The sequence below is a fragment of the Gastrolobium bilobum genome, unplaced genomic scaffold (genome assembly GCF_033153095.1).
Source record: "Gastrolobium bilobum isolate Gb01-03AN ecotype WA unplaced genomic scaffold, APGP_CSIRO_Gbil_v1 utg11474, whole genome shotgun sequence".
Lineage (NCBI taxonomy): Eukaryota > Viridiplantae > Streptophyta > Magnoliopsida > Fabales > Fabaceae > Gastrolobium > Gastrolobium bilobum.
This window is the reverse complement of record NW_026899418.1, coordinates 18,815-90,903: the sequence shown is the minus strand read 5'-3', so window position 1 is coordinate 90,903 and position 72,089 is coordinate 18,815. Positions and strand designations below refer to the sequence as shown.

At 37.7% G+C, this 72,089-nt stretch overlaps 1 protein-coding gene and 2 long non-coding RNA genes across 5 annotated transcripts; 2 read left to right on the top strand and 1 right to left on the bottom strand.

The window, feature by feature from the left end:
- The first annotated feature begins 16,544 nt into the window (after positions 1-16,544).
- LOC133290386 (uncharacterized) lies at positions 16,545-22,703 on the top strand. Of its 3 annotated transcripts, none has more exons than XR_009748658.1 (6): positions 16,545-16,879; positions 16,966-17,076; positions 18,612-18,684; positions 18,903-18,999; positions 19,936-20,004; positions 20,665-22,703. It is a non-coding gene; the product is annotated as an uncharacterized LOC133290386 (long non-coding RNA). The 3 variants fall into 3 exon arrangements; XR_009748657.1 differs by having other exon boundaries at positions 22,254-22,698; XR_009748659.1 differs by lacking the exon at positions 20,665-22,703 and adding an exon at positions 20,367-20,658.
- A 530-nt stretch (positions 22,704-23,233) lies between these two features.
- On the bottom strand, positions 23,234-27,171 carry LOC133290387 (uncharacterized). Its single transcript, XR_009748660.1, has 4 exons — positions 26,674-27,171; positions 26,452-26,584; positions 24,986-25,056; positions 23,234-24,295 (listed from the first exon to the last, which is right to left on the bottom strand). It is a non-coding gene; the product is annotated as an uncharacterized LOC133290387 (long non-coding RNA).
- Positions 27,172-29,265: 2,094 nt separating this feature from the next.
- On the top strand, positions 29,266-63,544 carry LOC133290388 (nuclear pore complex protein NUP1). The gene is made up of 8 exons (XM_061488456.1): positions 29,266-29,617; positions 40,506-40,564; positions 46,142-46,305; positions 53,406-53,619; positions 54,600-54,887; positions 54,976-55,053; positions 55,885-56,556; positions 62,926-63,544. The coding sequence occupies exons 1-8, from the start codon at positions 29,338-29,340 to the stop codon at positions 63,367-63,369; spliced, it is 2,199 nt and encodes a 732-aa protein (XP_061344440.1). The 5' UTR covers positions 29,266-29,337; the 3' UTR covers positions 63,370-63,544.
- Positions 63,545-72,089: the final 8,545 nt, after the last annotated feature.

Genomic DNA, 72,089 nt, shown 5'->3' with positions numbered 1-72,089 from the left:
AGCCCCCAAAGCGGGGTGAGATATACGGATATATCTCAGTAACCCAGATGTGCTGGAGAATACTCCGCTCAATGGCTCACTTCGATGCATATCAATAATATAATACAACATTTAAAACGGGATAAAGCAAGGGATTTAGTGAAGCAGGGAAGCATAGGGAAACAAAATATGACGAAGCTGGAATGGTCAATGCCAAAGCCACGCAACGTCCGGCCTATTGGCCTTAGCACATAGCCTACGGGTTTCAAACTAAGGAGTGTTCCCATAACATACCCCAAGGCACCCTCCATCCATATCCACCCGAGACTTCCTAGTGTACTCCTCTACGGATCACACAACACGACCCCAGGTCAACTGGAACTCCCTCATGGAGACCTATCCAGTGGAAGTCTGTAACGCCCGAAGGCAACTGTCTACTGGCCAGAGACTCGGTACATCCTATGTACCACTAAACATACAATAATGCATGAACATGTTATACTACATTATTCACATACACCTCCAACCAATACCCTCAATGGGCATGGTAGGGCACACGCGGGGGTCAAACCCCAGTACCAAGGAATTACCTGAATAATCTCCTTCTTACAGCTCTAATTCAATAGGATATTCCCCAATTCACTTTCCATTCACCAATGCATATACATGATTATAAAGAAATTCAGGCATAGGTTCAAGGCCACTCACCAAAACCCCTTTGGTCCGAGACCAAAGGCAACCACCAAGCTCACGGTTCTGAGTTCAATTCTGCGGGAGGCAACCTTCAATGATCATACATACAAGTAGGGATGTGCATGGGTCAGGTCGGGTCAGGTTTTTGTGCCGACTCGACCCATCTTGGTTTTATAGGTCAGGTATTTTGACCCGACCCGCTTTATTTTATCTAAGTCAGATCTGACTTGGTTTGAATTTTTTTGAACTAGTTCAGAACCAGTTCGGATTTGACTTGACTTTGTTTCTGAAGTGAGTCTGATTTGTTTTCTGAAGTGGGTCAAATTCGACCTGACCCGTATTTGACTTGGTTTCAAAACATGTTTTTAATTTGATTTTTTTTATAGTTATTGATTTATTTTTTAAACTCATTAAATTTCTACGTTGCAAACGATGAAAATTTCGTCACAAAAAATTATTTTTTTGTCGGAATACTTTTTGTCGAAAAGCGACGGAATTTTTTCTTAAATGAAAATTTTTACAAAAAAAATTTTGTATCGAAATTTTTGACGAAATTTAGTTTTCGTCAAAAGTTTTGACGAAAATGATTTCCTCCATCAAATGTTTTAAACGGAAAAAAATTCCGTCAAAATTTTTACGGAATATTTTTCGTTCAAAATTTCGATGGGAATGTATTCTGACGAAAATTTCGACGAAAATTGTTTTGAGTGAAATGCTTCATTCGAAACTTTTGACGAAATTTAGATTCTCTAAAGAATTTTGACAGAATATTTTTTCTGTCAAAATTTTTTATTGAAATACTTTTTGTCAAAAAAATTTGACAGAAATGTGTTCCTTTGAAAATTTTGCTGGAAATATTTTTTATCAAAAAACATGACGAAAATATTTAGTCGAAAACTTTTTTTGGAAATGTGTTTCGTTAAAAAATTTGACGAAATTTTTTTTTTGTCAAAAGATTTAAGGAAAATGTTTCCGTCGAAAACTTTCACCGAAATTTGAATTCTGTAAGGATTTTAGATAAAAAAAATTTCCGTCAAAAAATTTCGATGAAAATGTGTTTTGTCGAAATTTTTAGTGAATATGTTGTTTTGTGAAACATTGTGACGAAATTTAGCTTCCGAAAAAAAATTTGACAAAAATATTTTTCCGCAAAGTTTTTTATAGAAATGGTTTTAGTCACAAATTTTGATTAAAATATTTTTCGTCAAAAAAATTTGCAGAAAGTTTTTATGGAAATATTTTCCATAAAAAATTTTGACGTAGTTGTTTTACATTAAAACTTTTCTTTTAATGTGATTGTAATATTCTTTTTCTTTTTTTTTCACATAATGGTTCTGGGTCAAGTTTTGGGTCAATGAGTTATTATTAAAACAAGTCAAGTCAAAACTGACCCAAATAAAAGTGGGTCAGTATTTAAACCCAGATAAAAAAAAGGTATTTATGGGTCAGGTCAACGTCAGATCAAGGGCAGGACAAGTGAACTAGTTTTTTTGCACACCCCTACATACAAGGATCATCAATACAGGATGAAATCCACCAAGATCACAAAACATCAAAAATCCTCCCCTACACATGGTTGGTTCGGCCAACATAGGCTTAAATCCCAAAATATTTTCTTAAATTTTCATTTTATTTTTCTTTAGCATCCTAAGGCTACCACAACACCATTTTAGGTCGCACTTTCCATCCTACACCATCACAACATCATTTTTCCCAATTATTCCACTTTAGGTCCAAATTCACATCACACACAATCTAATTATTTCTCCATTGATTTTCAATGCATACACTCATCACACGACACCTCTAAACACCATATAACAACACAACACATCAATTAAATAATTTTTGCATCATCACACCCTACAAGCCTTCCAATGGCCGAAATGTACATGGCCGCCCATCAAAGGGTATTCAATCCAATTCAACAATTCAATACATCATACAATCCTACTATTAACACATATAAACACTCAACAACTCAATTACACAATCCTAAAATACATCAATTTTGACACAAGGTATTTGACATCTCAAGCTTTAAAATGGCGTATGGCACGTCCCTATTAGAGATTTGTGGAGGGAGATATGGTCTCCCGAATTACCCAAATTCTGCCAATTTCAAGAAATTCCGCCAGAGTTTCCTTTGTTTTTCCAATAAATCCCACCTTTGAAGGTGTGTTACCTAACCTCAATTTTGTACCTAATAATCATGGGTGGCACACAAGGACCAGAAATGCCTTGGTGCTCTTACAACCCTTCACCATTTATATCAAATTTCATCCATAATCATAATCCATGCTCACTTTCTCCAAGTTAAACTAATTTCAATCACCATATTCAATTGTATGCATCTTGAACATAAAACATAAATCAATCCTAGAATATGCCTATTGCCCTTTCATCATATACATATACTTCCAAGCTACATCACATCAAGTCTCAATTGGACATATTACAAGTTACAACTTTAATTACAAATATTACAACATAAATCCTCCAAAATAAAACGCGGTAAACATAAGCTAAACTTAGACAAAACATGGCATGAACTTCAATGATACAATACATAACTCTAACTCAATACGATGTTCATGTCCTAAGTCTAGCCTAGGCCTAATGGCCCCAAAATGCAAAATCCAACAAAAACCCACGAGCTCATCCTACGGGCCTCTTGCCCGCCGCTCTGACACCACTGGCACTACCTGAAATAAAGTCCCCAAAGCAGGGTGAGATATACGGATATATCCCAGTAACCTAGAGGTTCTGGAGAAAACTCTGCCCAATGGCTTACTTCGATGCATATCAATAATACAATACAACATTTAAAACGGGATAAAGCAAGAGATTTAGTGAAGTAGGGAAGCATAAGGAAACAAAATACGACGAAGCATGAATGGTCAATGCCAAAGCCACGCAATGTCCGGCCTATTGGCCTCGGCACATAGCCTACGGGTTTCAAACCAAGGAGTGTTCCCAGAACATCAACCAAGGCACCCTCCATCCATATCCACCTTAGACTTCCTAGTGTGCTCCTCTACGGATCACACACCACGACCCCAGGTCAACTGGAACTCCCTCATGAGACCTATCCATTAGAAGTCCGTAACGCCCGAAGGCAACTGTCTACTGGCCAGAGACTCGGTACATCCTGTGTACCACTAAACATACAGTAATGCATGAACATGTTATACTACATTATTCACATACACCTCCAACCACTACCCTCAATGGGCATGGTGGAGCACACACGGGGGTCAAACCTCAGTACTAAGGGATTACCTGAATAATCTCCTTCTTACAGTTCCAATTCAATACATTCCCGAGCTTGGTAAAAACAAAAATGCCTACACATAGGACATTCCCCAATTCACTTTCCATTCACCAATGCATATACATGATTATAAAAAAATTCATGCATAGGTTCAAGGCCATTCACCAAAATCCCTTTGGTCTGGGACCAAAGGCAACCCACCAAGCTCATGGTTCTGAGTTCAATTCTGCGGGAGGCAACCTATAACAACTCACATTTCTAAAACATATTTTAATATATTAAATAAGGATTAAATGAAAGGATTAGTGAAAATCCTGAAGACTAGGTTAAAATACAAATGAAGGGTAAAACGGTAATTATCCAAACACGTAATCCTAGGAGGTTAATGTTGAGTAGGAGGTCTCAAATGATAAAAATCACCCTGGAAAATGATTCAGAACGAAAAATTGAGTGGTTATGCAGGTTTCTGAAAATTTGGTGAATAGTATTTTTACCGGGTAAAAATATCGCGGTACAGTTGCACCGTAAAGGTATAAGTTATAAATGGTATATATGACTAGGAAATTTTATTCCTAATGAAAAATGATGGAAATTAGTAAGTTTCGGGAAGCGTGCCTACGGCGCGCGTAACAGCTTAAAACTGCAATTTCTCTGAACGACCGGAAAACTCCGGATTCATCTGATTAAGGGAAATTAAAGGACAATGGTTAATGTTAAAAACTAGAGTTTCTAAATAGGTTATGAAATTATGGACGTTTAGTGGAATCGGAGGGAGTTTTGAATTAGTTTGAAATCGCGTGAGGTGGCGGTGGGGCCCACCTCACTTAAGTCACTTAAGTCCACTTGTCATGGCACTATTCATCATCACCAACACACTCTCTCTCTCTCTCTCACAAACTCGAGTCCCCCCCCCCCCCCATGGCTTAAACCTTGCAAATTTTCTTTCTCTTGTAACTTCATTATTCAACCACCAAATCAAGTAAAGTTTTTCATGAAATTTGTTGGAAATCACCATCCAAACACAACCATGGTAGTCTTGAGCCATGAAACTCCCTAGATTTTGAGAAACCCCCCCCCCCCCCAAACCCGCGGCCTACATGCTTAGATTTGCACTCATGCAGTTGTTTGGTTCTCCAATGGTTTAGTATTTTGTGGAGGAGTCATAGGCCAAGCTTTTGAGTAAGTTTCATCACATTCTATTAATTGGATTAATTGATTTAATTTAGAGTAAATACTTTTTTTGGTCCTCAACAAATTTAACGATGCCCGCTTTAGTCCCTAACAAATAAAAAGGCCCATCGTGGTCCCTTAAAAATTCAAAATGGAGCCAATTTAGTCCTTTTGAGGGACTAATTTGGCTTTTTTTTGAATTTGTGAGGGACCACGATTTCAACTAAATTGGTCCATTTTGAATTTCTTAGGGACTACGATGGGCCTTTTTATTTGCTAGGGACTAAAGCGGATATTGTAAAATTTGCTGAGGACCAAAAATGGAATTTACTCTTTAATTTATGAACCCTAGAGTCACTTTGTATGAATTGGTGTAGTTAGAGAGCTCAAATGGAAATTGTGTATTAGTTAAATATGTCTTAGAATGATGTTTTAGAGTGATAAATGCAATAAAAATTATTTATGAAATTTTGGTAACTTAGGCAAAATTCATGGTGGAAATTCAAGACTTTGTGTTTGGGATTGTTGATAGGGTTGTGTAATTGAGTTGTTGAGTGTTTGTATGTATGGATTATGATATGGTATGATGTTTGGGATGTTAAATTGAATTGAATAACCATTAGTAGGTGGCCATGTGGTTTTCGGCCAAAGAGAGGAAAATTGGGGTTTTATGTTGTGAAATTATATGATTGATATGTTGGGTTATTAAATGGTAATTAGAAGGGTTGTGTGATGATTAGATGCCTTGAAAAATCAAAGAAAAAATAATTGGTTTGTGCGGAATTGATTAGTGGACCTAGAGTGGAAAATATGGCAAAATGATGCTAGGATGGTGTAAAATTGAAAGTGACACCTATAATGGTGTTGGGGTAGCATTATGATGCTAAAGAAAAATAAAAAGAAAATTTAGAAAAATAATTTGTGATTTAACACTATGATGGCCGAACCTCACCTTTGGTGGGGTGGATTTTGATGTTTTTGGATTTTGGTGGATTCACCGTATATTGATGATCGTGTATGATCAATGTAGGTTGCCTCCCCCGAATTTGAACCCTGAACCGTGAGCTCGGTAGGTTGCCCTTGGTCCTGGACCAAAAGGGATTGTGGTAAGTATTTTGGAACCATGCATATGTGCTTGATAATTTGCATGTGTTGGTGAATGGAAAGTAAATTGGGAATGTCCTTTGTGTAGGCATTTTCTGTTGCACCTAGCTCGGGGATTTATTGCATTGGAGCTGTGAGGAGGTGATTATTCAGGTAATCTCTTGGTACTGGGGGTTTGATCCCCTTGTGTGTTCCACCATGCCCGTTGAGGGTAATGGTAGGAAATGTATGTGAATAATATTGGATAACATGCCCATGCATATTGTATGTGTTGTGGTACATAGGATGTACCGTGTCTCTGGCCAGTAGACATTTTGCGTTCAGGCGTTACGGACTTCCACTGGATAGGTCTCCATGAGGGAGTTCCAATTGACCTAGGGTCGTGGTGTGTGATCCGTAGAGGAGCACACTAGGATGTCTCGGGTGGTTATGGATGGAGGGTGCCATGGTTGATGTTCTGGGAACACTCCTTGGTTTGAAACCCGTAGGCTATATGCCGAGGCCAATAGGCTGGACGTTGCGTGGTTTTGGCATTGACCATTCCAGCTTCGTCGTATTTTGTTTCCCTATGCTTCCCTACTTCACTAAATCCCTTGCTTTATCCCGTTTTCAGATGTTATGTTATATTGTTTATATGCATCGAAGTGAGCCATAGGGTGGAGTATTCTCCAGAACCTCTGGGTTACTGAGATATATCCGTATATCTCGCCCCGCTTTGGGGACTTTATTTTAGGAGGTAGCAGTGGTGTCAGGGCGGCGGGCAAGAAGCCCGTAGGTTGAGCTGGAGGACTTCTTTTATTTTACATTTTGGTGGCCAGTGAGCCTAGGCTAGACTTAGGGCATGAACTTTGTATATGGATTTAGGATGATGTATATTGTCATATTTGTTCATGCCATCTTTTGCCTAAGTCTAGTTGCATATTTATTATGTTTCATTTTGAGGTTTATTTCATTATGATGTATTTGGAGAGTTTATGGCCTTATGATTTACATTAGAGAATTGTAATTGTAATATTTGGATCTTGTGTAACATTGAAGTATGTAATATGATGAAAGGGCAATAGGCCTATTCTAGGATGTGAATGATGATTTATGATTCAAAGAATGCATGCAATTGGACCTTTGTGATTGAAATTAGTTAACTTGAAAAAGTAAGCATTGATTATGTATTTTGAGCAAATTGGATATAAACTGTGAAGGGTTGTAAGAGCACCAAGGCATTATTGATCCTTGTGTGCCACCCAATGATTATTAGGTACAAATTGAGGTTAGAGAACACATTTGCAAATATGGGATTTATTGGAAAAACAAAGGAGACTCTGACAAAATTTCTAGAAATTGGCAGAATTTAGGTGAACTTTGGGAGAGCATATCTCCCTCCATAGAAGTCTGATAGGGACGTTCCATACACTGTTTTGAAGCTTGAGATGTCTTTTATCGTTTGTTAAAATTTGGGAAAATTCACGGTTGGACGTATGCCTGTAGAAGGCAGAGAGCACTGACTGCTCAATTGGCCACTGCACTTGTGGCTGATCTGGAACGAGTTTGGGAAATTTATTTCCACTTTGTTTCTTGGTCAAATTAGATGTATGATATGTCAAATTGAAGCTTGAGGTGTCTAGTTTACTATATAAATATTTGAGAGAAATTGGTTGAGTGAAATTTCCAGAATAATTTATTGAGTGAAGGATGTTTGGAGCCGGTTTGAGGATTGCTGGCAGATTTGCTTGTCCAACTTCAAACGGCGATATCCAGAGCAAACGAGAACTTTATGACTCGTGTGATAGCTTCCTACAAAGGTAATTAAGTCTAAAATAACATACTAAAATATGAGAGGCTTGTAGAATGCGGTTTGTCTGCAGAAAATAAAAGACCAAACCATGTTCGGATAAGTAGAAAACGTAAAGGTGAGATTTTAGCTAAGCGGATTTATGGGAACCCCTTAGTGACTTGAGAGAAGTAATATATGATATAAAAGTAGCTTAAAATAATTATTCCGTAAATATTTTACAGTTACGGTCACAGCTTTTATTTATTACGCTTTATTATTATTTTAAATGCTCGCATAATAAAACGGAAAAAGTTTACTCGCATTTTTATAATTGAATTGCTGTGATTGTAACTATGCTTAATATCATAATTAATGTTAACAATACCGGTGTACAACGGGCTATTACATTTTATGGTATCAGAGCAGTTTTACAAGGAACTCCGATTATGTATGACTGTATTTTGTGTTGCATAGCTATCTGTGAACTATTTAAGATTAATGTATATGTGATTCCTCAGTGTGGGTCTGATCAGCTTATTCCTTTGTGTTACATGTACAGATATCATGAGTAGGGCACGAGGTCTCCGTGGAACTCGAGGTACAGGTCGTCTAGCAGCACCTGATCCTAGTACTGCAGTTCTAAATGCTCTGCAGGAAGAGACTGCTGCAAATAGAACAATGACCGAGAACCTGATGAAAAATAATCAGGATATGATGCATGCCTTCCTGAATAAGATGAGGGCAGATAGGACTCGGCATAGGAAGGATGATTCTCCTCCGCATACGGCTACGGTGACTCCTACTCGTACACCATCTGTTACTCCTCATCAGGAGGGGAGTGGGGCTAGTCGTCATTCCAAGGAGGCTAGTCGCCACACTACTGATCCTACTTATATCCCAGAGCCTTCTACGAGTCCTTCTGTTGTTAGGAATTTTGCTGAATTTTGTTAATCTGCGGATCCTACTCATATCTAAATGAGAAAATTGCCAAGAGGATGTCTAATACTGTTGTTAGGAATTTTGCTGATCTGATGACCCAGTGCAAAAGGGTTGAAACTGTTTATTGCAGGTATCCAAAGTCTAGTTCTTCGAGAGAGCAGGAAAATAGGAGGACATCTGGTCCTTCTGGAAATAATAACAGAGGTGGCTACCATCAGAATAATAATAGAGGTAGGGGGTTGCAGGTAAGGCAGCCTCTGAATCAACTGAAGAGAGGTGGTGGTCAGAGGAGTGGGTTCAATGATTGAAATTCTGCTCTTCAATGTGATAAATGTAAGAGGTATCATCGGGGTCCTTACACTGCGGCTCCAAATTCTTGTTTTAAATGTGGTAAAGTTGGGAATTTTACCAGAGAGTGTTATAATAGTACTGGGCAGGCTGCGAATCTGCAGACCTTGCCATTTGCTCCTACGGTTGGACGTGTATATACTACTAATGCGCAGCAGACAGAAAAGGCACCGAATCTGGTTAAAGGTATAATTTTCATTTCTAATACTGATTTATCTGTTTTGTTTGATTCGGGAGCGACACATTCGTTCGTGGCGGAATATGTTGCTAAGAGGTTGGGTTTAAGAGTAACACGGATGATTCCCCCTATGCGTATTACGACTGCTATAGGAGAGGTTAGTAATTCCTCCTTTATTTGTAAAGAGCTTGAGTTTGTCTACGAAGGTAGGGGTTACACTATTGATTTAATTATCTTTCCCCTGGCCTCTGTTAATTTGATTTTGGGTATGGTCTGGTTGTCTCAAAATTGCACAATGATTGATTGTTGCAGCAATAAGTTGATATTATCTCACGAAAAGCCCTCAGTTTGTCCGTCTCCGTATATGTCTGTCTGTCAAACTATTAAAGCCTTGAAGGCTGGTGATCTGGGTTATATCTTCGATGGTGGATTGGTTGGTGATATGGAGTTAGAAATTTCTAGTATTCCGGTGGTTAATGAATTTACGGATGTATTTCCTGATGAGATAACGGAATTTCCACCTGAGAGGGAGATTGAGTTCTCGATTGACTTGTTGCCTGGTGTGGGGCCTATCTCTTTGACTCCATGCCGGATGTCGCCACTGGAGCTGGCTGAGTTGAGGAAACATATTGAAGAGCTATCTGCAAAGAATTTTATCAGACCAAGTGTGTCTCCATAGGGAGCACCGATAATATTTATGAAAAAGAAGGACAGTAGCATGATTGTGTACTGATTATCGACAGTTGAACAAAATAACAATTAAGAACAGGTACCCATTGCCATGTATTGATGACTTGCTAGATCAGTTGAGGGGTACTTGTGTATTTTCTAAGATTGATCTCCGGTCCAAATACCATCAGATCCGGATTAAGCCGGAGGATGTGCCTAAAACGGCGTTCCGGTCCAGATATGGACACTTTGAGTATCAGGTGATTCCTTTTGGGCTTACTAATGCCCCGGCGGTGTTCATGAACTATATGAATCGTATTTTTAAACCGTATTTGGACCAGTTTGTGATAGTGTTTATTGACAACATTCTGATTTATTCTAAAAGTAAAGAGGAGCATACAGAACATCTGAAGACTGTATTGCAGGTGTTGAAGGATAAAAAGTTGTATGCTAATCCATCTAAGTGTGAATTCTGGCTATCTGAGGTGCAATTTCTGGGTCACGTTATTTCTGCTAGTGGTGTTGCGGTGGATCTGAGTAAGATTGAAGCGGTAAGTGAAAGAAAATGGCCTTGAAGGCCGTAGGCATGTGAGGATGAAAACAAAAAAAATTTCAAAGCGAAAACACACATACCATTCAAGATACATACTCTAGGACAAAGAGATACCTTGTTCGTAACTCAAAACTCGAAGGTGATCAGTGTTAGGCTTGAAGGTTCAAACCCTCTAATGTTGATCCACACCACCCTTTGTCAAGATGCAAGAACTCTTCTTGAAAAGCCACCAATTCGAACACCACAAAGGAGCAAGGGAGATATGCTATCCCAAAGTTCACCCAAAATCTTCCATTTCATAGAAAATTTGACGGCATCTCCTTTGTTTATTCAACCTATCCCACTTTATCAAAAGTGTGTTATCATCCTCAAATGGTACCTAATATACAAAGGGTGGCACTCAAGGACCAACAATGCCTTGATTCTCTTATAATCCCCAACAATTTATGTCAAATTACTCAACTTACAAATCATTACTTACATGGTTAAACTTAAACCATTTCAATCATATTATCTCATTTGCATACATTCTTTCAACATACACATAATCATAACTTAAAATAGGCTTATTGCCCTTTCATCATATATCATGCTTCAATATTACACAAGGTCTAATATTTACAAATTACAATTCTCCAATGAAAAGCATAATACAATAAGTTCTCTAAGATACAATGAAATAAACCTCAAAATACATATGATAATTATACAACTAGAATTAGGTAAAATATGGCATGAACAAATATGACAATATGCATAATCCTAAATCCATATACAATGTTCATGCCCTAAGTCTAGCCTATGCCAAAATGGCTTCAAAATGCAAGATGTGCTCAAATCTCCAAGTGTTCATCCTATGGGCCTCTTGCCCACAGTTCCAACCCCACAGCTACTACCTGAAATAGTTGTCCCAACACGGGGTGAGATATATGAATATATCTCAGTAACCCAGAAGTTCTGGAGATTACTCTACCCAATGGCTCACTCAGATGTAAATCAACAATATATTACAACAACCAAAGAGGGATAAAGCAAGGAATTTAGTAAAGTAGGGATGCATAGGGAGTAAAAATATGATGAAGCTGGAATGGTCAATGCCAAAGCCACGCAACATTCGACCTATTGGCCTCGGCATATAGCCTACGGGTTCTCATCCAAGGAAGTGTTCCCAGAACATCAACCAAGGCACCCACCATCCATAAACACCCAATACATTCCTAGAGTGCTCCTCAACGGATAACAACTCCATGACCCCAGGTCAACTAAAACTCCCTCATGGAGACCTATCCAGTGGAAGTCCATAATGCCCGAAGGCAACAGTTTACTGGCCAGAGACACGGTACATCCTATGTACCCAATATACATACATATATGCATGAACATGTTATAATACTTCATTAACATCCACCTCCAACCACTATCCTCAAGGGGCATGGTGGACCACACTCGGAGACTAACCCAGTACCAAAGTATTATCTTATGTAAGCTCCCTCTCTAGGTAGCTCCAAATCAAAATACCACCGAGCTTGGTCCAACCAGAAATGCCTACTCACAGGTCATTCTCATTTCAATTATAATCAAATAAAAACATACACATGGTTATTCAAGCATTCATGCAATTTTCCATAAACACTTACCACAATCGCTTTGGTCAAGGACCAAAGGCAACCCATCAAGCTCACCGTTCCAAGTTCACGTCCGTAGGAGGCAACCTACAATGACCACACAAGGATCATCAATACCATGGTGAAAATAAGTCAAAACACACAGCACCACACTCCCACTTACACATACATAGGTTCGGCCAAATGGCCCAAAATACCTAGCCATGTTTGTAATTTTTTTTCAATGTTCAAATGATTTCCTAAGCTCACCATAACACCAATTCAAGCCCTTAATTCCATTCAATCACATATCAACATCATTTCCCTTAAAGTTCTTCATCATGGTCGAATCGACACATACACACCACCCAATGGTTTTGCTTCCAATTCAACGCATCAAATTAACATACAACCTATTTAAACATGATTCATAATCATACAACACCAACTACATGATTTTTACATTATGCATCCTTATTTCTCCTCACATGGCCGAATTATTCATGTCCATATACCTAGGGGTATTCAATCCAATTTCACACTTCCCCACATCATACAATCCACTAATTAAGTTATACAAATACTCCACAAATCAATTACCCAATTCCACAACATTTTCATTTCACAAAGTTATGCATACCACTCATGAAATTGCCTAAATTATCAACTTTTTCACCAATAAATTTTATGAGTTCAATCACTATAAAACATCATTCTAAGACACTTTTATCTAATACACATTTTCAATTTGAGGTCCCTAACCATGTCAATCCATACAACAAGCTTTAGGGTTCATAAATCAATTCCAATGAATCAACCAATGAAATGAGTTGAAACTTACCCACAATAAATGCCTAGAACTCCTCCACACAATACCCAAGCAATGGAGGATCAAATAACTCCAAGAACATCAACTCTCCACACTAAGGTCGCGGACATGGGTCCTTGTTTTCTCTCAAATTAGTGAGTTTCATGCCTTGAGACTACTATGGTTATGTTTAGAATGTCATTTACTTAAAGTTTGGTGTAGGACTTTTTTGTTTTGAGTGAGTATTAATGGAGTTTGGATAAGAAAAAAGTTTGTAGCAAAATTTGCCCAATAATGAGGGAGGCCGCGGGTTTGGATAGAGGAAGGGGTGGGGAAGAACATGAGTAGTGTTCTTAGCTTATATGTCATCTTATAACTTAAGTGGGGTGGGTCCCACCACCACCTCACGCGATTCAAATTAATTTAAAATTCCGGCTTAAACCACTAAACGTCCATTAATTCCTAGACTATTTAGAAACTCCAATTTTTAACATTAACCATTGTCCTTTAATTGTCCTTTGTCAGATGAATCCGGAGTTTTTCAATTGTTAGGTGAAATCACAGTTTTAAGTTGTTAACCGCGTTATGGGCACTATAGCACCTCGTATTTCGTAAACGTATATTTATATTTATACATGAAAGGGTAAAATGGTAATTTGCCAAATACGTAAGCCTAGAAGAGAAAAATTGAGTAGAAGGTCTCAAATGGAAAAACGAACACTGAAAATGGATCCAGAACAAAAAATTGAGTGGTTAGGCTAGTTTCTGGAAAATTGATGAATAGTGATTTTACCAGTGTAAAATATTACGATATAATTGTACCGATAAGTGCGAAAATACGATCAGTATTTCTAGGAAGTAAAAATATGACGTGAACGAGAAAAATATGTAGGTTATTAATTTGTGGGTTAAATTAGACGATTCAAGAAAATTAAGTGACATGTGGGATCCACTTAAGTGACTTAAGTGGATGAGTAGGCTCATTCTGACAAAAAAATCAGAACACTCTCTCTTCTCTTTCTCTCCACCTTCGACCTACACCATTGGAGGGAAAGTTTGAGCTTTTCAATTTCCACCTTGAGATAGAGCCATTTTTAGGAAAAACTTCCAACTACAAAGTTGTTCCCCTTGACCTTGTGAGTGACTTTCATGTAGAGTGCATCTTGTGGAGAGCATTATGTGTGGAGAAAACCCCCCATTTCAGCCACGAAAATTGGTGCATTTTGGGGAATTTTGGTGTTTTGGGGTTTGATCCTCGGCTTGGAAATTATCCCCTTGGACCATTGGAAGCTATTGGTGGTAAGTTTTTACACTCTCATTGGGTTTTCATTGAAATAATAAAATGGATGAGGGTTTGGTTATGTGTTATGAGTTGTGATAGTTAGGAGCATTAAATGGTATATCTCCTTTGGAATTAAATGCTTAGAATGATAAATAATGATGATTGATGCAATAAAAATTATTGGTGAAATGGATTCAAACTTAGGCAAATTTTGATGTGAGAATGCATAATTTTAAGAAATTGGCATGTGGTAGGATTGTATGAGTAAATTATGGAGTATTTATATTGGTTAATTATGGGTTGTATGATGTATTCAAGTGTTGAATTGAATTGAAAACCTTGGAGGATGCTTCCATGAAGAATTCGACCTATAGGGAATTTGGAGGAAAATGATGTAAAAAATATTGTATAATCAATGGTTGATGCCTTGGTGCATAAATGGTTAAGTGGTGAGTTAGTTCAATGGTTAAAATGATTGAGATAGTTGAAATAAAGGTGAGAAGCCTTTAGGCCTAAATTGTTAGGTTGGGTATTATTGTTGTGAAAATTGCATTACTTTTATGCAAGTGTTGATGATGATGGTTGTTAATCAATATAGGTTACCTCGCACGGACTCAATAGAAGTAGATTAAGCTTGGAGCTTACGTGGGAAAGCATTACTTGCGGAGTTGAGGTAAACTCTTGGTACTGAGGTTTACCACCTTCTGTGTTCCACCACGCCCAGTGGAGGGTAGTGGTTGGATTATGTGCTCTTTGACTTTGTATGAAATGTATGTTCATGCATTATTGCCATGATTGTGTGACATGATTGGAGCATGTTATATGACATATCTATGATCTTCGACCAGTAGATGTGTGTGATTTGGACTTCCGATGGTGATATCCCTTTGGGGGATTCCGGTCGGGTTTTGCCGTGGGGCCGTCTCTGGGAGCGGCACCAGGATGATCCAAATGTGGGACTTCCGCTGGATAGGTCTCTTTGGAGTTTCAGTTGGGTTTTGCTATGGAGTCGTCTCAACCATGGGAGAGGCACCAAGAAGCTTCTCGGGAGTTATATGATGGGGTCCTTGAACGGAATCCTTGAGTAGATGTTTTTGGATGTGAGCCCAGTGTTATGTGATATTTGTATGTCATGCATTTTATATGATGATCATTGTATGCACATTGAGTGAACCATTGGGTGGAGTGATCCTCCAGTACCCTTGGTTTACTGAGATATGTTTGTATATCTTACCCCGCGTTTGGGGACATCATTTCAAGTTATAGTGAGCATGGAGGATCTTCGGGCAAAAGGCCTGCGTAGAGGAGGATTCGATCATGTGCATATGGAAAGCGTAGCATTTTGGAGGATTATATTTGATTAACATAGCATTGTATCTAGCATTTTGGACTTAGGTTATGAACATATTGCATGATGACATTGCCTTGCTTTTGGGTGTTCATGACTAGATTCTAAGTTTTTGTAATTGATGTTTATTTTGTGCCTCTTGTTATTATTGTTATTTTGGTGAGCATGAGACTTGTCCATGGCCACATGTAACATCCGCAAAATTAGAAAATTTCATAACTTGCAATTAGGGGTGTGAAACGTACTTGAAATTCGAATTAAATTTATATTTTGACCGGAACTAATTTAAGTAGGAAAAATTATTTTGATGCTAATATAAACAAGTATATGTGCATATTTTAAAAGAGTCAAGACACTAGTTAAAAAGGGAAAGTACTACATTTAATTACCATATAGGTAGGAACTTTAATTATTAACTAGTGGGTATATGAAATTACATACATTAATATCTATATATATATATATGAGATAAGTGACTCATTAGGAAATTATTTAAAACATCATGGTGGAGGTGAATGCACGTTATGAATTAAAAGTTCAAGTATGTGTAGGATAGGAATACTTTTAAGCACACTTTATGAAAACTCTAGTCACAACTTATAGCTACATGGAATTATATGGCTTAGATAAATTATGGGGTCTAATTTCCTTCATGGGCAACGGCCCAGGCTTGTAAATTGGGGTTAAGTCAACCCATTATACCTCCACTCATAATCCTTAGTTTATCTCAAAACCAAAATCTGTATACATGCGTTTCATTGGTTGAAAATAAAGTCAGATACTCATCCACCTTATCCCTTCCTACCCGTATAGTGGAGACAAGAAACAAACCAAATTTCTTGCTGGCCTTTGAGCGTGATGAGTAACCAGCGCTGTTCTCTTCTTTTCCTCCTTCCAAAGCCGAGAATCATAGAGATACACCACAACACAAGAGCTGCATTCCTTCCTTCTTCCTTCTATCATTCACAGACTTGAAGTCAGTCTCACCAGCCCCCTCACAGCCGTAAGCCCTCTAAGAGGCACACCACAAACCGTGCTAGTATCCTCTCCCCCACTATCCTTCCCACTAAACGTGAGTCCACAAGGAGACAGCAAAGCACCAAGCACACTTATCCCCTTCTTCTCCTTTCTTGATCGGCAGTACCTATCCATCAAGGAGGTGAGGAGCTTCCTTGGTTGTCTTCTTATTCCCTGTTACTTGGTTAGATTTTGACTGAAGGTTTCCACTGCATGCACTTGTTACAGTGTTGATCGAATCTCTCTTTCCCTGCATGTAGCTGGAACCGGTCCTTTGGGCAAAGGAAAGATGAAGGACTGCTCTTTGGTCGATGGTGTTTTCTGTGCGCTAGTGGGTTGGTGAGTGAGTTGTATGTTTTCTTTTTCCCTGTACTCTGATTCTGTTGGCTTGTAGAACCTAGGGAGTAATTTTATGTTTTCTCATCCTTCTATTATTTCTGCCCAAGCCGTGACTCCTTGATGTCTGCATGTCTAATACCAAAACTTTGGGGCTTAGAAAATAGCACCATCCATGGGGGGACTGCATTGTGAACTTGACTAGAGAATTGAACCTTGTATGTGTATTAAATTAAGAGAACAACATAGTAAAAAGGGCCCCAAAATTCCTCCCAAGTCTTGTAGGAAAGGTTTTAAAAATAAGATCTCTGATGTACCTTGTGAAGGGCTGAAAACCGAGTTGGTGGGCATGGATGATTTCTTTGGACCTGTGTTTAGTCAAGTCTTGCTTGTGGATAATTTTAGTAGACAGCATGTTGTGAGTCTTTTTAGCGCACCCAAGCATTGTAAGAAATGATGTGTTAAATTAAAAGTAAGCTTTATAGAAAATGTTATGCAAATAAATCTATGTTTGTGCTTGTAATTTCTGGCCAAAACTGAATCGGTAGGTATAGGCTATCTTGGGACATTATTACTTGCTAACAATTAGTAGTGTTTTGTTAAAAATGAAGTATAAGCACCTAGTTGATGAACCAAGCTTAGAACACGTTAAGGACTGTTTGGGCAGCATGTAAAGAGCTCCTTACTATGCCTTAGGACTGCCCTTTTAGACTAAATTAGTGAATTAGCCTTGCATGTTTTAATTCCTGGTGAACAGACCTTGGAGTTGATACTTAAGAGCCGAAATTGATAGTTTGTGAATTGGAAAAATAATCCCTTAATTCTGCCTTTTTGGACAGCCCTAGAACTTGATACATGTGGGTCTAAACCGATATCTTGTGAGCATGGAAATAGCTCTCTTTAAACTTTGTTGGACTGTTTCTTGAATTAGAAAAATTAATTGAGTCTTGCATGAGTGGCCAATTGTTGAAGGCAGCCTACTAGAAGGTTTTGCTCATGCTTAAGATCCGATTTTGGGCTTGAAAAACAGCCCTCATAATATGTGTAACCGTTTGTTGGATTAGAAGGAAGTAGCTAGCTTTAACCATGTAATGAATAAGTAGACAGCATGCTTAAGATTAGTTGGCGCATTCCTTGGACATGAGGACAATGTATGTAAATGAGAAATGGTGGGTCTCTAATTAATGGTCCTAACCGTGCATGTATGCTTAGGAAAACTTGGAATTTTTATCTGTTATTGAGTGGTAAAATTAGTACTAAGTCAGAAAATTAAACTAGGAAGAGAACCATGTAATTCGGCCAAGACCTTAGGAATGGAAACGTCTAGTTAATGACCTTAATAAAACCGGAGTTGCATGCTAGAAATCTTGGGTGTTGGCACGTGGTAACCTATGGTAATGCAACCTTGAGTCGGTGTATTAATTTAATTTAAGAACCTTGAAACCGATTATGAACCAAGAATTTAGGAGAATGGAAAAAGTATATAATGTATAAGAATAAATGTAACAAATTCTGATTTGGTGTATATGTTTGTTTAGGTGCGCAAGGTCCTAAATAATAGGACTGTTTGACGATATTTGGAATGCTTTGATTCGAAAGCTAAAGTATCAGGTAAGTGTCTGGTGGCATTACCTAATGTGACTATTAGCTAGCGTAGCTAGGGAGTTTTACCATCATGTTTTCCTTTTCTTTGGTCTCCATTAATCAGCCGTAGTCCATAAAACAAGGAGGTAACGTATGGTTGGGTTTCTTGATTTTTTTATGGTGAGGTTCCACTGTTAAAGGAACTAACTTAAGTAAACGTTTCTTCTCCACTCTTGTGCGCACAGCCACCATCAAGGAAGGCTGGACCTGCTGTCTTTGTGGAGCACAAGGGGTTGTGGTGTTGTTCCTTATTTCACTGTATTCCTAGTGTGCATGTAAGAGGTAGACTCGAAACCCTCACTTTTCCTCTGCTCAAAACCGTAAAGCATGGCTAGGAGATTAGTTCTTTTGTCTATTTTTGGTTTCATAAAAATCTGCCATGTCCACTCTTTGAGTATTAACTTGAAAGCCTAAGAACTAAACGTGGAAAGGATACTCTAATAACTTTTGGGACTGAGTTGGTACATTTAAGAAATTTGTCATGAATATAAGTAAGTGGACAACATGTTTAAACTCCTAAAAGCGCACCTATGGAGTATTTGTGTTGGATTAATGATCATTACTGTTTTGGTAAAAATGAAAACGGTTTTGCTCACTGTGTTACTAAAGAAATGCTCACTGTTTTACTAAGGAAATGCTCACTGTTTTGCTAAAGAAATACTCACTGTGTTACTCACTATCTTACATGAAAAACGTTCACTGTTTGATATGAAAATGTCACTGTTTTGCTCACTGTTTGGTTGGAAAAACACTCACTGCTTTGTTGAAAAACGCTGCCGTACATTGAAGTTTCTGTTCACTGTGGCGCTGAAAAATATTAGACAGCATGCTATATGATATAAGTAGCGCATCATGTAGGAGAATTGGAATTAAATAAAACTTTAAGGCCTTGTTCTGTTAAAACCTAATGGGATTGAGGATGAAAAATCGTAGAATATTTCATTATTTAACATAGGTTGGGGATGTGTATTTTATTAAATTAACTGGAAATTTTCCATAGAATAAACATGAAAAACCGAAGCTATGTAAAGTGGAAACCGTAAATATATATATCTTTACTGTTTAACGTTAAAGAAGACAAAAAATTGAAGTCAGAATAATTTTGGGAGAAAATAAACATGTTGGCCGAATGATATATGGACATTTTAGGCTTGGAGTATTGTTGTTCAATTATAAAAATAATGGAAACATACGCTGATTTGTATGCTTCTAAATTAGGTGCGAAATTTCCTTGAGACATTGGACTGTTTCACTGCTTACTGGTAAATTAAGGTTTCAACGTACGAGGTATGTGTTAGGCGGTATTACCTGATGTAACTATTGACTAGTGTATGAATTGTGAATTGTTGCTCACATGTGCCTTATGATTATTCTGCCTATGGAAATGTTATGATTATGGAAATTCTGTTATGAAAAGAAAGAATGGCTTGGCAGTATGGCATCCAATGTACATGAAGTATATGTTATGAAATGATGATATATGCATGCACCGTGCATCATCCCGCACTTGTCTTTTTGTTTGTGTGTGACAGCATAGCATGGCATGCATGTACCAAATTCATGATAGTCTTGAGTCTTAGAATAGTTATATATATATATATAGAACCATGTGATTGAGCACGCATCATATAGGCATCCCTTGATATCAGGGTACTGGGACAGTTGGCGTCAGTCTGCATAGGCCACAGTGGAATTCCCCAAATGATGGTGTCGTGCATGGAATTTCCACTGTGATGGCACGCGCACGACGGTGCTATGAGCATGATGAAGGCGTTATATACGCAATATGATATATGATGAAAAGGATATATGATGAAAAGGATTTCATGTTTGAAGCGACTGTTTATATTTTGTGCCTAGTTTAATACTGTTGCATTATTGGTTTTGTTGCCACACTACTGGGATTTTTCTCACCCCTTTGGGGCTGCTATTTTTACAAAATGGCAGGAGGACATAAAAGCTTTTGAGGACTTGGATATTTGTTGTTGGCTTCTACTGTTTTGGGCATGCTGCTATTGATGTGCTATTTTATGGATGACTGTATGAAATTGAGAAGTTTTTATTACTGTGAACTATGATTTTATTATTGCATTACGATTTTATGACCAGCAAGTATTTTGGAAACAGATGTTGAAACGTTTGCGAAAAGGATTTTGACATGTTATCTAAATGCTGAGTTTTGAAAAGTCTTTGCGAGCACTTTGTAAGTTGTCGTACTGGGGCTACGGACCTCCGATTTTCTTATAATTTATATGCACGCGTAGCCCAGGTGTCTAATTTCATTATATATAAACCTTGCAAAGAAATTTTGAAAGCTCGATTTATTATGAATTTTACCAGCCAGGACGTTTGTGATATTTTCACTGTTTTATCTCTTATTTTGCTAGTTATGTTTCGAGGGGCAAACGAACTTCAAATCACTATTATTTTATATGAACGTAAAGCCTCAGATGTCTAGTTTCCAGATTACAAAGAATATTTTTTGAATCGTTGAACTGGATTTTATACGAATTTTTAAAGACAGCAAGGTCTGTCAGGAAATTTATATTTTTAGTAAGTTGAAGAAATTTTGCGTACTTTGATTTTTGTAATTAACCAGATCCCCTTTTTAGTTTTAATTGGCAATGTGAAAGCAAATTTTTTTCAGCCTCTAAAATACTATTAAAGAACTCTAATTCCGCTTAGCAAACAACTCTCTTGGAGGCCTACAAGAGAGGGTGTTACAGAGAAGCATGAAAATGTGTGTGAATGTGTGTGGATGTGTTATGTAAGGTTCGGCTATGTTGAGTTAATTTGATTGGAATTGAAGTTAATTGATAACTAAACCATAAAAGCTTAAATAAAGAGTGTTTAAGTGAATTTGAAGGTTCAAGTCTCTAATTGTTAATGTGTGGATGTAGGTTTAACTTAATATCAAGTTTAAAGATAGGTTGACGTGTGGCATGGGCATGAATTGTTAAGAGTGAATTTGTAAAGAGTGTAATGTGGATTGCACAAGACATGAATCTTGTGTTACAAGTTGTTGTGTGTATGTCAAATCTAATGTACATCTAGGTACAAGTGTGAATCAGGAGATACAGTGATTCCTTACTGATGTTCAGAGGATTTGACTTGATTACTTGTTGTACAAGTAACCTTGCTAGGAGCTACTAGAGGTAAGCTCTTGGTTTAGGAGGATTATTCCTCTTTGTTTGTTCTACCAGGATTTCATTATCTTGGAGGTATATATGTATGTTTGTGTTTTGTGATAGTCAGATATATAGTGTAGTTGCATTCATATAGATGATAACATGATTTGATGTGATTTGAGTTGTGAAATGTTGGTTCTTGTACAATGAACATGTTCGGATAGGCCATGAGTGCACCTGAAATGGTTGACTCTGGTTGCTCTTGAGATTTAATTTCGGGAATTATCTGTGCAGACGAGTAGTTTGATATTTTTTTGTGATTATATGATGTATGTTATACTATATATCTGACCTTTCATGAGTTTACGAGATTTATTTCTCACCCTGTGTTGTGGGGATATATTTTAGGTATTCCAGCAGTTGTTGATCAGTCATCTCAGGGCAAGAGGCCTGTGAAGAGTGGCTAGTATTGGTTTTTGTATTTTGATCTGTGTGTGTGTGTGTGTATATATAATATATATATGCTTTTTGAGGTATGTGTAGTTTCCATGCATGTTATCAGCTGTTATCTTTTTGAAAGGCGTGTTTAGCCTTTAATTTAACTGTAATAAAGTTATGAATTTCTGTATGTATTTTTGTATTGGCTTTAAGCCATAGTTCAGTATACGAGGTATTTCAGTATGTATTGTATCTGTTGCAAATTAAGATTCGCGGGTTTAATTGTGTTCAAGACAGACACTGAGTCAGATTCTGTGTGAATTCATGGATGGATTCTAAGTCTGATAGTGTTTATTTATGTTTTGTGTAGATTTTCTGTATTACACGAATTTGGATTTATCCGAATTACAGCCGTTATGCAATCTGTGGGTTTTTGTTCAGAATGGTCTCTATGATCATGTTTGAATGGAATATATATGTCCAGTACATATATAACTAGAATTGATATAGGTTGATCGTTCAAGAAATTTGGACAGGTATGGGACTGTGCAGATTATAACATTTGAAATTAACTTTTGTACGTGGCAATGCAGGAAATAATAGGTTTTGCGTTAAATTGTTACTGCAAGGTAAATAAGAACATTAATAGGATAAAAGAAAAAGTTTATTCGTATTTTTGCCATAACTAGAACAATTATGCATGTTAAGCCTTTCACTTAATTCATAATTTGTAGAGCGCTAGTGTCCATATGTAGGTTAACTCACCTGCTGCAGACGGGGTCTTACACTCTTCACCTTCCTCCTATTATTCAGCCGTTTGAAATCCATTTCCTTTGGAAGTTCCTTTCTTGGTAATGTTCAAGGTCAGTTGATACAAGATGTTAAAACACATAAACAAAAGAAATCTAGAAGATTCGGTCATAGAGATTCAAAGACAGAGATTTAACAGTTTCATAATTTTTCTATTCCAAAAGATGTTAGCTCGTGTTTAACGACATGGATGAAGATACAAACATAGTCTTAACAACTTGAAATCCAATAGACCTGAGATACAAATTGGTGAAGATGAATAGGTAGAAAAGTACTTATAGACTCAAAAATAACAGAGAAAATAAGACTCAATAACACAAGACAAAAACTAAAGTGGAGAGGAGGGATATCTACTTAAAAAGGAAAAAAAAAAAAGAATAAAGTGTAATCCCCCAGAAACTTGCTACTATTACCTTTATTTGATCTTCTATTTATAGGCGGGGGGAAGACAGTGGCAAGTGATTTCTTGATCAAACGGAGGAAAGTGATTAGGGCTGAGCTATCTCTTTTGCTTTTTCTTTAACAAAGATGATTCTCTGACATTCGAATGTGCTCTGCATATTTTTCCGTGCTACAATATGTAGTAGTGTCCTTTTGTTCCGCGCATTCTGTCCTTTTTGTGTGCGTTCTCTATTCTGCTGTGTGCGCCTTGGTGTGCTTTTTTCAGAGTTGACTTCAAAAGAAAAAGCAACGATGAACAAAAGTTAAAATAAAGGACATCTCACTCTTGTCTTCCTCTTCTCCTTTTTCCATATTGGCAGTCATTCCTTAATGCAGATTATCCTTTTTACATTTGTACTAATATTTATACCTAAACATACTGAAAAGGGGTGGAACGACCTTCGTTTCGCAATAAAAATCAAGGTAGATAGGAATGAAATGTTGTCCCATCAATACATATATCCAAACGTCAGCTAATCTTTTAGACACTCTAGTCCTAAGCAACTCCATTACCCTTCGTAGGATTAACTTAGCTTTCAAAACTTCATGAATCAGTTTTCGTAATAACGGTTCTGAAATCCGTTTCAGAACACTTGTTGTTCTTAAAAGTTTTAAAACAGAATGCAAACAGAGTTCACTAATAATTTAAACATCCACAATTAGTACAGTCATCCATGAAAATAATACAATCACAGCAGCATGCCCAATAGTAGAAACCAACAGCAAATATCCAAGTGCTCAAAAGCTTTTACGTCCTCCTCCTATTTCATAAAAATAGCAGCCCCAAAGGGATGAGAAAAATCCCAGTAGTGTGGCAACAAAACCAATAATGCAACAGTATTAAACTAGGCACAAAATTGTAAACAGTCGCTTCAAACATGAAATCCTTTTCATCATATAACCTTTTCATCATATATCATTTTCATCATATAACATATTGCGTATATAACGCCTTCATCACGCTCATAGCACCGTCGTGCGCGTGCCATCACAGTGGAAATTCCATGCACGACACCATCATTTGGGGAATTCCACTGTGGCCTATGCGGACTGACGCCAACTGTCCCAGTACCCTGATATCAAGGGATGCCTATATGATGTGTGCTCAATCACATGGTCCTATATATATAACTATTCTAAGACTCAAGACTAACATGAATTTGGTACATGCATGCCATGCTATGCTGTCACACACAAACAGAAAGACAAGTGCGGTATGATGTACGGTGCATGCATATATCATCATTTCATACATATACTTCTTGTACATTGGATGCCATACTGCCAAGCCATTCTTTCTTTTCATAACAGAATTTCCATAATCATAACATTTCCATAGGCAGAATAATTTTATTATTTATGGCAGAATAATCATAAGGCACATGTGAGCAACAATTCACAATTCATACACTAGTCAATAGTCACATCAGGTAATACCGCCTAACACATACCTTGGCACTTTACTTTTAAATCAAGCATTCCAAACATCATCGACAGTCCAATTATCTAAGAGCTTGTGCACCTAAACAAACACATACATGGAATCAGAATTTATTACTTTCCTTTTCTATATATTACAGAGTTGTCCCATCCTCCTAATCCTTGATTTGTGATCGGTTTCCAGGTCCATATACTAAGCGAATTTTCTGCCATTATATTAATTTAAAATAATTCGTGTGAAATAATTGAATCGGTTCCCACATAGGTACAACAAAGGTTTTCATTAAATACTTTATGTGTAAAACTTAAGTCAGAATCCATAGGTTAAACAACTAAAATTCTGCATACAAACATTGCTGCGAAAATGAAACTTTCTTCTTAAACCTGCCTGACTTACAAAATTTATATAAAATCGGTCTTAACAGTTTACAAAAAATTTCTTTGTTACGAAGGAAGTGCACATATGGGGCTACGCGTACATATAAAATATAGCTCAATCGGAGTTCCGTAGCCCCAGAAACAGAACTCGCAAAATGCCTAAAATTTCAGCCACTTATATATTTCTCTTTCAGGTAATTGGTGACCGAAACAAAAGGAAGAAAAGAGGCTTAAACTCAAATTTATCATCTCTCAATTTCTAGTTTTCTAACCAAGTTATTATGCTTCAATGTTGGCAGCTTTCTGCCCTTAATTTATTTTCTTAATAGATATCAATTGACAAAACCATAATTTTCGAACAAAACATATTTCCAAGACAAAATTTCCAACAGTTCTCAAACCAGTTCACGTTATCATTTCTAAGGTAGAGTTTTCAACAAGCCATAATCCAATCCAAGTTATTTTATCCCAAAACAGAATTTCAGTCTATTCTTTGAGAATTATGCGCACCTACTTATATAAGGATAGCAAATCAGAAATTGTTTCAGGCCAGTTCTATAGTTTTCAGATCACTTCCTTTCTACCAATATTTATAAAAGAGATATACTCCAATTTTCCAAAATCTGTTTTTAGGCATGTATGCACACTAGTTCACGTTTTAAAACAGAATTAATGAAAGGGTTACGAAAATAAATTTTATTTCCTAAGAGCTACTCAAAAGGGCAGAATTTATGTGCACAAGTTTTTACTTCAACAAGCACTACCCAATTTTTCTTAGGCTAGAATAAACAAGCCTTTAACACACTGATTTCGCCCTTCCGGGCACATGAGAGAGCTAATAAATTTTCTAACCCAATGGACAGTCCCACATAGTAAAACAAGGGCTATTTCCAAGCTCCTAAGAAGATCAATTTCGGTTTTCCTATGTCAATTTCAAGGCTGTCAACAAACTTCAGTTTAAGGCTTACACTCGTTGCATACTAGAGCTGTTCTTAAGGGCAGAATTCAAAGGGAGTAAATGACCAAAATAAATGTTCTCCAACATGTACAAGGGAACCGAATAGATAAGAAGCAAGCGAAGGTTATTAGCTTGACTTACGACTGTTTTCAAGGGGTTCGAGTTGTATAATTCGGCCATGGGGAGCCGTGATCCAAACTGCCCAATTTCTCCCTCTAAAGCTCCAAGGAATCGGTTTCAGTGGCGTGCCATAGAAGAGGGGACCCAACCAGGACTGGGTCAGTGACATGCAATGAGAAAGAAGTTCAAATCAGATCCGGTTCTAATAAAAGAGGTGATAAGACAGCAAACGAAATAATTCACCTTCTTCCTCTTGAGGATGACGGTGTGCACAATTTGGGGAGGATGGAAGGTGGGAATTTAAATGACAATCTGCATGCAGCAGAACCTCCAACAGGGCGAAGGGAATCATGGAAAACAATGGAGTAATAAAACAGCACAATTTCTTTGCTTGTGTACACGGCCGGCAGTGAGCAGAGAAGGGGGGAATGCTTGAAAGTCTCTCTAACCTATGAAACTCACGGTTTGTGAGAAGGGTGATTAGGCTGAGTTTTAGCTGGGGTTCACTTACCATACACATGGAAGGAAATAGGGTGATAGACTACTCACAATCAACCCAATGTTCAGCCAAGAAGGAACAAATATTAAACTTTTATCTTCCCCAAGTGTGCGCACGAGTGTAGGAGGAGATAATAAGAAACGATGGGTGCTTTTCAACCAATGGGGAGACATGCAATTAGGTTGGACCAATAAGAACCATACATTCAGATTTCCCTTGAAATAATTTAATTAATAAGTTATAAGTTTTTGGGCTGTTGTAGTTTCCTCTCCATTGCTTTGGGCCATACATTCAAAAGGCTAGGTGATGGCCCAATCTCATCATCAAAAGCATCTTATTTCATCTATCTTATGTTTATATTATTTATTTTTCTATCCCCTCTAATCATTACTCAGAATATATATATATATATATATATATATATATATATATATATATATATATATAGGCAGGATATTCTTACACCGGTGTAAGAGTTAGAAGTTTTACACTCAATCTTGACCATTGATCCACTTGTATCCGACAGCTCACATTACTAAAAAATTTGAGCTCTTAGATATAAGTGAGATTAACAGACAAGATTAAGAGTGTAACTTACACTGGTGTAAAATGATCCTGACCCATACATATATATATATATATATATATATATATATATATATATATATTACAATTAAGTTAATCCTATCCTCTTAAATTAGAATTCCAATTCCTAAAATATACGCTTACCCCAAAATCATATTTAACATAATTTTTATGATTTAGATTCAATTCCACCCTATACATAAATTGGATTTTAATTTCAAGCATGCTTCACATCTCTATTTGTAAGTTAAATAATTTTCTAATTATGCGGAATGTTACAAAAATGAAGACCGTGTTTTTTATTAAGGACCAAAAATGGTATTTCCTATGAAAACAAACTCAATCTGAATATTTAGGGTTAAATTTGATTTTGATTTGAATACAATAACAGTAAGGATATTTGGTAGAGGTTTTATTTTCATATTTATGAAAAATTGAGAATGGTAATTTAATTTATTTATATTTAGTGGAAGATTTTTGAAAAAAATTTGGGAATATAATTTTCTCATAATTTTATTTTGTGTGTAAAATATAAATCAAAATAGTACCAAAAAAATACCATCCATTTTCCCAGAAAAATGAAAAATTAGAAGCAAAATGTTTTATAATATTTTGACATACTAAATAATTTTTTGTTAATATTCTAAAAAAATCTATTTTCTATCATATTTTCGAAAACTGTGATTTTTTTTCTATCAACCATCCCCTTTGTTAAGAGCCAGTGTTTCTTAAAATTGGTCGAAGTAGAGATGTGCATGGAGTGGTTCGGTTCGGTTCGGTTTTTTTCAAAAATCTAACCGAACCAGTTTTAAATGGTTTGGGTTTCAAACCGAACCGGTTTTATATTTTAAAATCGGTTTTAATTTTTTCAAACCGATTTGAAACCGGTTCCAAAATCAGTTTATGGATTATAACCGATTTTGATTTAAAACCGGTTCTGAACCAGTTTTAATTCAAAATCGATTTTAAATCAAAACTGGTTTTTAATCAAAAATCGGTTATCAAATTAAAACCGGTTTTATAACAAATTTAAAACTGGTTTTGTAACGCTCGGCCACTTGCAAGAATCAATTATTGTCCCCACACACTAACACGAGACTTTTCAGTGTGCTTTGTCCTCACTCGCACACTTCCCGGAAAAACTTCCCAGGAGGTTACCCATCCCAGAATTGCTCCAAGGAAAGTCAAACACGCTTAACTGTGGAGTTCTTCCAATCCGGGCTACTGAAAAGTAGATGCATCTTGTTAGTATAGGTAGTACCAATTAATTCTTATAAGTCATTCCTAACTGTACCGTCCCATACCAGCGCAATCTCTGGAATCCCTCTCTTTCGGGTGTTGATTCGATTCATTCATGAACCCCCAAGCTGCAATATTTGGCATGAGCCGCTCATTGTCCGCGCCCTTTCGCACCGGCGATCACTCCCTGCCCTTGCCAGCTCTTGGGATGTTACAACTTTAGTATCTTACAAAAAAATTAGTGAGTTGGTCCCTAATAAATTCAAAGTGGACCTATTTAGTTGAAATCGTGGTTCCTCACAATTTCAAAAAAGATTCATATTAGTCCCTCAAAAGAACTAAAATGAGTCCACTCTAAATTTGTTAAAGACCAACTGACTAATTATTTTTTATAATAGAATAAAGTGGGACCGTGTTTTTTATTAAGGAGACCAGGATATTTACTGTTGTTTTTTATATTTGAATAGGAAGGTGTACTAGGAGTGAGTGAGTGTTACGACATAAGGATTGAGTTTATTTTGCATTTACCTTGTTTTTTCTTTCCAACTGTTCCGCTGTCGGCTGCGCCCTCCCGATTTGATTTCATGGATACCGATCAAATCACAGGATTGACGTCAAGATCACCGGAAGCGCAGGAGAACAGAGGCGCCGGAGGCAAGCTTATAAAACCGCAGCCTAGAAAGCCACCCGCTAGCCCTTACGCCCGTCCGCCGGAGGCTGTGCGCCGCCGTTGGATTTCAAAACTCGTGGATCCTGCTTACCGCTTCATCGCCGGTGGAGCTACTCGTATTTTGCCTTCCTTCTTCTATACAGCGGCTCCCGCCTCTGCTCCTACTAGCGACAGCTCTACAGCTGACGATCAAGGTCAGATTCTGTTTCTCTCTCTCTATTGTTCTCAATTTCTCGCGTTTTTACTCAATTTTATTTTTTGTGCTATTCCCCCTTTAAATTATTGTTTGTTTTAAATTCTTGAATGATTTGTTTCTGTTATTTCTCAGATGAAATTACCATAGTTTGTGAAAACATAAATAATTGTGCGTTTATAGTAAAATTTGTTTAAATATGGCTTATTTGTTTGCTAAAAGTCCAACCTGAATCGATGAATAATCATTGTTGTGAGCAGGGTCATACTCATCATAGTCATTAGAAAGAAATTAAACAATGTGAGTGCTAAAATATCAAATTAAATGACAAAATAGTTTGCCTAAGCTTTGTTGCTTAAATGTGAGGGAGTTGAGTATGCAATTGTTCCTAGAAGCAGTCACTTCTACAAATCTTTCCCGAACAAAAAGTATTAATTTGACGCGTAATGATAGAATATGAATTTTGAAGTCCTAATTTATTAGTCTAACTATCGATGTTGTCAAGATTGTGAGTTAAATCGTAGGAGTCTAAGATCCTATGATTTTTTTTGCCTCTAACGATCTAGATCTGTAGTAAGATCGTTTGAGAGTGAGATCGCCTTCTTAAATTGTAAAATTGGTGGGATTGTGCAATCCCACCATTCTGGCAATTCTGAAAAAAGCCAGAAACCATAGAAGGGAGAAAGAGAAAGATGGCAAGCGAAGTGGACTTTCTGATTTGATGAAGCAAAGTGCTGGTGGGGAAACCTCTCTTTGCAAGGTTTACACCTGCGACTTGAGGAGATGTGGTTGTGATCTTTCCTTTTTTTCTCAATTTTCTTATTTTAGGGATTCAATAGCAGGAATTGAAAAAAAAAAAAAAGGAACATTTTTTTATATACTAGGTATTAGATATGTAGCTGTAGCTTCTTTAAATGTGCTTGCATGTATTAGATCCTTTTCCTATCAAGTCTGTTACAGATCTGTTAGCTGTCAGTTATCATTGTATTCAGTTAGTTAGATCATCACTTTATATATAGTGATAAAGTGCATATTGTATAATCAGATTATATAATACAATTCTTACATTCTCTCTCTTTCTTCTCTCTCTCTTTCTCTCATCTATGGCTTCTCTCAAGAACTCGAATATGGTATCAGAGCCCTCTTTCTGAGGGCCTGATCCATTTTCGTGCTCCACTATGTCTTCTGCATCGAACACCAGCAACAACGCTTCAACAGAAAATAGCATTCCAGCATCTTCTAGGTCGAACACAGATTCAACACAAATGGAGAATCGTGCACCACTTCTATTCAATCATCAAATCACTGTGAAGCTCACTGAAAACAGCTATCTGTTCTGGAATCAAATAATCGAACCTATTATCACTTCACACCAACTTCATCGTCACCTGGTGAATCCAAAGATTCCAATTCAGTTCGCATCTGAAGAAGATCTTGAGAACGAGATCCAGAATCCAGAGTATGTGCAATGGATTACACAAGATTCAATGTTGTTGTCTTGGCTTCTATCAACAATCTCAGAATCTGTTGTCAACGAAATTCTTGGAGTCAAATATACATACGAAGCTTGGGATAAAATACACAAGCTCTTTCATGGAATGATGAAATCTAGATCTCGTCAATTGCGCTCAGAACTAAGAACCATCAGAAAAGGTAATAGATCTGCAAAGGAATACTTGTCTCGAATCAAAAGCGTATGTGATTCGTTAAAGGCTATAGGAAATCCAGTCACGAATGAAGATAGAACAGATTACGTACTGGAAGGACTTCCAGTCGAGTACAATGCGTTTGTAACCACCGTTCATGGAAGAGAAAATCCTTACTCCATTGAGGATCTGGCTATAGAGTTGATGACACATGAACAGATGCTGGTGAAACAAAGTGAATCCCTTCTTGACTCTGTCACTGTGAATGTAGCTCAAAAACAGAGCAACACTGCTGAGACAACTCCTCTGTTTGCCCCTGTTTTAGCGAATCAGGAACAGAGCACTGGTAAGGTTTCTGAACAGATTGGTTTTGTTAATACTCTTCGTTCTAATGACTTCAACAGAGGACGAGGACGATATATTGGAAGAAACAATAGAGGTAGAGGCCGTGGGAATAGACAAAACATTCATTGTCAGCTCTGTTACAGATACGGTCACGATGTGAGATCTTGCTGGCATCGTTTTGATGAAAACGTCATACCCACACTTCCACGTCCACAGAGTTCATCAAATGGTCAATTCTTTGCTCAAAGTCAGACTCCACAAGTCCAGCAGCGAAATTATCAATATGTTCGACCTAATTGTCAGTATGTTCGACCTGTTACTACTGTACCTCAAGCTATGATGACTGTACAACCAGGATTGCTTCCAACTCCAGCCTCTTCTCCAGCCATTGAGTGGTATCCAGACTCAGGTGCTTCACATCATGTTACTGCAAACTCAATGAACTTGATTCAGAGTCAACAACTAAGTGGTTCTGATCAGGTCATCATTGGTAATGGGCAAGGTTTGAACATTAAAGCAATTGGATCTGCAAGTTTTATGTCACCTTGTGATTCTAATACAAGCTTGCATCTTAAAAACCTTTTGTTAGTTCCTTCAATCATGAAAAACCTTATGAGTGTCAGTCAATTTGCCAAAGATAATTGTGTTTACTTCGAATTTCATCCCAATGTTTGTTTTGTCAAATCACAGGTATCTCATAACATCCTTCTTCGAGGAGTGCTTGGAGATGATGGTCTGTACAAGTTCTCAGACATATCACTTCCTTTGAAATCTGCTCCTTGCACTCTGCCATCCACAACTTCTAGCTCAGACAACACTTCTTCTGGTGCTATTTCACAATGTAATCTTGTTCATAGTGTCAATAAAACATCCTTCTTCGAGGAGTGCTTGGAGATGATGGTCTGTACAAGTTCTCAGACATCTCACTTCCTTTGAAATCTGCTCCTTGCACTCTGCCATCCACAACTTCTAGCTCAGACAACACCTTCTGGTGCTATTTCACAATGTAATCTTGTTCATAGTGTCAATAAAACTGTCAATCATACTGATCAGTCTTGTAATAGTAATAGACAATCATGTATGCCTTCAGATTCTGCATTTTTCTTATGGCATTGCCGTCTAGGGATCCTAATCATGTAACTTTGACAAAGGTGCTTCACTCTTGTAACATTCTTGCTTCAAATAAAATTGTCAGTGAATTTTGTTCATCTTGTTGTCTTGGTAAGGCACATAGACTCCCCTCATATCCCTCTCTGTCTGAATATGATACCCTCTTTGCTCTACTTTATAGTGACCTTTGGGGACCAGCTCCTTTTACATCAACCATGGGATACACTTATTACCTGTCAATTGTTGATGCCCATACCAGATACACTTGGATTTATTTACTGAAACAAAAGTCTAATGCTTTTCCTATATTTAAACAATTTCACTCATTGGTAACAACTCAATTTCAGCTACCTATTAAGGCTTTACAAACAGATTGGGGTGGGGAATTCAGATCATTTTCTGATTATCTTAAACTCAATGGCAACAGAAATGGACCTCTGAACCCTAGAATTTGACTTTGAGATTCAATATCATTCAAGCAAGAAAAGCTTGTTGCGGATGCCCTCTATAGAAAGATACAATTGGCTGTCCTCTCACGGTTAACAGAACAAGGTTCAACATCTATGACCAGCAAACTTATTACAGCCAGCAAACTTTTGTGGGGGAATTACTACGACCTCAAGGAGTGGATACTCTATTTGTAATAGTTGATTGCCTTGCAAAATATGCTCACTTCATTCCACTGAGTCATCCTTACACAGTCAAAGAGGTAGTTGATGTATTCATCAAGGATATCGTGAGGCTGCATCGGTTCCCATTGACCATAGTATCTAACTGAGAAAGTTTTCTTGAGTTCCTTTCGATATGCATTATATAAGAGTTATGGTACAACTTTGAAATACAACACTGCATTTCATCTGCAATCTAATGGCCAAAAGAATTTTGTTGATCGTTGCCTAAAAATGTATTTAAGAGGTAATTTCACTACGTTTTCTAGAAAATTGGCCAGCTTTTCCTTTGTTTTTTACAACTAATCTCATTTCTTCAAATGGGTACCTAATAGCATGGAATGGCATCCAAAGGTTCAACATACCTTGGTGCACTTATTTTCTTCAACATATGTCATATTATTGTCCTTTCTTAATCCTCAAGTTATTATTCACAAGTTACTTAAACCACAAGTTACCTCTTTCAATACTTATCATTTTTACATCATCAATTTCATACCTATTCCAATCATTCATATCCTCCAATTATACATTTCATATTCATTATAAGGCATCAAAATATACCACCACATATCACAATAGCCTTTTAGGCCATTCCATCATTTTTTTTTTCCGTAACATTACATATCCAGATAACCAAATGAATATAAATACAGTTACACCATTTGACACAATATGCATTATTAATATTACATTTACAAGCTTAACTTCAATGTATATACAAGTATTTACAAATACCACATGTCATCTTTCTCATACAAAATAATGAACATACATCACTTGATCACTAAAGCTACAACATGTCAGCACAATCCAACTCCAAGATATCTGAGTCTCTCATGCTCCATGTGAGGTCCTACCTCCTTCAGTGGGAGTACCTGAAATGTGGTCCCCCAAATACGGTGTGAGATTTTACAATCTCAGTAAACCAAGGGTCCTGGAGAGTCACTTTACCCAATAATTCACTCAATGTGCATGAGCAATAATACAAGCATAGTAAGAACATACATCCAACACAAGCACTGGGCACAAAATCCAAGAACATGCATCATAAATATCGTTCAAGGACCCCATTATATAACTCCCGAGACTTCTTAGAGTGCTCCCAACAGACGACAATAAGGTATCATACCAATTGGAACTCTCTCATGGAGACTTATCCAGTGGAAGTCTCTCAACAATATTCTACTGGCCAGACAACCCAATCATATATATATATCACGCAAGCATGTTCAACAATTCATGATCATACCATATCCAATATTGTCCCAAATCACATTTTCCATCCATCGCCCCCAATGGGGCGCAGTGGAACACACAAGAGGATAAACCCCAGGACAAGAAGTTTACCTCAATGCAAGCTCCATCTTGCCAAGCTCTCTGATGCCAAGCAAGTCCACAACACAATTATACAAAATAGCCTAGACAAAGTAAATTCCAACCATTGTTAGAATCACACAAGACCATCAATCAATGGTTATACATTTAATTCATATTGATGAACACAAGTTTATACTTACCAAAATCCTTGAGATAAAGGTCCAAAGGCTTCCAAAAAGGAAATGCCAAAGCTCAAGCTTCCATCAAAGAGCTCCAAGACTTCAACCTTCATGATCATACATACACATAATCAATACAAGACTTGTCACACAAGTCACAAACTCAACATGAAAATCACTTCCTACATCTTGCGTAGGTTCGGCCTTAATCACTCAAACAACCAACCAATTGATTTAATTTCATTCAACCACCAATCTAACTTCATCAACATACAACTACACCAAAGCATACCCCTAATTACCCAACACAACATGCTTCAAAATTTTTCCCTTCACAAACCCCTTTATGGCCGACACATGTGCACCACATAGGCTAGGGAATTTTGCTTGCATTCACATGCATTAAGTTCACATTTAATCTCATCAGTAATTACTCCAACAACCCACAACTCAATTCATCATTCAACATTAATTTCCTTCACAATTTTCGGTCTAAGTGTCATCCAACAAGGCCATAATTTTTATTTGATTTCTATCATTTATTTGTTAATGCAATCAACATTTTTTAAAGGAGCATGGTCTTAAGACCTCTCCAAACAACCCCATCAACCACAATATTCAAGAACACATTCAAATTTCGATCTATATGAAAAATCAAGTCAAAGTGGAAAAACTTACCACAAATCAACTCCTAAGGTCCCTAAGAGTGATCTTCAAGCATCCAAGCAAGCCAAACAAGTCTCCAAGCTCAAAAACTCTCAAAATTTCGTCACTTTCTCAAGGGATGATGACTATGGTTTTTGGCTAAGTCTCAAGGAAGGAAAGTTGATCACAAGGTGGAGAGGAACAACTTTCATGTTGGAAGTTAAGATTAAAAGTGAGTGTGGCTCCAAGTATGGTTCCAAGCCTTCCTCCAATGGAGTTTTCTTCTTCTCTTGGTTTTGGTAGCAAGAGACCCACGAAGATGACCAGTTTTTTGTGTCTAAATGATGCTTCTAATTCACTAAAGTGAGGTCTAACAAGTGGTCAAGTGTTTCCCTAGTAAAAAGACTAAATTGCCCTTCATTAAAGTCTATTATTTTACATTGTTATTCTTCCACTTAAACTTCGACTAATCCATGAATTAATCATCAAATCAAAAATTCAACATTCTCCAATGTCTATTGTTAGTCTTTTAACAAATGAATCTCAAGTTTTTCGGTACACCAAATGCTTCAACATTCAACAGTGCACGTTTCCCCAAAAACCACCAAAATCTCCAAATTTTTCTTCTTAATCCAATCTCATCTTTTTATGAACATAGGTGGGTACCGGATTAGCCGAAAACCAGGAAGTTATGTAAAATTACCATTTTACCCCCAATGGGGATTTTAACCCGTAATTTAGGATTTTCACTATATAGTTCCTCTGAACCATAATTAAACTATTAATCAACTTACAATCTCACAATTCACAGGTTTAACTTTCATACACCTCAATCACTTAGTTGTCATTATATGTTTTCCAACACCGCTATAGCAGATTATAAAAACGTTGCCGTAGGTTTCATTGTTTATCAACATTCACATATGTGGGTTGTGATAGGTACCTTGGAAGATTCTAGACTTTGCTGGAATTGGGAGAGAACTAGAGCCTCTCCAATTGCTCTGGGTTTCTGTTCTTCACTGTTTCTTTCTGTTTCCTGTTTTCTCTTTCCATTTTCCTTCTTAGATTTAAGCCAATTTCCTCACTATATTGTACTGAGTTGCTGAATTGAACTAATACATAAGCCTCTAGGGGGCGTTTGGTTGAGGAGAAATTTTTTGAATACTAGGGAAATGCAATTACTAGAGAAATGGTTGAAAAGTGAGTTTGGTAGAAAAGTTAAAAAAAAGTTGTTTGATTGGACAAAATTTTACCGGGGAAATTGAGTAAATTTTTTGAATGTGTGTTTGGTTGAAGTTAAAATATTGATGGGTAAATTTAGTTAAATTACCAAATAACCCTTATTTGAAACAACCCTTTATTGAACAAGCTTATTGACCCAACAACAATATCCACATCGTCTTTCCCTGTTTATGTTTGGCATCTCTGTCTCTCAGCGACAATATCCAACGGCAATATATACGATGATGGCAGTCATGATGTGCACCCATTCATTTGTGTTGTTATTCTATGCTGCTGCCATTGTTCACAGTGTGACTCTTTTTGGATGATGTAAATACCACAAAGTTGATATATTACACTAAGCATGTATAGTGTCATCAGACAAGCATGCCTTACTCTTGTCTCTATTTTTTGTAATTGCAGTGATGTACACACTCCTAACAACGGATATTTTACACAATGATAAAGTGGTTTTTTAATGGTTTTGTAAATTTCTGAGGATGACCTCCTCTAGTTATATAATGCATGTAATGGTTCACAAAACTCATTTTGCCCTTGATCAGAATATGATGAATATTGATGCATGAATCATGCTTCCATGATTGAATTATCTGTTTACTTTTTTCTATCCCGAAAGTTTGTGATCTAAAGTAGCCTGCTGATACTTTCACTTAAAATCTCTTTCCCATTACTATGACCTTTTTTTTTTATTCTGTTTCTAAAAAAGGTTTTTATTAACTGAAAACAAATTAAGCCCAAATGTGCTACGAGGGAAATATATTGCTTTTATTTCCTCTATCATACTGGCTTTATAATGATAAATTGAATAATTTATAATAAACATGATGCCCAATCATGGCTTTATTATGTTGCATTATTATAAACCAGTATGTCCTTCACCAGTCACCACATAGTGGCGAGGCGAAAGATGTTGAATATTGTCCACCATTATGGTTGGATTATGAGTCAAGACACAACCATTTAAAACCATATTTACACTAGTATTAAATTTTCTTGGATTTTAGTTATTTTTTGTTATAACCTGCCACGACTTCAAGAAGATGAAAAGATCAACATTCTGGTTAAAGTTTAAGTTCGGTTCATTCTTCCCACAACTTTAAATTCAACTCCTCATAATCAAGGTTGAAGTTTCCCTACTTCGCAAAAATTATTGATACACATTTTGCAATGTTCAAAATCAAAAGACAACCAATGGGATCGATTTGATCGAAAAATACTGTCTACTGATATGCTAATTTCCATATCTTAACACCACCCAACCGTGTTCAAGGAAAAACCATTGGGATCGACTCAAATATGTTACAGCAATTTAAACCTAAGCCGACATAATTTATAGTTGCAGTTACATAATATTTTGAAATATAATGCCCATTATTGAACGGGCAGTACAAATAGATCCTAAGCTTGCTGCAAGGATGCCAAATAGTTTTTGTGCCAGAGGGACCGCCCTAAAATGGCACTTCCGTGTACTGAGAACATAAAGCTTATAACCTGGCAATGTAAACAAGGATCTGTCAGAAATACTCAAGAACCCAATATGCTCGTGCACGTCTCTGTCTCCCAAATTTAAAAAGGAAGAGGGGAAAATTACTTATCAACATCAGGCATTGCCAGGGGATCATACAACTCCTCCCTTTATTCCATGGTAGGCATAGACATAGCTGACATGTCTTGAGCCCCTTCAACCTAAAAATAAACAATCCATGTGAATGAGTAGCCCAATAAAGTTATTATCTGCAATTGGAACCAATATGTAAACAAAATTTGAAATTAGATAACTTACCTGTTGGGGGTATTGTGCATAGCCAGGATATGCCCCATATGCATACAAAGAAGGATCTTGAGTAGCCCCATAAGCATAGGCCTCATAACCCTGTCCATACCCATAATAGGCACTCCATTGACTTGGATCCATCTGTCCCCAACCACCAGGTAAGTCCTAGAACAATTTGGGCACAAAATTATGTTAGTGCAAATATAATACTCCACACATGAGCTACTTACTTACTTAGCTAATAAGAGATATTAAACTCATTCATATATAACATTGAATAATAGTAACATTTAGATAAAAACTATTTAGATGGAAGTTCGTAGTTGTCACAAGAGAGGTCCATATTACTATTGCTAATGTTCATAAAATAGGCAATAAATATGCCCTAAAATATGCCCTAAAATAGGCAATTGATGACTTTTAAATATGCCCTAAAATATCTGAAAATAATACTTACAAGCTCCAAACAGAATCGAAACAATGCTTATTTCCAATGAAATCATCAAGGGAGGAAAACAAAAAAGCAATTAATTTGTACTGTTCTTCTTCTCCCAGGAAATGGTCTCTTCATCCATTATCAATAACTTGAATACGTCTCTTTTCACAATTACAATCGGTATAACAGATAACCCCAAGCATTAATTACCATATCAATTTTAGCAAACACTGGAAAGAAAGATGAAATCAGACAGAAAAACGACAATAGGAGAAACAAAGCACTTCACCGACAAATACTGAGTATCTCCATTCTCCAACGATTCAAATAAATAGAACAACGAACAAACTATCTATTTGAATCTCAATGAGAAACGGGAAGCAGTAGTAGACATATAAATTTGAAATGAATCAGATCTTAATTGTTAATGAAGCCCAAAGCCTACAACTACCTTTCTTGTAGTTGATCAAGAAAAGGAACAAGCCCAAAGCTATTTTATTAATTAATCCTAGATGTACTTATGTGAATTAACGACTTAAAACAAATTTGTTTACCACAAAAAAAAAATCATATCACATGTCAGTAGGCTTCAGCAAAGATAAACACAGAGCATGTGACCAAGGGGTGTGTCTATACTAACCGTTCAAGTTTAACCTGGCGTCGGCAAACAAAGAGGACCCTATCTTTCCACGTTGGATGCACCGGACCAAATCAACCGGAGATACCAACCAGTAACTTCTCAGCCGCGGTAGATCTACTTCATCGGACCATTACCTGACCTCCCATCTTTGAGCATGTGGCTTTCTTCGCTCTTTCTTCTTCGGTCGGTGTTGGTCTCCAGTTTTTGGGTTTCTTCAGCTTTCACATGTGATGGGTGCTGGATGAGTGATGTATCATTTTGGGCAAAAGTTGGTCACGTGTGAAGGGCAAATTCGTCACCGAGATATACCACTTTTTCACTTCTCCGGATTTCAGCCAGAATATGACCCTCCAAGAAGCAATCCAGAACAGTGCTTTGGAGGAGAAATCACATGCAATTGGCGAATGATGGGGAACACCGAAACATGGATATATTTCATGAATCCAGCGAACCAAACGTGGAGTTCTGAGAATCCACGAATCACTTCCCCAGGAAACTTGACCAAACTCCCGAAACAAACGCCCCCTAGAAGTGTTTTACTTAATTTTTTTCTGATTACTGTTACTATTACATATCAAAGTCAAAGGAGCATTCTGCCCTGGAGGAGTACTCTAGGTTTATTAGTAGAATACTCTGCCAAGAGGAGTATTCTTGGATTGTTCTACATCACTAAGCATTTAGTGTAAAACCATCTGGTGCTTTGTATGACAAGTGTTGAATATTTATTTAGTGCTTCTGCTTTCATCTTGTAGACACATTGAGTCCTTTTCATGGAGTTTATTTTGCAGCCCATTATCTTTATCTGCTTCCCGATATAAATTGCTGATTTATCTTGGAAATGGTGATTGACTCATGTTCTCGATCAACTTGTTTGTTGGCAATAGGTAAAAGGCGAACAAGCAAACAAGGTCTTAAAGATGATTCATGCAAACGTGATTTACATGTAAGGAATTTTTTTTATTTTTTTTATTTTTTTTATTTTTTTATGAAACTGAAGAAACATACCTCAATTCTAGGAACTTGATCAATCCACCTGGAAGAATTTTTTATGGAGTTGAACCTAATTTTAGCACGAAGCTATATGATTTGCTCGCCTGGATATTATATAAATCTTCAAAAAAAAAAAAAAAAAAAAAAGAAAGAAAAAAGGGAAAGCTGAGCTACATAGAAGACTTGTAAAACTGGATTTACAACCAAATTTTAATTTAGAAAACCAACTTTACCATTTTAATCTGAGTACATTTTAGACTTTATGCAATCTAACAACAAATATATATATGGACTTATCGTTTCTCAAGCTGCTTGAGATAATTTTATCTCCCGCTACTAAATCATAACCGTACAAAGATAGATCAGCGGTGATAAAAGAAGAGAGAGAAAAAGGGAATCATAACCATTCAAAGGTGAATCAATGAATATAAGGAAATAAATAAACAAAACAACATAGTTTTGGGGTGGCTGGAGATAAACTTATTTCAAGTTGTCGGAGAAATATTTTTTCCTATATATATCCTTATCTAATTAGTGGCTGTGTACATTTTCAGACCGATCAACCAAGAAATATCTAGATTCGTTAATTTTAAAATGTTTTTATTTGTCTTTATCACTTCATCCTGCTATTTATTACCTTTCAGTTTTCTGCTAGTGCATTGTTGGCCTTGTTTGTCCAATGTTCTATGTATTCTTCTACTGCTCATGCTTTTAGAGTTTCATCCGGATTTTTTATTCTACGTTTGTCACCTTTTGGATGGTATAGCCTTCCTGTCATGTGGTTTTGGATCTTCACCTCATACTCTTTATTGAGGGTTAGCCTTTCAGCTGTGTTCTTTTTCTTTTTCTTCATCCTGAAGCTTATACTTCTTTATAGCAATCTCTTTCTAATAAAAATTATTGAAGACATTTCTGTCCCACCGGTCATAGTGCTTGGTGTTGGATTTTGTGTATAAAATTTCCGTCTTGAAGAGGTATGTGACACCCTCCCCTGTACGCGTCCAAGGGAGTTGTCTGCTAAGCGGATTAGAGTCGTAACGAATTTTAAATAATTATAGAACTATGTTTTCAAGTTACTAATTCACTTATATGACTGAAATCTGGTGGTTTACTGAAATCAGAGTGCGACTTTACAAAATATATGAGTTGCTGAAATAATAATTTTCCTGCGAAACCTTGCTGCCTTATAAAAATGGTATAAATTCGAGTTCAACAGCTTAAAAAATATTCTTTGATACAAGGAAACTAGACACTCGGGCTTTACGTGCATATAAAAATCATTTCATTCGGAGGTGTCTAGCTCCCGAAACAGAACTCGCAAGGTGAAAGATAAATCAGTGAAAATGTTCCAAAACTACCTGACTTGCAAAAATCATAAAAATCCGTGTTTACATAATTTCATTGTAAAGTTTATATAATCTGAAACTAGACACTTGGGGCTACGCGTGCATATAAATTATAGGTAAATCGGAGATCTGTAGCCCCAGAAGTGGAACTCGCAAGGTGCTCGCAAAAACAGTTTATAAATCAGCATTTAAAACGTTCATGAATTGTTTTTGTAAAATATAACCAAAATAGTGCAAGTTAAGTGCTGACCATAAAGTCTCAGAATACACCAATTTAAGACAGGTTCTGACATTTTTCCAATATCACAAAATGTTAAATCAACATCTTTAATCAGTCAACCGCTAGTAGAAACAGTGGACAACAGCATAATTTCCAAAGCAGCAGCAAATAAGCAGAACATGTCCAAATCAAATGCTTCATAAAAAAAATCCTTTTTCGTCTCCCTGCAATTTATAAAAATTGAGCCCCAAAAGGGGTGAGAAAGAATCCCAGTAGTGTGATAGTAAAACCAGTATTGCCACAATATTAAACTAGGTACAAAATTCCAAAACAGTCGCATCAACATATAGTTCCGAACAGATGCTAACACATACTCATAGCGCGTATATAACGTCAAGGTACTAATCATGATGCGTATATAACGCCATGTCATCATAGTGCGTATATAACGCCATGGTAATGTACGCTCATAGCACTGCAGTGCACGTACTAACATACACAGTGGAGATTCCATATTGGCTCCCTCAGAGGTGAATTCCAACTGTGACCTATGCGGACGGAAGCCAAGTGTCCCATACCCTGGTACCGGAGGGATGCCTATATGATGTGTGCTCATTCATATGCTTACTTATATTATAATTCGGTTTCCAAACTGGATGCACAATGCTGTATGCCATGATATGCTTCGCACACACAAAAGAAACAGATGAATTATGATGTATTTATGCATGACTAGATCATCATCATAATAGCATTTACTTCATGTACTTTCAATACCAAACTGCCGCATAACAATTACTTCTCATAATAGAAGTTCCATCATATCAAGTCCATAGGCAGAATACATATAACATTTAACAGAGTACGCATCCAAGGCACATGTGAGCAACAATTCACAATTCCATACACTAGCTAATAGTCACAATAGGTCTCACCACCGAACACTTAACCGTGTGTACCATCTTTTAATCCAAGATCACCAAACCGTTCCACATTTTAAGTTCTTGCGCACCTAACAATTATATGTACCAAATCAGGATTTATGATATAATTTTCCTATACATTACATAGTATTCCCCTTGTCCTAAATCCTAGTTCTACAATCGGTTTCGAAGTTCATATACCAAACACATATTCTGCCACATTCTTAAATTACCAATTGTCCTCAAGTGACAAGTCCAAAATGTCATACATATGCATGTTCGGTTTTTTAATCATCACTAGGTGCTTATGATTTTCATTTAACAAAACACTACCTTCATCACTTATACATAAGTTAATTTGATTATTTAACATGTTGTCTTCATGAGTTATTAACACATGCAATGCTTGAATCAAATCGGGTTTCATGGTTCTTGCACTAATTTAATTATTTTGACTTAGGGCTTATTTCTCCTCTAGATCATAAGGGACATAATCATGATCTTTCATGCATGTAAGTTCGGTTTTCATTAACAGCTAGGTGCCACAAATTCATCATTCACATGTCATTATCTATAAGGTCTAGAGTGCATTCAAGAGGCATAAAGCATGCTGTTAAAACGATCTAATTCATATATATAAGGCATGATGCAGCAACATATTTCAACAAGGAAATTTATAGTCCAAGCTAAAGGAATGATTCTTTGTCGTGTAACCACAAGACCCCATCAGTTCCAACATGGCAGAATTAATAGAATTAAAAGGACACAAAGCTACCCCCTTAATTACACATATAAATCCGAATTTTGGCCAGAAACTAAAGAGAAATAATTTATCTATTTACAAGGTAATTTCTACTAGGCTTGAATGTGAGGGAACAAGGTCTTAGGCAAACGGTTCATGCAGTCTTAATTCATACCAAGTTTAACCAATTACTCCAACCCACACAGAACCGGTTTACATTCAAAAAAAACGTTTAGGACCTTTATTCACATTTTCAATCCTACAACTTACGGTGCGCTAAAAAGGACCTAAGACAAGTTGTCCAATTAATTTCATTCGAGTAAAGCTAGATACAGCAGCATATGCGCGTTATTTTCCAAGTTCCCCTTAATTAAATAACACAGTTTGCATGCTTTACTACCAACAGTTTACGGCTGAGCAGCAATGAAATTGGATGGCAAAACTAACTTCCTAAGACAGTTATGCAGGCCGAACAAGGTGGGAAAGAATGACAGAACAAAACCAAAAACCACATCGGCATGAATACAGCAGACGCACCATTCAGGGAATAAAGAAAAAACTAGAGCTTGGATTTACCTTCTTGACTACACACCAAGGATTCCAATCGAGCAAAAGGGACAGCCCTCTACGTTCTCCTAAATTCCAAGAGTCCGAATCCAGTTGCATGCAAGGGGAAAGATGGGCTCAGGTATGGCTGGTTCAAGAACATGTAACGGAAGGAAAAACAAACTCAATCAGACCAATCGAGTAGAAGGGAGACAAGAAAGGAGATGAACATCCTACCTCCTTGCTTGTGGTGTTCAGCCGAATAGGAAAAAGGAGACAGATGTTTCCTCCTTGCTCCTGCGCACACGACCTAGTCATGAGAAGAGATGAAACTGTAAGTTAGAAGATGACTCTGCCCCTAATAGAGATCACAGTTTTTAAGAAAGGATGAGGATAGGATAGTGTTTCTGATTTTTTGTTAGATGATGCACAACTGATTTTTCTGTTTTGTTCTCGGTCCTACGCATAAGGAGATGGTGAGGATGATGACCAGCTTTCCTTTTTTTTTTTTTCTTTCACGGTTCAAGGAAATGTGTGGGGAATCAGTTTGAGCTATGGAGAAGTCGATTCCTTGTTCAAGAGAGGCATTTAGCCGTGACATAGCATGAAGGACCAAAGTTGTAACATCCCGGGCGCTGACGAGGGCGGGGAGTGATCGCCGGTGCGAAAGGGCATGGACAAGGAGCGGCTCCTGGCAGGCTTCTAGGGACGGGGGTACATGAATGAATCGAATCAACACTCGAAAGAGAGGGATTCCAGAGACTGTGTTGGTATGGGACGGTACAGTTGGGAATGACTTATAAGAATTAATTGGTACTACCTATACTAACAAGATGCATCTTCTTTTCGGTAGCCCAGAACGGAAGAACTCCATAGTTAAGCGTGCTTGACTTGGAGCAATTCTGGGATGGGTGACCTCCTGGGAAGTTTTCCCGGGAAGTGTGCGAGTGAGGACAAAGCACGCTGAAAAGTCTCGTGTTAGTGTGTGGGGACAGTCGTTAATCCTTGCAAGTTGCCAGGCGTTACAAAAGTGTTTTCTTAGCTTAGTTGTCGCACATGCAAGAGGGGAGAGGAGATTTGTTTGCCACATACTAAACATGCATTGGCTGATTTGGTTTGATTGATAACATGAAATCAGAATTCTTCCTCTATACTATGCGCATGGAGGAGAGTGCAAGGATAAAATGGGATTTGGGCTACTTGATTTACATTATGGCCCTTGGGCCGAGTACATTAAAACCCATTGGTTCTATAAAATTAATTTCCTAAGGGTTCATTTATCTCACTTCATATGGTAATAGCTATTCTATATTTTATATCCACTAGGTAACAACTAGGATTTTTTACCTAATTTGTACCTACAATTAATCCCATCCTCTTAACTAGAATTTCAATTTCTTGAAACACATACTCACAGATAATCATAGTTAACATAATTTTTCATGATTTGAATTAAGTCCACCCAAAATATATATATATATATATATATATATATATATATATATATAAGTATTTATATTACGAATATTACGAGTTCAAGGCAAGCTTCCATGTTCCTAACTAAATAATATGGCTTCCTAACTTCGCGGGATGTAACAAGGTAATTAGCTTTCCTCAAATTGATCTCTGCATGTTGTTGCTCTATCCTCTCCATCCTTTTTTCTGTATAATCTAGGGGTGTAGTAGAAGACTGAATTTGGTTCCTTTTCCTCAACCCACGTATTTATTGTCCACTGTGTTTATTCTGTTGCAGCTCTTGGCATCCGAATCAATTCGAATGGCTACTGGTGACATCAGTGATAAACTGAAAAGTAGTTCTGACTATGTTCTGCCCAGACAAGATGAAAAAGGAGAGCAATATGAGAAAAATAGGCTTTCTGATGTTGAGCAGCTGGTGAAAGGAAAAAAATTATCTAGGTAAATAAATTTAATTTATAATAATAGTGCTTTTTCTCTACCCTTGCTTTGATGACGCATTTCATAATTCTATAATTAAAGTTTTTCCTGTTGTGGATCAAATTATTCATCCCAATTGCTTGGAGCTCACTCGAGGCCTCAAGGGGCCTGTAATTTTGGAGTCCAATTTTTATTGAGATTAACCCTGTTTTTAATCCCAATGCTACTTGACAGTGTTGGTTGCTTTGCTGTAAAGTGAAATGTTTTTATTGCCATTGTTATATTTTTATTATTTTATTTTTTTCCTCACGTGGCTGTGGGAATGGTTTAGAGCACGAAAACATGTCTCTTTTGGATATTGTTGGTATGATATTTGCAAATGTTAGAAAAGTCAAATATAAAACTATTAACGTGGCCCTCACTCAACTACTTGAGCTTTTATGTGAGATGATTGCTTATCATGGTATTAGAGCCGGTGACCAAGTGGTCACGAGTTCTATCTTCACCATCTCCGATTATATTAATAAATAATTAAATATTGTGGAGTTTCTTAACACAGGTAAGTGAGTTTGTATGTTGTCTACCATTCAAGCCCAATGTAAGGGGGCGTATTAAAGAAGTTTAATATACAACCATTAAAATGAGTCTTACTTAACAACTTGAGCTTTTAGGTGAGATGGTTGCTTATCGACAAACATGTCTCCTATCTGGTTAAGCTAGGGCTAGAAACGATTTGAGCCAAGCCTATGTCAGGTTTGGCATTATCAAACTAATATTGAGCCTTTTATTGTTTAAGCCTTTATGGCCCAATGCTTTAGGTTCAAATTTGTGAATAAATAAAATCTATTTTTTCACAAATAATAGTTAGACAAAAAAATGCTAATATATATTAAATTAATACAATGTTATTATACACACACACACGTCAAGCTAAGTCACGATTTAATGAGTCAAAGATGTGAAAGCTCTAGTTTGGCTCATTTAACAAACATGCCAAAATTTTCATTTCATTGAGTTATTGATGAATCGAGCTATGAATAGGAAGAAGAGGTGACTTAACTTATTTCCATACATAGGTGAAGTTGGGTGCTAATGCTGTTTAGAAAACTGATACAATTCAGATAAAGACCTTCAAGAGGGACACTAACCGAAAGGTGTGGAATGAAGGGAATCCAGCCCAAGAGACTCAAGCCCAATTGGCTCAACTTAGCTATTCAGAGACTGCCACGTCATTACAAGAGTTCCCATTATTGCCCCTTAACAGAATGGCACACAACGTGGGGGTCTGAGAGTTCGTTATAAGGAGAGGAGGAAAAGCATAGAGGGGATAGGAAGAATCTAGACAGTGCTTGGGCCCTTTTTGGGATAGGAGAGCGTGTGACCTCTACAATTGTCTCACATCATCACTTTTCTTTTACGTTGCTATTTTCCAGTTATTTGATTACTGTAATGACTTTAATTCAGCAATTTATCTTTTCAGTAGAATGTTCAGTGTAGTTGTAATTGACGTTAATTCAATATATGAAAAAATCTGAATTATTCAGGCCAAAAACATCTTGTTCATTGTGGTTATTTGTAATCTGAGTGGAAGTTTGTAACAATTGGTATCAGAGCTCCGATCTAGGAGCTCTGTGGTATGGTCTTGACGAGAAGAATGGAAAACCGATTAGAAGTTTTGGAGGAAGGACTGCGCAGGAACAACGTGAGACAAGAGGAGGTGATTCGACGGATGGAAGCAAATGAGGTGGGAATAACAGAAATTATCAGGAGATTGGATGAAATGGAAGGAAGGGGGAGTAGATCCAGTGATGGAGAGAATGAGTTTGAAGATGACATAACAGAACCACGGAGAGGTAGAAACGTGAGACGGTTTAATCCCAATCCATCTGTGACTCGACGATTGGAGATACCAATTTTCTCCGGTGAAGATGCGATGGGATGGCTAAGCAAAGTTGAGCGTTACTTTGTGGTAAATGGCATCAACGATGCAGAGAAGTTTAACGCATTATTGGTGGTTTTAGACGGAGAAGCTTTAAACTGGTTTCAATGGTGGGAGGTGAGTAACCAAAACACCACCTGGGCATTTTTTCGACGGGAATTATTGAGTCGATTCCAACCAGAAGCGTTGGATAATCCTTACAGGGCTTTATACACCCTCAAACAGAAGGGAAACGTTGCTGAATTTCAGACGGAGTTCGAAAAAATTGTGGCTGCTTTACGGTTTGAGGATGAAGACTTGCTTAAAGGTGCATGGTTGAACGGAGTCCGCAGCAGCATCCGTGAAGAACTGTTGATGTCTCCAACGCTCAGTCTGATGGACATGGTGAAATACTCCATGAAAATCGAACGGAGGAACGACGCATGGAGGGAGGAAGGTCTGGGACCTATTGGCAGAAATTGGGCTCAAAATGTCTCCAGACAGACTATGGGCGAACGATTTGGTTCTGGCCCATCCGGAAGCAAAAGGTGGAATACTGTTAATATGGGCCAAGGGCAAGACAACGGCCCAAATCAAAATAAATCTGGAACGATGAGTTCCCAGTACTCCAATACGGGTCATCAGGGATTGGGGAAAACACCTATGGAGAACCCTAAAGACGGAACCGCATCCAGAGTTTCGACGAATCTCACCGGAAACCGCGCCGGAGAGAGCGACACCGATCAGTGGCGACGGTTGCCTCAAGCCGAATGGCGCGACAGGCAGCAGCGAGGCTTGTGCTTCAAGTGTGACGAGCGTTGGCACCCAACTCACAAATGTCAGGTGCGTCAACTTCACGTGCTGCTGGTTGACGATGACGACGAGGAGGAGAACGAGGGAAACGGAGCAGGAGAGGTGGTGACTCCCATCTCAGAGAAGGAGGAAACCGAACGACCTGTACAGCTTTCATTACAGAGCTTACTAGGGCTCTCTTTCAAGCCAAACACTGAAGGTTTGGGGAGAAATACAAGGTCAAAGGGTGGTAGTGATGGTCGATTGTGGGGCGTCCAGCAACTTCATAAAAAAGGAGATCGTAGAAGAGCTGGGGTTGGAAGTCTCTGATACATCGTCTTACCAAGTAGAAATTGGGAATGGGTTCAAAATCAGTTGCAAGGGGGTATGCAGGGAAGTTGATGTCAGTATTCAAGGAGCTCAAATCAAGCAGGATCTGTACCTATTTGAACTGGGGAGCGCTGATGTAGTCTTGGGACTTGAATGGCTGACCCAGCTAGGAGAAATAAAAGCAAACTTTAAAGAGATGACCCTCAGGTATGGCGAACGAGGGAAGAAGACAGTGATTAAAGGAGACCCAGCCTTATCCAGGTCTGAAGCTTCATTTAAATCGATCAGGAAGGCTCTTCGTGATCAGGGTCTGGGATTTTACGTGAAGTCTTTAGATGACATCAGAAAAGACGGCGGGGAGCCATGGGCCGAAATGGACACACTGATTTCAGAATTTGGAAGCCTCTTTGGCGAACCTAAGGAACTACCACCAGCAAGGTCCATTGATCATGCTATTCATTTGAAGGCAGGAGGACACATACCCAACATTCGACCGTACAGGTACCCTTACTATCAAAAATCTGAAATTGAAACTTTGGTTGCTGAGTTGTTTACAAATGGCATGATCAGGCATAGTACAAGTCCCTACTCTAGCCCAGTTATATTAGTTAAAAAGAAAGACGGGAGTTGGCGCGTCTGTGTTGATTACAGGGCGCTCAACAAGATTACTATTCCCGATAAGTTTCCAGAGCCAATGGTTGATGAGTTATTGGACGAATTAGGTGGATCTCAGGTTTTTTCTAAACTGGATCTGAAATCTGGATACCACCAGATTAGGACGAGGGAGGAGGACATCCCGAAGACAGCTTTTCGAACACATGAGGGGCATTACGAATACTTGGTGATGCCCTTCGGGTTAACGAACGCCCCGTCCACTTTCCAAGCATTGATGAATGAGATCCTTCGGCCATTCCTTAGGAAATTCGCGCTGGTTTTCTTTGATGATATCCTGGTATATAGCCGAGACAGGGGCGACCACATCACCCACCTAAGGGCTGTACTGGAGGTGCTGAGACAGAATAATCTGGTAGCAAATAAAAAAAAATGTAGTTTTGGAAGAAAACAAATTGAGTACTTGGGTCATTGTGTTTCAGCTGAAGGTGTAAGGGCTGACCCGGAGAAGATAAAAGCTATGGTATCCTGGCCCAGTCCAAAGGATATCAAGGGGTTAAGGGGATTCCTTGGATTAACTGGGTATTATCGCAAGTTTGTAAAAGATTACGGAAAAATTGCTAAGCCACTTACGAAGCTGCTTAAAAAAGAGGGGTTCAAGTGGAGTGACGAGGCAGAGAAGACCTTTCAGTTATTCAAGACTATGATGAGCTCAGTTCCGGTTCTAGCTTTACCAGATTTTACTAAGCTGTTTACAGTCACCACCGATGCTTCTGGCAAAGGCATTGGAGCAGTGTTAATGCAAGATAACAGGCCCATAGCGTTCATCAGTCAAGGCTTCTCAGTTAGAGCACAAGCTAAGTCTGTTTACGGAAAAAAGTTGATGGCAATAGTATTTGCCTTGCAGAAATGGAGACATTATTTGATGGGGAGACACTTTGTGGTTAAAACAGACCAACGTAGTCTTCGATTTCTGATGGATCAGCAAGCTCTTAGTGAAGACCAACAGAAATGGATCGCGAAAATAATGGGGTTCGACTTTGAAATTGTCTACCAACCAGGGAAAGACAACCAGGTGGCAGATGCTCTCTCTAGGACAATGGTTTTTGGGGCATTAACTCGAATTCATTGGTCTCACTTTGATGACTTAGAGTCTGAAGTACAACAAGATATAAGGCTTAAGGGCATTTTACAAGATCTGTTGATTGCCCCTGATGCTCATCCAGGATATATGGTCAGGGAAGGGAAGTTGTTTTACCATGAGAGGTTGGTTATACCCAAGACTTCAAAGTTCATTCCCCCTCTGTTGAAAGAATATCATGACACTGGATTTGGAGGACATTCAGGTTATTTCAGAACTTTTAAAAGATTGGCCGGAGTGGTTTATTGGGAGGGCATGCGTAAAGACATCAAGGATTATGTGGCTGGTTGTGAGGTATGTCAACAGTGCAAAACTCAAAATCTCACCCCTGCCAGTTTATTGCATCCTTTACCCATCCCAAATAAGGTTTGGGAAGACATCTCTCTTGATTTTATTGGAGGGCTGCCACGGGCAACGGGGGTTGACACTATCTTAGTGGTGGTTGACCGTTTCACTAAGTACGCTCATTTTCTGACTTTAAAACATCCTTATACAGCAAAGGATGTTGCAGAATTATTTGTCCGGGAAATTGTTCGGCTTCATGGGTTCCCAGCCACCATTGTTTCAGACAGGGATCGCGTTTTCTTAAGTAATTTCTGGTCTGAAATTTTTAAATGTGCAAGTACGCAGCTACATTACAGCACGGCATACCATCCGCAAACAAATGGCCAGACCGAGGTGGTTAACAGGTCCTTAGAAGCTTATTTAAGGTGCTTTTGCTGTGAAAAACCCAAAATGTGCCCTAAGTGGGTGCAATGGGCAGAATTTTGGTATAACACCACTTTTAAGGATGCTACAGGGATGACTCCCTTTAAAGGGCTGTATGGGAGAGACCTTCCCACTCTATTTAAGTGTGGCACATTCATTCCTGCTGTAGATGCTGTTTCACAGGCCTTAATGCAACGGGATGTCATATTACAAAATTTGCAACAGCATTTGCTCAAAGCCCAAGACCGGATGAAGCATTATGCAGATCAAAACCGACGTGATCTTCAATTCACAGATGGAGATTGGGTTTATTTGAAGGTCCAACCTTACCGTCTTAAGACTATAGCAAAGAAGATCAATGAAAAACTGAGCCCGCGTTTCAATGGCCCATATCGAGTGCTGGAACGGATTGGAGGTGCAGCTTATAGACTCCAGCTACCCAAGGACTGTAAAGTCCACCCGGTCTTCCATGTCAGTCTTCTTAAGAAGGCTGTCAAAACAGGAGCCACTGTCCAACCCCTTCCGTCCATGTTGAGTGCAGATTGGGAATTACTAGTGGAACCTGACGCCTTGCTGGACGTTCGGTGATCATTGCAGGGTCATGTTCAGGTGTTGCTCAAATGGAAACATTTGCCGGATTGTGAAAATACATGGGAGGATCTGGAAGTCATCAAGTTAAAGATGAAGTGCGCTCAAATAAAATTAATAATGAAATACTCAATAATATAAGGTGTTTATCTGATAAAACATATTGTCTCTATGACACTTACATACTAAGAGTCGTACCTCTTAGGATAAATCCCCAAAGGGAAGTCCATACTCGTTCAAATAGCCAACCAACTAGACAATCAATTTAGCATTCAATTGTATGTCAATCCGTACACTAACTATAAAATCTAGCACCTAATGCTTGTACTTTGGTCCATACACCAATGCACAACGACTCTATATGCAACGTGGACGGACAGACTGAAGTTGTAAATGGAACCCTTGAAACTTAAGATGTTTCGCTAACGACCATCCCAAAGGTTTGGCAAAGTGGATTCTGTGGGCAGAATTTTGGTTTAACACCACATACAATCATTCAACACGGATGACTCATTTCAAGGTGGTTCTTTTGAATTGTTATTGTATTTTTGGGGTCTGGAGGTAGGAGTAGGAGTAAGAGTCCCTAAGTCTGCGTGGTCTTTTTGTTTGTTTTGAATTGTTAATACTGTTGTATTGGTCAGGTTGTAATTCAAAGGGGCTGTTTCCCCAAGTTGTGATTAATTCCATAGAGCAATTGCATTTTCTGTTTTACTGATACCATAAAAAACCTGTTTGCATTTACTGATTTCTTTAGGGTATGTTCGGATGGAGGGGTTTGGAGAGAAAGGGAAGAGAGGGTTAATTTTTCATTTTAAAATTGAGCGATATAAAATATTTATAGAAATAAACTAGGGACAATTGGATGGCTATATGATAATCTCTCATTTTATTACAACTTACAAAATCCTCAAATAGAGGGGTATAGTACCCTCCTGACCCATTCCTTCCAAACATGCCCTTGGTGAAGAAATCCATTATTGTTTGTTATCTAAGGATGTACGATGTCTAAAAATCTTTTATCCTCTACTGTAGAGATGAATATAATCGTTTAGTGGAGGTATTAAATTCAAGGGCAATTGACCTTTCTAATGTTGAAGAAGGAAAGGAAAATACAAATTTGACTTCAAGGAGAGATGATGAGGGGCTTGCAATGACACCCGGGCTTTCAAAAATTTCCAATGAACAAAGGCATGATGAATCAAATGGAGCCATTTGGGGAAGCTCAACACCTCTTAGTCTGTCAAAAGTGAGTATTGCAACTTGTTGGAACCATTCACATTTATTAGTAGATTATGATCAAGCTCTTTGCCTATAGTTGAGATTAAACTGTTTATGCTGAATTTGGGTCTTGACAAAGATATATGCAGGATACGCTACCATTTATGTATGATATGCTGAAGATATAACAAGGATATTCTAACACCTATATTCTTACTTAATTTGTTGATGAATGATTCAATTGTACCTTTTCTCCGGTTATAGTTGTATTTTTGCACTTGGTATACTTACAATATCATGCTGAGCTTTTAACTTTCGAATGTTTATCTATCACTTTTAAAGATCAAGTGCAATAATATTGAATAATGGGGTGGCATTAAAATATCAATTTGGCTACAGGGATTTAGGCTCCCTCTTTGTCAACTAACCTTCTACCCTTCTGCAAATGTCTTCTAGGGTCTCTCTCTCTCTTTCTCAGTCTTATATTAAGACTTTGAAGTCCAGAGAATATACCTAATAGGATGAATTGTGTCTATAATAGTCCACAAATATTATTGTTGGTATTAATTACAATGGTTCAATCCCGGATATTCATAATCCTAATTATATACATATTCCTATGAAACCTGTCCTAATAAGATAAAAAGGTTAATTGAAAATTTGACCTATCACACGGTATCATAACGATACCATCCTTAGAAACCTGTCCTTTCACTATCCGGCTATTTTGTTTCCTAAAATTTGGAACTCTATTTTAACATTGTCATTATCTCCATGATACTTTCTTCTTGTGTCTCGCAACAAACTGAGTCTGTTGCGCCCACTGCCCAGCGACAAATATTTCCAAACCCATCATGTGATTTGTTTGAATTGGATCCTTCTATCCTTCTCTCCTCGCTATGACTCAAAAGTTATATTATCCTAGGATGCATTTGAATTATAGAATGTGTAGTCCTTTTAGGTTCAGATGTAATTTTGTTTGTATGATAGACAAATTAATAACTCCAGGTTCGAGATGAGATTGGTGCTTCACCAATTGAGATTGCTAGGGCATACATGGATTCCCGTGCATCAGAAGCAGGCTCCTGCTCTAAGAGCATGATTCAAACAGTTGAAAGCAGAGTGTTGTATGGTGATGAAGCTGCAATAAAACCACTACCAAAGAATTCATCAACATGTTGGCCAGGTGCTGTGGTACAGGATACTTACATAACACCACAAAGTCACAGAAGCGGATATGGACTTCATAACTTCCCCCGGACTCCTTATTCCAGAACTCTATTAACAAAGTCCAAGGTATATTTTGTTTAGTTAGCTTATCTTGTCCTTTAATGATTCAGGTTGTTTCCAAACTTGTCACACTTTTTCATTTCTGTTTGACTAGTTCATTCATATGGAAGGTGACTACAGCCAAGTTTCATCAACTCCCCTCCGGCAATCACAAACTACTCTGTATCAGCAGGTATCTTTCAGTTTTCTGATCCTTTCATGATTGTATTTGATTTGTAATATGTCGGTTCTTTGAACAATGTATTAGTCACTGAAGGCTACCATCAACATTGCTTAAATCCCAATTCCCCATAACAGATCCTGGCACGAGGAAATTGTCCACCACCTAATAAAGGAAAATATTTATAATGGAGTTACCAGATTTGAACACACCATTAAATAGCAGCCATATTAACTAAAGCTCTTCCGAGACCCAATTATGAGAAATAGGAAATAAGATTCCTATTTAATGGGAACAGCCATGATTGAATGTTCCTGTTGTTAAGTCCTTTCAGCTGTACATGTGTAGTATTATTTGTTTCCATTCTTAAAGGGATTGATCGTAGATGATATCCCCACTGAGTTTTAATCGTTTAGGTTTTTTATTTTATGAGCAAGAGAACTTAATCCTTTCCATTTTAGGCTCATAAATTAGTGTACAGGTTTTCCAATTTATGTCAGCTTTTGTAATCATATTTTGAGTCAAGGGGAATGAAACACAGTTTTCTTCCAAATTCTACTCCAGTAGTCTAAACATTGGCTGCCTTGACTTTCACATTTAGAATTATTTGGGGCAAATGGAGGTAATGTATTATTCTTAGGGATCCTATGTTGTAAAGGCCTTAGTTGCTTCCCTAATCATTTGGTTATTGCTTATGAACTTCAGATTATGGTTGTTTAATATCTCTGCTGATACTGAACATTGAAATTATCTTGTATCTCAAGTAAAAGGCATCTGAAACTTGGAAAATATCATTATCATGCAAGTGAGATTGATAACTAACTTTAATTGTAATAAACATAGGATAAATCTAAAGTTGGTGCATCAGAAAGTGGATATGGATCTGTTGGACCTATTCGACAAATTAGGCATAAGGTTGGTGTTCAATCTTCAAGAAGACCACCTTATTCAGCTCTAACTGGCACTTCACATAGAGAAAGTCATGGTGTTATTGAAGGTTTCACTCCTACTGTTACAAGGAGCACGAATCATGATGATCCGAACTGCACTCGTGAGCCACAGGACTTTGAGTTGGGTGCTCCAACAGTACACATGCATTCCAGTTTAATGGCTAAGAAGATATTGGAGCATATTGATAGAAACGTTCCCACTCCTAAAGCAAAATCGACTGAGCTGAAGTTGGCAACTAAATGGAAGTATCCTGAATCTTCTGTAAATTTCAGCACTGTCTTGTCAAATGAAGATAATGCCTTGCTTAAAATAAAAGATGGTGGTCCTTATATATATGATGGGAATGATGGAAAGAAATCTATGCTGACAAATGAAGGTAAAGGAAACATCCATGTTGATATTCAACCTAGGGAGTGTACCGATAAATCTATCAATGTCAGAAAAGAAGGAACCTTGGCATCTGATATGAATGTTTGCCACGGCATCCCAAGACTCAGTAATGATGCAAGGGCTACACAAAGTTTTGGTGGTTCTCAAAGTTTTCTTATGAAGTCTACTGAAGAGGTACTCTAATTATTTAATGGCCGTATTAGCTTTCTTTCTTGTATTTTTCCTATTTGGCATTCTAAATTTGTGTTTAGACCTTATTAAATTCAGTAGTTATTCTGTTTAAAATAGTAGTGTTAAGATAATATAGGTAGTAGCGGAATAGAGAACCAATAGCAGATGAGGATATTGGGTTGCAACAACCTTGCCTACATGGGAAGGAGGGTGGGAAGGAAGAAGAAAAGGGTGAGGAGCAAAGATAAAAGGGAGGGAAAAGGATGGGAGAAGGCATCCAAAAATTGAGTGATTTTGGGAACCTTTGGATCAGGAGGTAGGCAGACTCTCAAAGATCTGCTGGACTTTTATATTTTTATTCTGTTTTTCAGTTTAAGGAAGAGGGATTTCCCTATTCTAAGGAGCTAGAGTACGTTGTTTCATTCTAAGTAATGCAAGTTCTTATGAAGAGCAGAAGTGAGACCCAATGGCCATGGCACTTGGGGTGTCGTGCACGTCACTGGTTCAAGAATTGATGAAGTTGAATCATTATTGTTGTAATCCCTTTCGAAGACCGGAGATGTCGAACCGAATGCACATAAATTGGGCAAAACAGGAAAATTTAGGATTTGAAAAGAGAAACTATTGTTCTCAAATCAATTATCAAAATAATAGAAAATTCAATTAATTTCCAATAGGAATCTTAAATACCCTTTTATAGGCCAATTGAAAATAAATAAGAATTAGCTACGCCTAAAATAAGGAAACAATTAAAATTAAATCAACCCTAAAGTTTTACAAATATAAATTTCACAATCAGTCTTGCTTAAAATACATCTCAAATCTTAGCCCTCAAAACACCCCAACTTCCTTGAATACGTGGGTCATACTTAATGGGCCATAAATTTGATTGAAACTGGATTTCTAAAATCAACCCGTTTAGTGTTTTGCCCATGCTTAATGGACCAACTCTAGGTGCACCATCTTCTCCTGCTATGAAAAGATTCTCCCTCAAATATGTTTAGTATTATTAGAATTTCTCCATTGAAGGATAACCAGAGAAAGTGAGAGAAAGAGAGAGAAAATCATTTCTGTTATTGAGTGTAAAAGGAAGTGAATCGTTACATTGGGATGCTTACACAGCTCTATTTATAGAGCTGAAAATAACTCTACACTAAGTCAGCTAACTAATCACTAAATAACAGAAAAGGAACGACTTAACAGGCACTAACAACCCTGATAAAAGGGAAAGAAATCATCTACAATAGATACACATAAGGCAAGATACTGCTACTTAATACTCCCTCTCAAGCTCAACAGGGTTGGGGAGGCAAAACATAGTCCAACACTCTGAGCTTGGATTTGAAGTCAACAAAGGGAACAAGGGGAAGTGGTTTGGTGAACGTATCTGTAATCTAATTTGCAACAGGAATGTGGAAAACTTGAATATCCTTAGCCACAACCTTTTCACGAAGAAAGTGAAGATTGAACTCTAAGTGTTTGGTGCGGGCATGTAAGACGGGGTTGTGAGCTATAGCCACTGCACTGAGATTATCACAAAAGATTTGAGGAACCGACAAAGGAAGTTGCAGCTCATGAAAAAGAGATTTAACCCATAAAATTTCAGCACACACAAGTGCCATGCTCCTATATTCAGCTTCAGCTTCAGCTGTAGAACGAGCTACAAGAGATTGCTTCTTTGACCACCAAGAAATCATATTAGGTCCAAGGAAGATGCACGCACCAGAAACAGATCTTCTGTCATCAGGATCACTACCCCAATCAGCATCACAGAAGCATGCAGAGGAAATGAGCCAGAGACGGATTTGATGGACTGAAGGTGCAAGCCGAAGCTGATAGTACCTTGAAGATAGCGCAAAATGCGCTTAACAGTCTTCCAATGCTCTAATAAAGGCTGGCTCATGAACTGGCATACCTTGTTAACCAAGAAGGCAATCTCAGGTCTGGTGATAGTTGCATACTGAAGTGCACCAAGCACAGACCTGTATAAATAAGGATCCTCAAACAAATTACTACCAAGCTTGGTCAATTTACAACTCGGCTACATAGGAGTGGAGATGGGTTTAGCTTCAAGCATGTTAACTCTGGTGAGAAGATCTTTGATGTACTTAGATTGAATGAGAAGCAAGGAACCTGCAGATTGCCTCTTGACCTCAATGCCCAAAAAATAGTCAAGATTTCCGAGATCCTTTAAAGCAAACATAGAGTGAAGTTGTGAGATAAAATTCTGAATAAAAGGAGCATTATTTCCTGTAATGATGTTGTCATCCACGTAAACTAGCATGTAAACCCGCATGTTACCAGCCTTATAAATAAATAAAGAGGGGTCACAGCGACTAGCTTGAAAACCAAGAGACCAAACAGAAACTTTTAGTTTCTCAAACCAGGCTCTAGGTGCCTGTTTGAGTCCATGGAGGGATTTGTGAAGTTTACACTCAAGAAACTTGTTCTTAGCCTCAAAACCAGCTGGCTGCACCATATAAACTTGTTAATACTCCCATCAGGATTTTCTTTTACTTTGAATACCCATTTACACCCAATAGCCTATCTGCCATGAGGTAAAGTGATAAGGGACCAAGTATTATTACTTTGTAGTGCTGCATACTCAAGTTCCATTGTTGTGCTCCAGTGGGGACTAGCCAAAGCCTGCTTAACAAAAGAAGGTTCAGTATAAGAGAGTAAAACTTGAGTCCTAGCCAAAGTTTTGGACCTTGTAACAATGGAATGACCAGGTGAGGAAGGACTCTGAAACAAATGGAGCATACTCAAGAGTGAGAGAATTCTGCACTAGACGAAAAGGTTGAAATGGGACTAGGAACATCTGAGTGTTGAGCATTTTGGGAAGATGGTGAGTATAGTGAATCAAATGCTAAGTTAGGAGTACGTAACTGAACTGAACTAGAAGAAAAATTGGGCTGCGGACTATGAGTGACAGAATCTAAAGTACTGGCAATAGGTGACACAATTGTGACATGATCATTAGAAAACTCAGCAGTGTGAGAGGGTGTTGGGGAGATATTTTCTTGACCAGAATGAGGTAGAATAGATAAGGGAACAGAGGTGGAGGCAGATAAAGGTGACATGACTTGTGGAGTAAGAAGAGTGTTGTTGTTGTGCCATTCCTTATAAGTAGGGGTGTTAACCGGCCGAGCCGAGCCGAGCTTTGGTCTTAAAAGGCTAAGCCTGTGTTTAAATGTGTCAGCCTGACCAAGCCTGTTACATGTTATTAATATAATTATCGGCCTGTGGCCTGACTTATTTACAAAAAATAAAAGCCTTGTTTAGCCTGTTTTAAAAAAATAAGATAACAAAAATTTATCCAAATAAAATATACAATCAACCGTATTAGTAATTCCGTAAATACTCATAAATTCAATGTATATCCAAACAGCATAATATAGAACCAAATCATTCAAAAAGAACATATTTGGATATAAAAATCCTATCTTCCGGACTCAAACAGATGTATCCCTTGTGATTTGGAGAGACCAAGAAAAATGCATTACTTTGATCTAAGTTCAAGTTTATGTTTGTTGTATGGCCTGAGAAAGGGAAAACAAGCGCACCCAAAGGTTCTAAGAAATTTAAAGTCAGGTTGCTGGTTGTAAAGCTTAGTACATGGGATTTCAAAATTAATGGCAAAGGAGGGAAGTCTATTTATGAGACAAGTGGCAGTGGTAAAGAATCCTTTCGGAACAAGAAGGAATTGTTAGACTGACTCTCACCTGGTCATTTATGTCATCGGTAGAGAAGAATGAGCCAAAAGAGCTAAACCAGTTTCCGCTATATGTCTGTGCTTTTTTTCTACAACACCATTTTGTTGGGAGGTATGAGGACAAGTAACTCAATGAGCTATTCTACTCATTTTAAGATACTGAGTAAAGGCCCTAAACTCACCTCCCCAATCTGTTTGAAGAGCCTTTAATGGGAGTTGAAATTGATTGGTTACCATGACATGAAATTGCTTGAAGATAGTTATGGCATCAGATTTCTATTTTAGAGGATAGTGCCATGTGTATCTAGTATGAGCATCTACAAAAGAGATATTATAGATGTTGTCAAGGGATGATTTTAAAGATGATGGTCCCCATAGATCACTGTAAACAAGGCTGAACGGTTCCTTATATTCAGTGCTAGAAGGTAGGGAATGCAGTCTATGAGATTTAGCACAACAACACGAGGAGCAAAATTCTGCCATTTTATTACTGAAGTGTATATTACATGATTTTAGTACATTTCTAAGAGAGTCTATATGTGGATGTCCTAGACGACAGTGCCACAAAAAGTACAAGGAATTAGAAGAAGAGGTACATTCACTATCATGTGTATCTACAAACAGTATTAGAGGACTAAGTGCTAGAATTAATACTAGGACTGATAACATTGGCAGAATTGCGTGCAAAGAGAGATTTACTTGCAATTGGAGTAGACCTTTTGATAATTTGAGATCTCTGTTCCAACAGCACCTTGGAGGAGTACTTTATGTGAAACCTGACATTTCACAAAACAGATATCAGAATGGAACTCAAAGTAAACTGAATTATCTTTGGCAAACTTACTAACACTGATGAGATTTTTGGTGATTGAAGGAACTAAAAGTAAGTTCTTAAGGTGAAAATGAGTGTTAGAATCAAAAGGAGATATAAAAGAAGATGAACCAATGGCTGTTATAGGCAGACCCTAGCTGTTTTCAACAAAAATTTGATCTATACCACTAAGTTGATGTCCCTGCACAACATTCTGAGAGAGACCAGTGACATAATTCGAGGCGCCAGTAGCCATTCAACTAATGGTGCTGTGTTTGAAATGGATGGAGCAATTATGTAAGCTTGAGGTTGAACTTGTGGTTTGTTATAATGAAAAGACCTGACATTCTGAGGTTGTTGCTGAATGAAATACTGTGGATGGGAAGTGTTTTGAGGTGCAGGTAAGGTTGGAGTGAAGTTTTCTTCAAATCTATGCCTGCAATCGCGAACATCATGCCCATACTTATAATGAAGTTGGCAATGGACGTTTGTTCTAGTGCCACATCCTCTTCCACGATTGAATCTCCCATTTGATCTTGCTCGTCCTCTATTTTCACCATGTGCAGTGTTGAAACGCCTGTAATTTGATTGCTCTGGTCGACTCTTTTCTGGTTTCAGAAACAGAGACATCTTCTTCGTCTAATTCAGGGGCTTTGGCACCGATTTGATAGAATCTCAGCACAGAAAAATAAGGAAAAATATAGAACTGTCTATTAAAACACTGATATTGTGATATCAATAACAAGTACATCAGTTAACTCAAAAGGATGAAAAGATGACAATCGAAATACAAAATAAGAAGATAACACAGGGCATTCCAGAGGCCCCTTCTTTCCTGAAACTCTCTTCTAGCCAATCTGTTAAGTTCCACTGACCTCCCCTCACACCCCTTTATCCTTTTTCAGTTGATTAAAGCGGTAATGTTCTAGTGAGTGGGCTCTCATGCTCCAGTTGGAACCCTTTTGTAGCATATACATGCTTAATCTCAGACCTTCTATCACATTCATATGAAGATAAGAGGCATATGATGTATATGTAACAACTTGAGGAAGAGTGTTAGAATTAATGGATTATCTCTACTGGTATGTAAATGTCATATGATTACGGTAGAAAATTTTGTATTTATGATACAATCAATCAGGATTAATTGTGGAATCAATTGTAATAATTGTAATAGAGTCCAATGCCAATACATATTTAGATATAGAGAGAGTGTGTGTGTGTGTGTGGACACAACAAAGTCACTCAAATCTGATTTTCAAGTACCATAATTTGGTCATTTTGCTTCAAGCAATGGCAACCTAGTGGTGGTTTTCCTTGGGGACGCTTCACCTTGAGGACAAGGTGAAGCTTTTGGGGCGAAGTATTGTTAGGCACCCCATGGTTACGGGAGTTAAGCAAAATAGAGTAGAGGAGAAAATACAGATGGAATCGGTTGTAATAACCATGCTTACATGGCAAGGAGGGTATGATGGAAGGGGAAAAGGATTAGGTGCAAAGATAAAAAGTAGCTAAAGGCATGGAAGGCGTCCAAAAATAGATTGAATGTTTTGTGGCTATTTGGCCAGGAAGGTTGGCAGATCCTCAAAGATCTGCGGGAGTTTCTATCTTTTTTGTTCTTTTTGTTTTTCAGTGTAATCAAGAAATAGCTAGATTCCATTGATTCTTTCTCGATAATACAAGTTTCTATCATGTAGGAACTTTTGAGGATGCAGTAAGGTTAATTTCTAATAAAAATTTATTATATATTTTAAACATATGGAATTTTTTATTTAGTTATCATAATACATTTTAATTTTGGCATAATATTTCGAGAACCAACCGTTTCTATATACCCACTGTGCAGGATGCTTTGAAGACTTTCCCAAGTGGCTGTCACCCTTGTGTAGTAAATCAAGAAAAGAAGCCTCTCTCTAACTCTGCAGCCAGCAAAACAGGTTTACCTCCCATTATCATCAAGAAGCCTGAATCAAGGTGGACCTTAGCATATGATAATGGCTCAGGATTTACCTTCCCTGTTTCTGCATCCTCTTCTGTATTCTCTGAGCCACCAACACCATCCATCATGCCATTATTCTCTACTGGGGATCAGCACCAATTAAAAGAAAGTTCTACTGAACTGTCGTTTAGTTTTGGTTTAAGAAAGTCCAGTGCGGCCATAGTTTTTTCCTTCCCTTCTACAAGCAATACTGTTATTCATAATGATGCTGGGGACATCAAATTTAACTTCGGTTCAACTGAGAAGGCAAGGCTGTCGTTTTTATTTGGAGAAGATGCTGTCTGCTGTTAAATGAAACTGCAAAATGAGGTTCCAAAAGTTGTCTCAAATTTTTTTTTTTTATTATTAATTTACGGTTACTGTATTTTACCCTATCGTCCCAGGGCATATTGTACTCTTTTGCTTTCCTTTTCTTCTTTACGTGAAGATGAGTAAAATTAAGCCGTTTTGATCAAGTTGTGTGGTTTATCGGGAGCTTTATAACATTAGGTTGGGAAGATGGGAATTTTTGCAATATAATGTTGTGTTTTTAGAATATTGTTATCATAGGACATCCAAACCTAGATCCGCATGCAATTATTAAGTCGTTAGGAAGCTAAATTAGGCCATCAATCCAATGACCAAACCTGGGGTCAAAGTTTCTTTAGCCTCGTTAGTTAGTGACCAAGACCAAACCGAGATATAGATGTGAACTGGCGAATTGTACCTGCACACCTTCAGAAACGAGCAGCTATACACTTGACGGAAGTTGCTTGCTGCTACGGTTGTTATATCTCCCCCCCGTGCTTTTAGGCTGTGTCTGTTTAAATGAGACCTTTGAATTTTGGTCCTCGAAGATTTTTGGAACATCCACTTGGCTAATGAAATGATACTTTTTCAACTGTCCCAAAGTTGGATGTGAAGATGTGGATTTTCTGATGTGAAAATGTGGTTATATTATTTTATCATAATCACTCATTTAAAAAGTATATATTTTTCTCTCTTTTATCTCATCATCAATGAGTGGTTGTGATCAAATAATATGATCGTATGATCACTTTTTCACATGAGAGGATCTAAATCTTCCAAAATTATTGTTTACTAGGATCAAATTATTTTTATGTTATGACCAACAATCATGAGGACTAAAATCTGATATTGATAAATCTTTCAAGGACAATTTTTTAAAAAACCTTCTGAAGACCAATTATGAGTTTAATGTAAAAATTATTTGATGTACATTTGTAGTAACAACAAAGTGAGTTAGTGAGAAAAAGAATAAATCAAAAACTAGAGTTATTGAAGAAAGCTTTGTAGTAACAAGTCGTAAAGCATAAGAGTATATGGAACGTGAGTTTAACAACACGCACTAGCACCGGCTTGAGGTGATAATCGGGTATCATATCACAAGTCACTTAGTTTGAGTATCTTGGACTAATTACTATTAAAAAATATTGTAAGATGCGAGTATATTTGATTCAAACTATGTGAACGAAATGGAAAAATGTTGCGGGTTTTATTTATGATAAAAATGTGTCATAAGTTTAAAGAAAGCAATATATAGCATAGTCATGAATTAGTTTTATGGTACTAAATATTTGATGATAAAGTGCTTGAGAAGTCAAAGTCCAGATTGTGGCATCATTAGTTCTTGAGGATAGAATTTTGATTGCAACTTTTATTTTCAGAAAGCATATGATTTGTGATACACATGAAGGGATGACACAAAGAGAGCCCGTCCAAGTTCTAGTTGACCTAGGATGAGATTAGAATTGGATCAATTAAATGAACGATCCAATAGGATGAATATTTCGATCAATGCACGGCAAAATTCTTCTAATTGATGTAGGAGAGAAAGACATAAGGACTAAGCGTACTATGTGAAAAGTAATGATGGTGAATAGGACCAAAACTCAGATAGTAGTGTTAGGAGGAATGTAGGTGGGCGTAGAGAAATTAGGAATCGAGAGGATAATAACTTAAGTAGCATTGAAATAAAGATTTCAATGTTTTAGGATAAAAATGATCCGAAAGCATACCTCAAAAAGGAGAAGATTGAGTTCATATTTTATTACCATAATTATTCCAAAGCAAAGAAGGTGAAATTGGCAATTACCAATTCTCAGATTATGCCATTGTTTGGTGGGATCAAATGGTATTAAATAGAAGGCAAAATGATGAGAGATTGTATACACATGGGAGGAGATAAAAACTGTCATGATGATCACTTTGTTCCAAGACTCTATTACCTTGAGTTATACAAGAGAACCAAAGTGTTGACGACTACTTTAAAGAGATGGATGTAACACCTAGTGTGCACCGGATGTATTAACATGCATATGATATTAAGTGCAACATGTTTAAATAAATAAACACGGAAGGTTACTTGATAATTCACTAATAGTTCTAATATGAAAATGTGAATAAACTTTTTTTTCCCTTATGTATTGCAATTCACCAATTATTTTGAATCCAATTAATATCGTGTGATACTCTCTTACACCTCACGTTCTATTTATAATAAAATGGACGGCATCTCCTTTGTATTTGGAGGCTTTGGGGATTATTCCCACATAGAAAAATATAGCTAATTGACAGTTTAATATAATCCAGAGATAGCACACTATGTCCATTAGTCTAACCAAAAATCCATCCATGGATTATGACGTATTGGGCTCAAATAAACATACATGCATAAATCATATTGTCTAACAATCCATTGCTTAGGTTATCACATACATATCATGTCTCAAATAATACCCATATTGTTACTTACATGATTACATCAATTAACCAAAAAGAGATGTAATTAAATAAGTAACATAAACTTATACATAGCAATCAAAGTCTCGTGTTAAATGCACTATCTCTATTCTTGCCTCTTGCCATGCGATACCTCAGTACCATCAGTCTCTATACTTGAAATACGTTCCCCATAGGGTAAGATAATTATCTTAGTAAACTATGAGTCCTAGGAGAGTTCTCCACCCCTAAGTTTACTTCAGGTATAACCACAATAAAAACCAATATAAAACATCATCATATACATATATATATATATATATATATATATATATATATCATTCAAGTGTGCAATAATGAAACGTACTGGCCAGAGAATACAAGTACTGGGTACAGGACCTTCAAGTGAACGAGGTGGTCCCTTATTCCTAAGGCAACCAGCAGCGTTGTTTCCACAACACTACCTTCCCCCTCTGGTTAAGCTGTCTGAAATCCCTTCCTTATGGAAGTTCCTTTCTCAGTATATGTTCAATTTCTATTGATACACAATGAATATAGTTCACTTAACTAGAGAAATACAAAAGCTTAAATACAAAAGTTTGAAAATAAATCTTTAAGAACTTTGCAGTTTTTCCGTTCCACAGATAGTTTAGCCCATGGCTACTAGCTTAAACATAATTATTCCAAACTGAAGTCTCATAGACCCGAAATTCAGTTCAGAGATAACGAATGGAAAGGAGAGAAATAACACTTGTATTTAAATGAAAACAACTTGATTACAACGAAATGAAAAGTGGAGAATATGATTGTTGCTCGTGAGGAGTCTCAAGTGGGTGATACAGAATGAAGAAGAAGTGTTGTCACTTAGCTAAAGTTAAAACTATACAAAAATACAAAGAAAACTATAAAATAAACTAAGTGATCTCTTCTTAAGGAATTCGATCTGTTTCTTCGTGCTGGAACGTCGTATTTATAGGCAGAAGAGTGAAGGGCAAAGTGGGTAATTCTCTTGGAGTTGTTCTCTTGACTGCATGGAAGGGGCGGTGTGAACAGTGCTTTGAGGGGCGCAAGGGGCTGGATGGGACAGTCATTGTTGAGATTTTTCTTTCCTTCGATCATCCCCATGCCTTGTTTTCCTCTTTAACCAATAGGAACCGTTTATTTTTTGCTGCGCACGTTTCCTCTTGCTCGATTGCTGCACTGCTTATGCTTTTATGGAAACTTCTTTCCAACGTTTCCTGCAAAGTGGTCAGATATATTAAATAAGTAGAGCAGGTGTATTTAATGTTCCAAATTCGTTCCCCTTTTTATATATTTTCCAAATACTTACGTCACCATCTGTTCCCCACTGTGTTTTTGTCAAAAAGATATTAAACATGTGCTTTTAGTGCTAAAGTTGCTCATCAGGTGAAGGAACGGATGGCATTTTGACATCAAAATGGGCTAGATGGGCACGAATTTTTGTCCCATCAAACACCCCAAAACTAAACTGTTGGTTGTCCTCAAACAACTCAGAAATAGTGGCTTAGGTTGCTCAATTTCAAAGAATAGCTCAACTTCAGAAGCTTGAGCCAGTAGGTAATCATAAACTTTTCAAAGAAAGAACTACTTTCCATAGGTGACAAGTAAAAAGAATTTGTTCCCAGGTAAGTGAAGGTTGCTGATCTTTTGTCTCACTATCACTCAGGGCTTGGTGTTTCTCTGTCCATTCCTGGATGTGATTCTTCAAACTTGCTTATCTGCTGCTTTCCTAACAAACGCAGGGGTCCTCCATATCAAGGATCTTTGTGAAAAGGATTGATGGAGGTTTTAGAAATGGAGTGGTAACTGGTCTTAGATTAAGGAACATTGTTCAGGTCTTCTGTTCCGGAGCTGGACTTTTCTGGTTGAGGGAACACCTTGTCTTTTTGTACTTTTTTTCTTCCTTTGGAGGAATCTTTTCTGGTATTTTCTTCTGAATTCTTTTGAATGGCTATTCCCATTCTTCTTTGTTTTCTTTTCTTCTTGTCCTTTTGCTCATTTTGAATTTGTTCCTTGTCCCTTTTAGTTGACCGTGGGATGAGTGTGTGTGTGTGTGGAGGGTTGTATTGTGGTGTTAATAGAAATGGAAGTGTTTGTTTAATTGTGGAAGGGTGAGTGTTTGAAGGTTGATCCTTGTTAATGAAATTCACCTGTTCTTCAGCAGTACTGACAGCATCAAGGCAAGTTAGAAGTTTCATTGTGGTGACACCTCAGGAACGCTCTCATGAGTAAGTGTTTGGCATTTTTTGTTCCTCACCAGCTTTAGTTCACACAGATCAGTTTCCTTCAAAAATCTGAAGATTAAATTCATTTCACCTTTCCTATTTCAAGCATTCAGAGTAAGAATAAGAATGATTACTTATTGACTTTGTGCTTCATGCCATTGGTTTATTCAAAGCTTCACAGCCACAATACTATAATTGAAATGTATATCCCAAACAGTTTGATCAAAAAACGATTTTTCTATTCAAAAAGGAATTAAAATGTTGCACTAAGGACCGGAAAAGGAAACAAGAATAAACTAACAGAAAAACAGTAAATGGGAATATGTGGTTTTTGAACCACCCCAAAACTTTGCTCTTTGTTAAAGGGCAAAGGTATCCACTGGGTTGCCTCCCAGTCAGCGCTTAGTTTAATGTTTTTAGCTAGACATGTTACTTACTTCTTAATTGGAATCAGAAAGAGGGATACTTTCCTCTTTTTCATTGAACGTTTCATCATAATACAACTTTAACCTATGCCCGTTAACTTTGAAAAGGCAACAACTTCCACCCACTTGCTTACATAATCAACAGCCATCAATATAAATTTGTTCTCGCAAGAAGGGGGAAAAGGACCCATGAAATCAATGCCCCATACATCAAACAATTCAACTTCTAATATGGGATTAAGGGGCATCTCATTCTGTTTAGTTAAATTACCCTCCCTTTGACATTTATCACATTGTTTAGCATATTGAAGACCATCTTTGAAAAGAGATGGCCAATAAAAACCTGATTGAAGTATTTTGGATGTCGTTCTGATTCCGCCCAGATGGCCTCCATAGAGGGATGAATGACATTGAAAAGGATTTGATGTTGCTCTTCTTCTGGAACACACCTTTTTATCATTTGGTCCGCACATCTTTGAATAACAAAGGTTCATCCCAGAGATAGCTCCTGCAATCATGAAAAAATTTCTTTTTCTGCATCCGGCTTGCTTCATATGGTTCCAGCCCTGCTGCAAGGAAGTTAGCTATATCAGCAAACCAAGGAACGTCAACTTCTTTGTCATTGATAACGAACAATTGTTCGTCAGGGAACGTTTCCTTGATAGGTAGCCCAACTTCAATGTGTTCCAGTCTGGACAGGTGATCAGCAATTTGATTTTCGCATCCTTTCCTTTCTTTGATCTCCAGATTGAACTCTTGCAACAGTAGGATCCATCTTATTAACCGTGGTTTTGCTTCTTTCTTGGCAAATAGATATCTGAGAGCTGCATGGTCAGTGTGAATAATGACTTTTGATCCCAGAATGTATGGCCTGAACTTTTCGCATGCATATACTACAACCAATAGTTCTTTTTCGGGGACTGTATAGTTCACCTGATCTTCATTTAAGGTTTTACTGGCGTAGTATATGCTACGAAAGAGTTTATCTTTCATCTGGCCCAGAACTACCCCAATAGCCTGGTCACTTCCATCACACATTAATTCAAAGGGTAGATTCCAGTCCGGAGGTTGAATAACAGGCGTAGTGACTAATTGACTTTTCAAGGTTTCGAAAGCTTTCAAACAATCAGGATTGAACTCAAACTTCAGTAAAAAGTCTATCTTAGAAAAGTCTTTGATGAACCGTCAGTAAAAACTTGCATGCCCAATAAATGATCTCAGTGTTTTAACACTTACTAGATGTGGCATTTTTCCTATGGCTTCTACTTTGGCTTGGTCCACTTCCAACCCGTTCCTGGAGATTTTATGTCCTATGACAATTCCTTCTTTTACCATGAAATGGCATTTCTCCCAGTTAAGAACCAGATTAGAAGAGAGATATCTTTGAAGAACCTCTTCTAAGTTGACCAGACAGTGATCATACGACGTTCCCAAGACTGAGAAGTCGTCCATGAAGACTTCCATTCCTTCACCTATCAAATCAGAAAAAATAGAAAACATACACCTTTGGAACGTTGTTGGTGCATTGCACAATCCAAAAGGCATCCTTTTGAAGGCAAACGTTCCGTAGGGACAAGTGAAGGTGGTTTTGTGTTGATCCTCTAGCGCTAAAGCAATTTGGTTATACCCAGAATAACCATCAAGAAAATAGAAATATTCTTTACCTGCAAGGTGGTCTAACATCTGATCTGTAAAGGGAAATGAGAAGTGGTCCTTTCGGTAGCATTATTGAGTTTTCTATAGTCCTGGCAAATTCTCCATCTCGTAACTTTCCTGACGAGGATCAGTTTATTTTTTGCATTTAATTCTACAGTGATGCCCCCTTTCTTGGGAACACACTGGACAGGACTTAACCAACTGCTATCTGAGATGGGATATATGATTCCTGCATCCAACTACTTAATCACTTCTTTTCTAACCACTTCCTTCATGATTGGATTCAATCTCCTTTGGTTTTATAATGAAAAGTTGTTAGGGTCAGTCAATAATATTTTATGCATACAGAAAGAAGGACTGATACCTTTAAGGTCTGCTATGGTCCATCTAATAGCTCCTTGATATTTCTTCAGCTTGCTGATCAGTAGTTCTTCTTGTTCCTTGGTGAGAAGTGAGGAGATGATGACAGGCAGGGTGTTATTGCTTCCCAGATATGCATACTACAAGTGTTGAGGAAGAGGTTTTAGTTCCAAGTCAGGAGGTTATTCTGAATATGGTTTTTTGACTTGTTTTTCTTGTTCAGTTCTCTGCAGAGGTTTTCCTTTCTTGCAGGTAGCAATTCTGTTCCTCTTTTTGCAAACCCTCTTCCATTTCTTCGACTTCTGGGTTTATGTTGATCTGGTTATCTGCTAGAGTGATTGCAGAGCATTCTTCCAGATTTTCACCCTCATCATGAAATTTCATTGCCTTAACGACATTAAATTTGACTTCATCATCATGTACTCTCATCGTAATTTCCTTTTTTTGCACATTGATGATCGCTCTTCCAGTTGCTAGGAACGGACGTCCCAGGATGATGGGAACGTCAATATCAGCTTCATAGTCCAAAATGATGAAGTCGGCGGGAAAGATGAATTTAACTACTTTGACTAGTAGGTCTTCCACCTTTCCCTCTGGTTTGACAATGGATCTGTGTGCCATTTGTAGTGTTACTGTGGTTGATTTTGCTGGTCTTGTGGCTAGTTGTCTGAAAATTGATGATGGCATGAGATTGATGCTTGCCTCTAAGTCACACAAGGCTTTTGCCCTGATAAGTGTTTCCTATCACACAAGGAATGGTAAAGCTTCCCGGATCTTGTAATTTTGGTGGAAGCTTGCCCAAGTATTGGCAGCTTTCTTGTGTCATTTTCATGGTTTCATGTTCTATTATGCCTCTTTTTCTGGAGAGAACATCTTTCATGAATTTGATATACTTGGGCATTTGTTCCAGTGCATCCACCAGAGGTATGTTGATGTGTAGTTGTTTTAGAATATCTAGAAATTTTCCAAACTGCTTATCATCTTGTTGCTTCCTTGTTCTTTGGGGGAACGCAATTTTGAATGGTGCTTGCTTGGTTTGGGTTGGACTGCTTGTGCTACTTCTGTCCGCTGGGTTTTCATCAGCTTCAACTTCTTCATCACCATCTAGGTTTTGCTCGACAGCTGCCTGTTGTGGTGCTTTTGGAAATGCCTCAGGTGGTTTGTCACGTTCCTCCCTGGTGTCTAGGGTTGAGGTCTTGGGAGCTATTGCGGTTTGTGTAGTGACTCTCCCACTTCTTAGTGTAACTGCCTTGATCTATTCTGGTTGAGATTTGGAGGGGACATCAGTATCTCCTGGAAAATGTTCTGGTGTCCTGGTGTTGAGGCTAGCAGCTATTTGTCCCAGTTGGGATTCAATATTTCTGACCACAGCATCGTTTCTGGTGGCATATTCTTTTACATAGCTTTCAAGGGTATTGATGTGTTGGTCTTCTCTAAGGAACGGAGTATAATTGGTTTTTCTCTGTGGTTCATATGCTCCATTTCCACTGCTTCTGCCTTGTTGATACTGTTGTTGCTGGTTGTTGTATGGTCTCTGGTTCATGGGTGGTCTCTATTGTGGATTATGGTTCTGATCCTTCACTATGGTTCCTCCAGGGTTTTG

Bases quoted from the DNA above. Each gene is read 5' to 3' on its own strand.
- LOC133290388 (XM_061488456.1), top strand. From the start codon at position 29,338: ATGGATACCGATCAAATCACAGGATTGACGTCAAGATCACCGGAAGCG. The intron at 29,618-40,505 runs GTCAGATTCTGT...TGTTGGCAATAG, and splicing joins CTCTACAGCTGACGATCAAG to GTAAAAGGCGAACAAGCAAA. The intron at 55,054-55,884 runs GTATCTTTCAGT...TAATAAACATAG, and splicing joins AAACTACTCTGTATCAGCAG to GATAAATCTAAAGTTGGTGC.